Source organism: Eubalaena glacialis, chromosome 19, assembly GCF_028564815.1.
Source record: "Eubalaena glacialis isolate mEubGla1 chromosome 19, mEubGla1.1.hap2.+ XY, whole genome shotgun sequence".
Lineage (NCBI taxonomy): Eukaryota > Metazoa > Chordata > Mammalia > Artiodactyla > Balaenidae > Eubalaena > Eubalaena glacialis.
The window spans coordinates 11864632-11936496 of record NC_083734.1 but is presented as its reverse complement, the minus strand read 5'-3'; the positions used below and the strand labels follow the sequence as shown (position 1 = coordinate 11936496).

The 71865-nt window shown below is 45.4% G+C and overlaps 1 protein-coding gene across 1 annotated transcript; it reads right to left on the bottom strand.

Annotated features, from left to right (window-relative positions):
- Positions 1-29998: 29998 nt before the first annotated feature.
- On the bottom strand, positions 29999-39421 carry LOC133080750 (large ribosomal subunit protein uL15m-like). Its single transcript, XM_061176866.1, has 2 exons — positions 39334-39421; positions 29999-30950 (listed from the first exon to the last, which is right to left on the bottom strand). The coding sequence occupies exons 1-2, from the start codon at positions 39419-39421 to the stop codon at positions 30217-30219; spliced, it is 822 nt and encodes a 273-aa protein (XP_061032849.1). The 3' UTR covers positions 29999-30216.
- Positions 39422-71865: the final 32444 nt, after the last annotated feature.

The window sequence follows — 71865 nt, the reverse complement described above, 5'->3', positions numbered from 1 at the left end:
TCAACATCTCCACTTGGATGTCCAATAAACTCTCAACCTTAATGTGTCTAAAACACAACCTCTTATCTTTCCCCCTCCCCTCCCTTCCCCCTACATTCACCTGTATTCTTCCCTATCCTGGTGAGCAGCCACTCTCCTTCCAATAGCTCAGGCTAAGAACTTTGGACCCCTTCTGATGCTCTTTCTCTCATACTCCACATCCAATCTCAGGAAATTCTGTTACCTGTACCTGCAAAATACACCCAGAATCTGTTTCTCACCACCTCTGTCTGCCATCGTCCTAGTCCGAGCCATCATTAGCCCCTCCCACTCAGATTCTTACAGTATGCCCCATCATTGGTCTCTCTACTTCCACCATTGTTCTCTGACCATCTATTTCAACACAGCGTTTGGAGTGATTCTTTTAAAAGATAAGATGTTCCCATTGTCCCTTTTGGATCCACCCTGGCTCTTGTCTAGTTCTCTCCATGCCCTCGGAGGTTGACCACAGGGGCCAAATCAAGAGGATCCCTTGCTTTCTGGCTTCTGGTTGGGTTTGGCCAGTGGGAGGCCTTGGCAGGAGATCAAATGGTAGGAGAAGAGTGAGGTCAGGGGGTTGGTTGTGTCGTGGCTGAAGGTGGCAGGTCCTATCATGAAGCCCTCTCTGCAGTTATTCTCTCCAGATGCTGGTGACTGTTTCCTCCCCTTCAGGTCCAGAGATAGTCAGGGCCCCTCACTGTTACCAGCCCTGGGTACCACTCTCTACCTCTTGATTTCCCTTAACCCTGCGCACACGTTTGTAAATGGTGCTCTCATCACAGGCTGCTCCGCTGTTCCAGTGAGGGGACCGTGTGTTTCTAGCTGAGACCCCACCGATCAGCCTCCTGCACCCCATCCTTCTAGCGCCTCCTCATTCTGATCTCAGCCCAAATGTCACTCCCTTTAGGAAGCTTCACCTGAACAGTGTAATGTCTTACTCATTCCTAGAGCCCTCTCTTTATCCTTCGGGACACTTTTTGATGAGTTTAATCATTTGCTGTCTTCTTTTTTGCTAGACTCTGGTTCCATCTTCAGGGATGGGTCTAGTGCCCATCCTCTTATCCCCAGACCCTAGCAGAGGGTCTGTGGGGACCCAGGAAACATTGCTTCAATGATGGAGTGAATGAATGACTGAAAAGACCCTCTCCTCCAAGAGGCCTTCCAGGGTCTTCCAGGAGAGCAGCCTCTCTTCTCTCAGCATCAGTGGCAATGGCCCATGCCACTCTTGTAGCGTTTGTCTCTTTTTATTTATTTATTTATTTAATTTATTTATTTTTGGCTGTGTTGGGTCTTTGTTGCTGCGCACTGGCATTCTCTGGTTGTGGCGAGCGGGGGCTACTCTTCGTTGCGGTGCGCGGGCTTCTCATTGCAACGGCTTCTCTTGTTGTGGAGCACGGGCTCTAGGCGCACGGGCCTCAGTAGTTGCGGCATGCGGGCTTCAGTAGTTGTGGCTCGTGGGCCCTAGCGCGCAGGCTCAGTAGTTGTGGCGCACGGGCTTAGTTGCTCCGCGGCATGTGGGATCTTCCCGGACCAGGGCTCGAACCCGTGTCCCCTGCATTGGCAGGCGGATTCTTAACCACTGCGCCACCAGGGAAGCCCGCATTTGTCTCTTTTTACCTTGCTCTCTGTGGTTTGTGGCCATGCCTGCCAGCTCTCCCCACCCTGATCTCTCTCTGGATGACCCAGGTCTCGACCCTTTTGAATCTCCAGCACCTCGAGCAGTGCCCGGCACATAGTAGGTACACAATAAACAGTTGAGAGGTAAATCAATGATGGAATGCCTGAGTTTGGGAACAGACCTTGTTTATCTGTGGCTCAACACCAGCTGCCCTGGGGTGGCTTATTTAATTGTCATTTTCTTTGTGAATTCATTATTGTTTTATTTCAGTGTTGTTTTTGTTTTTCCAAAAATCTGCTTCTCCCTGGGCCTGCAGAGATTGCTTTGAACCAGGCCGATCAAATGCTGGGCAGCTGGGTGAGGAGGGAACACAGGGCCGGGGGAGAAGGAAGCTGGAGATAGGCAAAGCCGGAGCCCTGGAAACCACAGACCAAACCCCAAAGAATGCAACAGTCACGACACCACAGCCAGAGAGACAGCTGAGCCCGCAGCCCCAGGACCGCGTTCCTCTCTCAGGAGGCGCCTGGGGCTCAGAGACAGCAGCTTGGCAGTGCAAGTGGGGCTGGTGCCTTCTACCCCAGCTGTCCCTGAGTCCTCACTTTCTCAGCCCTGCCTACCCCTGCCAGGCAACTGTCTCCAAATCCAGCTGATTCCTTCCTTCCAGGGCACAGTGGGGGAAAAGGCATGGTCTCCGGGGTCAGATGGGTCTGAGTTTCAGTCTTGGCTTTGCTCCTTCTAGTTGTGTGACCTTGGCCTTCATCTCCCCAAGCCATAGTCTCCTTATCCGCAAAGTAGGAATGATCATAATGCTCGTTGCAGACCGTTGTGAGGATTAGAGGGGGTCACAAATAAGGAGTGATGAGCACAGTGTGTAATGTTGGCTTTGATTAAAATTGATGCTATTGTTGACTGTTGTTTTCATACTTGTTTCAATGGCCTGAACCCAGGCCTTTGGCTGCTAAGAGGGTGCCCAATAAAGGGCACCATATCCAGCCAGTGGTGGAATGAGCTCCCCATCACTGGAGGTAATCAAGAAGCTACCAGATGACTTTCGTTGGGCTTTATGCCCTGGATGGGAGTAGTGAGGGCCAGGGTGGTTGGTCTGGAGGGTCCCCAGTCAGTTACTGAGGAGAGGTTTTCATTCTGTTAAACAGTGAGCCGGGGACTCCATGTGTTAGCGTGCTGCCTGGCAGTTAAAATCGGAAGAGTAATCTGAAGAGAGTTCCAGCTCCGTTGTTTGCCCTTTTAATCTGGTCTGTTGCCATGGGAACGGCAAGTGATTGCAATCACCACTGTTTGTATTGTGAGCTCGCTCCCATCAATATGGCTTTTGAAAAATAAGAAATACAAATCCTGACTTCAGCATGCCACTCATTACTATTCAGAACAAACCCCTGAGAAGTTCTGTCAAACGCTTCCTTCCCGGTGCACAGGCTCTGGTTTGGAAATTCCCAGCAGCCCAGCTCCCGGCCTGCTTCCTTTCTGCCCCTCTCAGCCAGGTGGATCTGCAGAGGATGTGTGCAGAGGACCGTCACCCGCTGCCCAGAGGAGTCTGGGTGAAGATTTGCCACCTGGCTTCCCTCACTGCTGCCTGTGGCACTCCATTCCAAGCTCATTATTATTATGTCAATGGCTCATAATCACCTTACTTACCACTTTCTGAAGATGAAGAGAGAGATGTCGTCCAAGGTCAGAGTCCTTGCAGAGTGATGGGTGGGGAAGAGCAGGTTGCTTGCATCTGCATCTGAGAGGTTTATGACATGTCCCGGCTCATGGGTGCCTGCGGGGACTCAGCTGCACCCAACCCGCCTTCCCCAATCCCCCAAATCTCTTTGTCTGGATGCTCAAATCCAGAGGCTGCCTGGAGGGACATCACCCCAGCCTCCTTCAAGTGAACCCCCAATGCCTTTGTCTCCCCCTTATGCTTACAGAATGGGTTATTGGGAGATTGCGAAAATGTTGGCCTAATGCCTGGAGATAATTGATTATAGCATTTTTCTTTGAGTAGGGAAAGACTCCGGAGAATGTCTGATCCCACCCCGTGGTGACAACTGAGAATAAACTCCGAGTGAAGAAGTGACTTGCCAGAGGTCACGTAATAAGAGAGGGTCTCCCAGCTCCTGTCTCTTGGTTCTGTGTAAATCCAATCTCATTTGCGAGGCATGCCCCCAGGGTACTCTATTTCATAAACTTTACAAAATTAAAACTACTTTGTATTTGAAATACATACATACTTTAGATCACTTTTCTTAGGTAAGATGCAAGTTGGAATAACATTTTTTAAAAAATGAGTTTAATTCTAGAAATTGGTACTTTGTTGATATTATGTTCTCAACCCAGAGCCACAGGCTAGGGGAAGGGATAGATCCTCACTGATTTCAAAATCAGCCTTGACCTCCAGGCCTGGTTCTGGGAATCTTCTAGCTGTGTGACCTTGGGGGATCCACTTCACCTCTTGGGCCCTCTGTATCCTTTTCTGTAAAATGGGGAGAATGGAGCTTGCCTTGTTGACCTCACATTATTTATGAGGCTTCCCATGAGTTCATGGATATGGATGCATTTTATCAGGTGTAAAGAATTATATTGAATTGTGGCTGTTATTTTTTTTTATTTTTTATTTTTTTACAATTAATTTTCTTTTTTTTAACATCTTTATTGGAGTATAATTGCTTTACAATGGTGTGTTAGTTTCTGCTTTATAACAAAGTGAATCAGTTATACATATATATACATCCCCTATGGCTGTTATTGTTACAAATTCTTAGAGTTAGGTCTCCTGGTTTCACTAGGACTAGAATTTCTTTTCTAGGCCAAATGTCTACGTGGTGAATCTAAGTTTTTAGTCTTTTTGTTTGGATGAAAATTATTCCCCTTTGATATTTTGACATTGCATTAATCTAAGATTCTCTGGTGTAGATGACAAAGCAATCAAGCATGTTCAAGTTACCCACCCACCTCCAAACCTCCAGGGTCTAACTCTACAGATGATCTAGGTGTTCATTCATTCATTCATTCAACAAGTACTATGTGCCAGGCCCTGTGCTGAGCTCCAGGAGTCAATGGTAAATACATACAATGGTCCCTGCTTTGTGAAGCTTCCATCAGTTCTCTGCCTTTCCCATCAGCTCCCTGGTAGGACCACGGTTTTCAGCCTGGTATTTGGGGTACCTTTTTTTTTTTTAATGACCTGGCATTTCTTCCAGCTTTTTTTTTTTTTTAATTTATTTATTTTATTTATATTTATTTTTGGCTGTGTTGAGCCTTCATTGCTGTGCCTGGGCTTTCTCTAGTTGCAGCGAGCGGGGGCTACTCTTTGTTGCGGTGTGCGGGCTTCTCATTGCGGTGGCTTCTCCTGTTGCGGAACACGGGCTCTAGGTGAGCGGGCTTCAGTAGTTGTGGCACATGGGCTCAGTAGTTGTGGCTCGCAGGCTCTAGAGCGCAGGCTCAGTAGTTGTGGTGCACGGGCTTAGTTGCTCCGCAGCATGTGGGATCTTCCCGGATCAGGGCTCGGACCCGTGTCCTCTGCATTGCCAGGTGGATTCTTAACCACTGCCCCACCAGAGAAGCCCTGGGGTACCTTTTAGAAAGCCTCAGAAAGAGATGTGAAGTCTTATCTTAAAAACAGCTGCATTTTCAGTTTAAACTAGACTCTGATCCTTCTAGGGCTGGAGCCATGTCTTGTGGACCCCCCTGTGTCCCCACATGGAGCACAGAGCCTGCCACGTAGTAGAGGCTTGGTATTAGTTGAATGTAACTAAATTCCCAGAGATGGCTGCCTAGCCAGTTGCCGAAGACCCATGCATGCTTTCCCTCCCGCAGTGTAGCATTGTTGCTGGGAAGTGATTGCCCAGCCAGGGACTACATTTCCATCTAGGTAGGGACACATGAATGTACATGAAAGTGATGTGTGACACTTCTGGCTGAAGGAGCTTAGGAAGTAGGTATTCCTTTATCAGCCCCTTATCCCCTTTGCTAGTTGGAAGTAGGAGTCAAACTATAGCCCATGGGCCAAATCTGGCCTGCTGCGTGTTCTTGTAAATAAAGTTTTATTGAAATTTGCTACTTGTTTTTGTAAATAAAGTTTTATTAGAACACAGCCATGCCCATTCGTTTAATGTCATCAATGCCCACTTTCTCCCTACAATGGCAGAGTTCAGTAGTTGTGACAGATGTGGTCTGGCCCACAAAGCCTAAAATGTTTACCCTCTGGCCCTTTACAGAAAAAGTTTGCAGAGCCTTGCCCTGGAGGATGGTGTGGACACAAGATGGAGAGAACCAGTGTCTCTGAATCCTTAAGTGGAGGAAATTTGTCTGCCAACCAGGAACACCCACTCACCCTGGACTCTTAGGTAAGTGAGAGGTGATCTTTCATTGTGTCAAGATCTTAAATTTCTGATGTTTATCCAGCAGGAACTAGCATTATTCTAATTGATCCCCAGGCCATATCAGAAGTGTGCTGGGTGGGCGACTGCTTCCAGACTTCTTGATGAATTTGTATTTGAATCTGTGCAGAATTGATTTCCCAAGGTCACTGACGCAGCCACAGAGTGGCAAGGGACAGAGACAAAACTAACTTGCCTCAGGTGTTGTGGGGAGGGTCATTGAAAGGATGCCCACGCGCACAGGAGAGACAGGGGTCATACAGCAACCCAGGGACAAGACGGGCAGAAGCGGGAGGCCTCCTGAGACCTGGAACTGAACCCAGGACAGTGTGTGAGGTGGGTGACAACGTGGGCTGCAGATTGAGACGGCCCGGGTTTGAACCCTGCGCCTGCCACTTACTGGCTGGGTGACCTTGGCAAGTTCCTTCATCTCTCTGAGCCTGTATCCCCGTCTCTTAAATGGGAGTAATAACAGACCTAACTTCTGGAGTTGTTACGAGGAATAAATGACTTCTGCTGCTAAGGAGCTTGGCATGGTTAGGGTGCTAGTGCTGGGGGTGGGCCCTAGGTGTGCAGAGGGGACACGGAGTCTGGAGCAGGGGGGACCACTGCCCAGCCGGTGGTGCCTCCAGTGGCCCAAGGCAGATCCATGCTTCACTCCCTCCTGTTCGTCACCCGCCCTTATCTAATCACGTTGTGTCCTGTCCATTTTACCTCCAAAATGTCTCTCAGATCTGTCCATTTCTCTCTGCCGCCTCCATCACCTCCACCTGGTCGCAGCTGCTATCACTTCCTGTCTGGACGCTTGGTAAACCCTCCTGCCTGTCTTCACGACATCCCATGGCCTCCCTCAGATCTCTTCTCTTGACAAAAGCCAGAGTGAGGTCTCTTCTAGGTGCAGACCTGTTCATGTTATTACCATCTTAAGGCCCTTCCCGATGCAGACAAAGCTGCTTCCCGATGGCCACTGGCTCCGCCTTCCTCTGTCTCCATCCTTCTGATCCCTGAATTCCCTCAGTTCTGTGGGATTGCCGTGACCCCCCTCCCCCGCCTTCCTCCAGGGCCCTTGCCCATCCTGCTCCTTCCACTGGCAGCACGCAAAAAAAAAAAAAAAAAAAAAATGAGGAGGGCAGACAGGATAATCTCGGGACCCCAGCTCTGACACTCCAGGCATATTGGGTGGAGCGGGGAAGGGCATGAAGTTGCTCTGAGGGTCCTGGAAGGAGGGTGTTATAAAAGTACCATCCTTGCTGGAGGCAGGAGGGTCTGCTGGCTTCGCCCCGTACCTTCCTCTCCGCTAAATCTCAGGGTCACACCAGCCGAGGAGACAGCCAGGGAGACAATTTGTTGTCAAAATGACCAAGTTCACTTTGGGCGTATTGAAGAAAAAAAAAGCTATTTCCTAGTGTCTAAATCTCATTAAAAAAGCAATTTTGCGATCAATTACAATGCAATTTAGCCACTAACTGTTTAATTATATTAAAAAAAAAAAAAAAGACAAAGAAGCAGCAGAAGCGAGTTTGTTCTTCCTGTCCTCATAATTATGAGCCGGGCTGAAAGAGCTTGTCTTTGGAGGACTCTGGAGTAGAATAAGTGGCCGTCTTGGCCCAATTACCTTACAAGTTAAACTTTCCAAGTCAATGTATTATGTTCATCCGAGGAGGTTGTATCGTTTGGAGTATACTGGAGTGGGAGAGATTCATTTTTCTCTGAGAGCTCGGACCTTTCTTATTCTGGCATGCGCTATAAAAATTGTATCATTCTAGGTGGCTTTTATTAAAGGAACATTATTTCTGTAAATTATTTTTTAATGCTGTGGAAGAGTTTGCCTTCTGGAACCATCTCAGTTGAGGAATTGGGGGATGAAATAGAGATTTGAGTCTATAGAGGGCTGGGGGACATCAAGGCTGGGGAGGGAGATACAGAGAAGGCTGGACGTGGGCAGGTCTGCTGTCCCCATAGGGAAAGAGCTTGGAGGGAGGATGTGGCATCTGGGCCACATGGGGCAGGGACCATGGGTGCTGTACCCACATGCTCCTTATCCTGAGGGAGAGAGGACGGGCTCCCCTCAGGGGCTTCTGTTGCTGGTGAAGGGCAGTATGGAATCCAAGGCACAGACGATGGCCCCCCTGCTAAGTCCCTTCCCATCACCTTGTCCTCAGGCCTGTTCTCACTCAGGGATCCCCGGCTCCTCTTCTCTGCTCTCTGGTCTATGTCCAACTCCCCTCTTCTCCTGGTGGACGCTCTCCAGCCCATGCGCCGCGGCCACTAGCACCATACACTCTGTCCTTCTGGCCCGGTGGGCTCCCTTCTTGCCATGGGAGGGGTATTGGCTACAGAGGGCTCGAACACCTGGGACTTTGGAAATATTCAAGGGAGGTTTACTTTTGCTTTTCTTCTGCCTGTTGAGGGTCCTTTTTGGTATCAAGAGGCAGAATGGTTATGGCAGGCGTGTTGGCTGCAGAAGATAAATCACCAATGTTGATATCTTTGTTTTTAAAAATGTCTGCATTAATGTTGCATGTGGGCTGGAAGATGCATTAAAGCCATGGAGGGAAATGATGCATTTCAGCCCCTGGAACATCAATGGTGTGGTTAGAGCCTGATGCCCACAAAGCTTTGGCCGTGGGTTATGTTCATAGACATCTTTAAGCTTCACAGCAAGAAATTCTGTTCCTTGTCCTCAGGCTGAGTCTCACCTGTAGCTCATGTGAGCCCTGATTCTGGCTACAGGCTGAGGACTGATCCCAGCCCTGGGCTGAGTTCTGACCCCAATTCCAGACTGAGCTCTGGCCCCAGCCCAAGACTGAGGTTTGAACACTAGTCCCAGAATGAGCTTGGATCTTTGCGTGGTCAGTGCTGTGAGCCAGCCATAGCCAAGCCCAGCCCCTCCATTGTCACAAGCACATGCCGACATCACAGGGAAGCCCGTTGGGACGTGACTTTCATCCAGATCCTGCACCCATGAGGCTCGGAACCTCCCACAAGTGGAGGAAAGATGACTGAAGCTCTTCCAAATCATAAGTGCTGTTGCTCAAACACGTGGAAGGAGGCCTGGGGAAGATGAAGAAAGTGAGCATTTTACCCAAACACCAGCTGGACCCACCATCTGCTCAGCAACTGTCCCTTTGAAGATGCCACAGCTTCCTCTCACCCCCCCCCCTGCTGTGGACCTAATGTGTGCCCCCCACCCCAAATTCATATGTTGAAATTCTCATTCTCAGTGTGATGGTATTTGGAGGTGGGACCTTTGGGAGGTGATTAGAGTTAGATGAGGTCATGAGGGTGGGGCCCTCAGGATGGGATTAGTGCCCTTCTAAAAAGAGGACAAGACACAGAACTCTCTCTCTCTTCACCACATGAGGACACAGCAAGCAGGCAGCCATCTGCAAACCAGGAGGAGGGCTCTCACCAGACACTTAATCTGCAGGGACCTGGATCTGGGACTACCCAGCCTCCAGAACTGGGAGAAATCAATGTTTGTTGTTTCAGCCACTGGCCTCTATGGCACCTTATTGCAGCAGCCCTAACGGACTCAGACCCCTCACCCACCCCTTCTTGACTACAGGCTCTTCATTTGGCTTAGATCATCAGGCACTGCCTCTGGGAAGCCATAAAAAAGTGATGACAACGATGATGATGATGATGATGATGAAGGCCAGTACTTACTATGTGCTGGGCACTGGGTTACATGTTTTGCCCGTGTGACTTCATAGAACCCTTGCAAACAACTCTGTAGGCTCCATATCCTTGTCTGTTTGACAGAGGGGTTCTGTGACTTACGGGGGCCCAGGAAAGATGCAAACTTAGGCCTTTCTGATTTCATGGAGGATGATTTAACCCCCATGCTGCTTCCCAAGAACGGCTTTAAGCAGAGAAATGAAGTGGTCATATCTACACTTTAGGAAGATCATCTGGGCTGCGGGCACCCATGTGGGGTGGATTTGAGAGGGAGAGCGTGGAGGCCTGGAGGCTGCCCCAGAGTCCTGCCCTCTGTAGACGCAGCAGTGAATCCTCCACAGGGAGAAGCCAAGGAGCCAGCACCCCCCCTCAACACCGCAGACCAGCCACCCCCCCCTCCCCCCCGCCCCGCCGCAGACCACCACCTGCCGGTCTGAACTCATCCCAGGACACGGCAGCTTCATGAGGAAAGGCTCTGAGACACAAGAGGTGGCCAGAGCCTCCACACCCTTCCCAGCCAATGTGCATCCCTGGTCAGCTTGGCCAGCCTTGACCATTCTGTTTTCTGCTTTATCTAATTCCCAGTCAGCCTGGTTCTGGGCCATTGCTGCCCAGACAGAACACATAATTATGTATTGATTTCCTTCCAAAGATGCACGGCCTTGAGTTAACACGGCACTTTTGTGGCCCTACATAAACACAAGCTGAGGAGCAAGAGGGTTTGATTTTGGGGGGAAATCAGACGATCCTGACTCTGGGGTGGGGAGGGGAGGGCCTGTCACGACACAGGAGTGAGAACAGCCACCACAGGACTTTGGAGGAGGGAGCGGGCTGCCCTCTGGGGGGGATGCAGATGCTACTGGAGGCTGGGTGGGTGGGTGGGTTGGCCATGGAGGGGAAACAAAACCCTGCTGTCAACCTTGATCATTGGTAAAGGAGTACAGATTCTGTGTGTCAATTTGTCCATCTACGTATCTCTCCCCCATCAGTACAGTTTTCCACGAATTCCCCCCCCGCCTGGTGATTAAGTTTCATGGTGCTCTGCCAGATGGCGTATTCTCCCACTTTCCTGGTCCTCCAGGGACTGTCGGAAATACAGGCCAAGCACTCTTACCTCAAAATTACATTAAGGAGTTTAATTAACAGAAATGACTCCATAACCCATAGATCACACTCTCAACGCGTGTGCCACATGCAGACACACGGAAGCTCTTGGCTGGCTCCCTCTGCCTCTGGGACTCACCCACTGCTATCAAATCAAGCTGTGATCTTCCCTCATTCCTCAAGAAAAACTTTGGCAGGGTGGAGGCACAGCCTTAAACACAAAATCTTGAGGTACCCCCTCTGCCAGAATCCCTGCCCAGAGGCACTGAATTTGTTCCTCTTTATTTTTAAAAAATATTTATTTATTTATTTGGCTGTGCTGGGTCTTAGTTGCAGCACGCGGCATCTTTGTTGCAGCATGCTAACGCTTAGTTGCGACGTGCAGGATCTAGTTCTCAGACCAGGGATTGAACCCGGGCCCCCTGCATTGGGAGCGCGGAGTCTTAACCACTGGACCACCAGGGAAGTCCCTGTTGCTCTCTAAAGTTCAACAGAAGTAAGTCTGTAGGGTCAGCTTCAGATGTTGGAGCAGGGCAGACGACTGCTGGTCCACCACCTTCCTGCGCTCAGGATGGAGGCTATGAGCCAGATGGGTATGGTGGGCTGCTCGGCCTGCCCTCCCCCAAAGGGGCTGCATCACTGGGTCTTTCCTGATTCTGATGTGGGTGGAAAGCACAGAGCTACTTACTTCATGATCTGCTGGGAGCCGTACCTGCTTTGATCACACCCTCCTGGGCACCTCTTCTGTTTTTCTTCCTTTTCTCTCCAGAACCTCACTGGTAGTCCTCTTGGGCATTGCTTTGCCTCTGATAGTGCACCAGGAGACTTTCCATAGTGTGCATTTCTGGTCCATAGCCCTGTTATAATAGCCCCCAATCTGATGGTTTTCAACCAGCAGTACCACTCCCCAGGGGACACCTCAAACTCTACAGTGCGGTTTTGGTTGGACCAAAGATGAAGGAGGTACCTAGTTATCCTGTAATGTTCTCAACAAATTGTCTCTTGTCCTGTTGGACTTTGAAGGTCCTGTAGACATTCCTGTAGGGGCCAAACTTGTTCACATGTATCTGAACCTAGAACATAAGTACTTCTTCGTGTGGCTTTTAATCTACACCGAATAGTCCAGGAATGCAACTGTGGTGTAAATCAAGGGAATTTTGTCTTTTGTTTTGTTCTGAACATTACCAACAGTTGTTCACCATTTTGGAAATCATTAGTGTTGGTAATGATGCTCATAATATCTGAGTCACCAATATAATACTCCTGTGTGCCTCTGCATGTGTAGATCTGCATACAAATATAAGATGCTGATTACTTCATTACGTCTTCTAGGGCAATTATGCCCAACATTTACATATTGAAATATACATTGTTTTATTTATTTTTTTATTTTTTAAAATTTATTTATTTATTTATAGGCTGCATTGGGTCTTCGTTGCTGCACACGGGCTTTCTCTAGTTGCGGCGAGCGGGGGCTGCTCTTCGTAGCGGTGCGTGGGCTTCTCATTGCGGTGGCTTCTCTTGTTGTGGAGCACGTGCTCTAGGCGCGCGGGCTTCAGTAGTTGTGGCTCACGGGCTCAGTAGTTGTGGCTCGTGGGCTCTAGAGCGCAGGCTCAGTAGTTGTGGCGCAGGGGCTTCGTTGCTCTGCAGCATGTGGGATCTTCCCGGACCAGGGCTCGAACCCGTGCCCCCTGCATTGGCAGGCGGATTCTTAACCACTGCGCCACCAGGGAAGTCCTATATTGTTTTATTATAATTTATTTTCCTCTCATACCTCCCTTATACTATGGTTACTGAATTATTTTGAGTTTTAAAAAATTTGAGGTTGGTTCTATTTTCTATGCTTTCATTCTAAGGATAGTAAAGGGTGCTATGGTAGACTGTTTATGGCCACAAAACTCCTGCATCCAAGTATGTATGTCCCTTTGCAATGAGACTCTGCCACTCTTCACAGAAGGAGTCTATTTCCCCATTTCCTGGAATCTGGGCTGGACTTGAGACTTGCTTTGATCAACAGACTATGTAGAAGGGATATTATATGACTTTCAAGGCTAGACCTTAAGTTGCTTTGCAGTTTCTGTTGTCAGCCTCTTGGAATACCATCCTGAGACCACTAGGCCAGGAAGCTGGTGTAGCCTACAAGAGGATGGAGGTGAACTGAGGTGTCCTAGCTGACAGCCAGTCCAATTGCCAGACATGTGAGTAAAGCCATCATGGAAAAAAAATTCAGAATCCAGAGTCTCTACAACATATTGTATGCAATGACCAGTAGACACTTAAAATTTGCTAGACACAGGGAAACATAAAACGTGATCAATAGTCAAAAGAAAAACAGTCAATAGAAACAGACGTCAAAATGGCCCAGATTTTGGAAGTAGCTGACAGGTCTTTAAAAAAGAAGCTATTAAAATATACAAAGACTCGATCATAATGATGAGCAGATGGGAGAAAGAAGATAAAAATAAGAGCCAAATGGAAATTCCAGAATTGAAAACTAAAATATCTGAAACGAAAAATTTATTAATGGACTTAATAGCAAATTGGAGATGCCAGAAGAAAGGGTGAGTGAAACTGAAGATAGATCAAAAGAAATTACCCAATCTGAAGAATAGAGAAAAAAAATTAACTGAAGTAAAATTGAACATGGTCTCCTTGGCCTGTGAGACAATATTGAGTGGCCTATTTTATGTGTGATTGGAGTACTAGAAGGAGGAGAAAGAGAGGATCGGGCAGAAAATAACATATGGAAAAAACAATGTTGTAGATTTCCACAAATTTTGTGAAAACATAAACTTACAGATCCAGGAAACTCAGCTAACCCCACAGCTGGATAAATACCAAGAAAACTGCTACCTAGGCATGTTATCATCAAACTACTGAGAACCAAAGAAAGGGAAAAAACTTGAAATCAGAGACAAAAACTACTTTACATCCTGCGGAACAATGATACAAATGAGAACAAACTTCTCATCAAAAACAATGGGGATCATATTATGATGGAATGCATCTTTAAAGTCAACTGAAAATTCTATATCCAGTGAAAAATATCCTTTTCAAAAAACGAAGGCAATAGAAAGTCATTTTCAGCTAAACCAAAGATGAGCAGACCTGCACTTCACAAAATGCTAGAGGAAGTTTTTCAAATGAAGGGAAATGGCACCAGATGGAAACTCAGATATAAAAGAAAGGATGAAAAGCACTGATAATGGCGAAATGTCAGTAAATATATAAAAACAATATTTTTCCTTCTTTTGTTGTTTTTAAAAGACAAATGACTGCTTCAAGGAAAAAGTATAGCATTGTATCGTAGGGTTTGTAATGTATGAAAATGGAAAAAAATGACAACAGCACAAAAGATGGGGTGGGCAAATGTAATTTTATTGTTGTAAGGTGCTTACGTTAAAAAAATACTTTGGGTACCCCAGGTTTGCTGGTGTCCCAGTCTGAGTGATGGGGACCAGCACAGGGCAGGCAGCCCAATCTGTGGAGGGAGAGGGAAGAGAGGGCAGGGGGCCAGGAGGCCCCTATAGCAGATGTTCTGCTTGGGACCGAGGTGGTCCTTGGGCTTAGGGTAGACCTTTGGGGTCGCTAGGACTAAAAGACTCAGGGCAGGAGCCACATGGCCACAGAGAAAAGCTAAAGCTCTTGAACTTTTGGAGCTGAAGGGAAACTTTGAGATGAAAATCTCGTCCCCTCCTTACATCCTACAGATGAAGAAACTGAGGCCAGCAATGGTGAACCACCAGGAATGGCGAAGGATTGGCTAGTTAGTAACTGTATTCACGATTTGAGCCCATGTCTTCAGGTCCTGAGCTCTGCTCTCTTCCCCATGCCTACCTCCCATGCCCTGGGAGGGCTGACTCCCTGGCCAGCCACTTCAGAATCATCTGTGGATCCTCACAGGAGAGACTGCAGGTCTGTGAATCTCTAATTACCCCAGAGAGCAAATAATGTACCATTTACTGGAGGAAAGCATTTCCCAGCACTCCTGATACAACTAAGAACCAGGCACGAAGCCTTTATCTTGTTTCCATCAGCATAACCTACTTGGAACATGAAATCGGACTTCTCCCCGGCACCTTGTCTAATAGGATCGGTCCTTTCAGCGGGTGTGGGGAGCCGCAGTGTGCACACTCAGCGTGGCTGGGAGGATGCTGTCACTGTGGCTGCAGCTCAGCCAGCTGCCAGCCCCGCCGGAAGAGGAGAAGCTTTGCTGTTCAGGAGGGGAAAATCCTCCAGGTCCATTTCACTCTGAGGCAGGGCACCTTCCCGTCCTGATCCACTGTGCCTGGAGGTGAGGGCGGGAGCTGCATCCCCAGGCTGGGCCCTCTTTCTTCCCCACTTTTAGCCTTAGGTAGGAAAGGTGGTACAGTCAGAGACACATAGAGGTTCCATTGGGCTTTTGCCTCCTTATTTCTGGAAGCTTCTCTCCTCATAAATAACACAGATCACATACGAAATATAGATTTTTTTCTTACTGTAAGTAAATTGGAAAGACATTTACAATTTTGCTTTTGAAATTATCGGGTCACAGGTAACTAATTCAGTGTTGGTCAAGCTTTTTCAGGCATCCTCTTGAATATTGGGAATTCTTGCAAGGTGACGGAAGCTAATCTAGACATTGTTTTCAAATGTAAGGAAACATTTTACACATTCTAAGCGTAGCCATTAATGAAGCCGACCTCCAAGTTCTGTTCTATAAACTTTAAACATTTTATTAAATTTGATTCCGCAGTTTTCTTTTTGTATTTTGGAACCAATAATTCTTTTCTAGGCCTTAAGTATTTTCATAGGCTCTAGGCTCTCCCCCATCACACCTAGTGGATAAGATGACCTCGTAGGCAGAAGCCAGGACACCTGGGGTTCCCATCTCAGTTCTGCCACTGGTTAGCCGGTCACCGTGGGCGAGGGCCTGGCCCCTCTGAGCCTTCCTTTCCCCAGTGGGACAGCGAGGAGCAGGGTGCAGCAGACTCTGCATCCTCTATTCTGACCTGCCTTTTTGGGGACAGGCTGAACGGCAGGTAGAGCCAATCCAGGTGAGTCTAGAGTTTTGACTTACAGAAGCTGGGGGCCAGATACCCCCTACTTGGCAGGTGAGGGGTTAACCAGGCCGGAATCCATGCCCAGAGCTGGGGCCTCGGTTGCCTGAGCAACGGGTGCCTTCTCTGTGCCGTGACTCAGATGGGTGTGGGCTTTGCGAGTGGGCTCCGGCCACACAGGACTTCCTGCCTGTGACGCTGACTCCGGATTCGAGGCGAGCAGCCTGAGTCACAGCCGGAACTTCTCCTCCAGCGGAGGGGGCTGCCTCCAGCCCGTCTTGCTTGGGGCCTGTGTCCCACGCGGGGACCTGCCCCCACTCCTAGGTGCTGGGACTGCGTGGGAGAGGGCTGTGCAGCTGCCGTGTGCTCTGAGCGCAGCAGCTCCGGGATGAAGGATGGGAACAGCCTGGGGGCTGTCAGAGCCAGAGCTTCCCTCAGACCCTTCCAGGCTTTTCAGGGTGTGCACGATGGAACCCGCACTGCTTAGCCCCTCACCATAGACCCAGGAAGCCCCACCACCCACTCTTCCCCAGACACGCTGCCCAGCTGCGCAGAACTTCTCACCAGTTCTCCAGCATCTGCTTTCCTGTTCCCATGCTGTTGTTTATTCCTTTTCCTCTTGCTTTATTCTTCTGGGATCAGGCTGTTGACCATCCCCTCTTCTCTGGGAAGACATCCTTTTCCTCTTTGCCCCCGTAGCTCCGTGCTCAGGTCTCTGTCCCAGGCCTTATCTACTGTCTTGTTGTGAACTTTGGCCAGCCCCGCCTTCTCTGCCTTGGAAGAGGTCTCTAGGAACCTTCTGGGCCACAGACAGTGGAATGTGTTGCTGTTCACCCAGACTAATTTTCCTCTTTCTCCTGGCCGCACAGCTGGACTACATTTCCCCGCTTCCCTTGAGGCTGCATTGCCCTCATGATCAATTGTTCTGACCACTGGAATGTGACAGGAGATATGTGTGCGTTTTCTGGACTAAGACTTTCTTTTTTTTAATCAATGTTATGAAGGCATAGTTTACATACAAGGAAATGCACCCTTTAAAAGTATGCCATTTTATGGATGTCCCCACTCCCAGATTGATGTAGACCACCATCACCACAATCAAGTTATAGAATATTTCCATCACCCCAAAGGTTTTGTCATGCGCCCTTGTGGTAGGATGCCCCTCCCTACCCCCCCCGCCCCCGCTCCCGCCCCCGCCCAACCACAGATCTGCCTACGTTACCCTAGATTGGTCGCATAGTCTAAGATTTCATATAAATGGAATCACACAACATGAAATCGTCTGGGCTGGCTACTTTTGCTTAACGTAACGTTCTGAAATGCATCCATGTTGCTTGTAGCAATAGTGTGTGTGTGTGTGTGTGGTGTTTTTGTTTGTTTGTTTGTTTTTTGTTTTTATGCTGAGTAGGTTTCCATTGTATGAATCTGCCACAATTTGTTTACCCATTCACCTGCTTGTGGGCATTTGGGTTGTTTGTAGTTTAGGGCTATTGTGGATCCGGCTGCTATGCACATTTGTATCAGTCTCCAGGTAAACATGTTTTCTGTTCTCTTGGCTACATGACTAGTAGTGGAATTGCTGAGTCATATGACTACTTGTTTAACTACCAGAAACCGCCAAACTGTTTTCCGCTGTGGTTGTACCATTCCACATTCGGCAATACTGTATATGAGAGCTCCTGCTATTCCACACCCTCAGCAACACTTGATACTGTCAGTCCCGTTAATTTTATTTAAAAAATTTATTTATTTATTTTTAGCTGCATTTTCGTTGCTGTGCGCGGGCTTTCTCTCTGGTTGAGGTGCGCGGGCTTCTCATTGGCAGTGGCTTCTCTTGTTGCAGAGCACGGGCTCTAGGTGTGCGGGCTTCAGTAGTTGTGGCATGTGGGCTCAGTAGTTGTGGCTCGCAGGCTCTAGAGCACAGGCTCGGTAGTTGTGGTGCACGGGCTTAGTTGACCCGCGGCATGTGGGATCTTCCCGGACCAGGGCTGAACCCGTGTCCCCTACATTGGCAGGAGGATTCTTAACCACTGTGCCACCAGGGAAGCCCAGTCCCGTTAATTTTAAACATGCTGGTGGGTGTGTCATGGTATCTCACTGTAGTTTTAATTTGCATTTCCTTGACTAAAGCTGTCAAGCATCCTTTTGATGTACTTCTTGGTCATTTGTATATCTCCTTTTGTGAATGTTTTAAAAACTTTTCCCCATTTAAAAATGTCTTCTGGGATTCCCTGGTGGCGCAGTGGTTAAGAATCCGCCTGCCAGTGCAGGGCACACGGGTTCGACTCCTGGTCTGGGAAGATTCCCACATGCCGCGGAGCGGCTAGGCCCGTGAGCCACAATTGCTGAGCCTGCGTGTCTGGAGCCTGTGCTCCGCAACGGGAGAGGCCGCGACAGTGAGAGGGCCGCGCACCGCGATGAAGAGTGGCCCCAGCTTGCCACAACTAGAGAAAGCCCTCGCACAGAAACGAAGACCCAACACAGCCATAAATAAATAAATAAATAAATTTATTAAAAAAAAAAAAAAATGTCTTCTTATTATTGAATTCTAAGCGTCCTTTGTATAGTCTGGATGCAAGCCCTCTGTCAGATATGTGGATTACAAAAATGATCTCTTTGTGGCTTGTCTTTTCATTTTGTTAATAGCGTCTTTTGAAAAGGAGAAAATTTTCATTTTAAGGCAGACCAATTAATTGGTTTGTCAGTTTTTTTCTTTGATGGTTTGTTCTTTACGTATCCTATCTAAGAAATCTTTGTCCCAAGGTCGCTGGACCAAAAACTGAAAAAAAATAGATGTGTCTTTCCTGCCTCCTTCTTCCTCTTCCCTTTCCTGGAAGCAGATGACAACAAGGACCTAGGAAGATGGAGAAGCCGTGAGGTGAAAAGAGTTTGGGATCTAATTACTGCATGAAGGAGAGTCCCCAGCGGGACCACCTTCCTCGGACTGGGCACAGAAGGCAGAAAGGAATGCCTGTTGTGTTTGCACCGTTAACATTGTGAATCTATTTGTTATGGTAGGTCGGCCTGCCAGGAACTTATATTTCTCCAGCTGTGCAGATATGGTGCTTAGCCAAGTAATCCCCAATGAAGGTACTGCCAATGATGAAAGGGCCACCACCACTCAACACTCCTCTCTGTTCCTAAATGTCCTCATTTACCTCTCCAAACAGGCCAGATGATGAACTCAAAGGAAGATTTGCACACATCTTCACTGAAGCATTAAGGTGTGGTACCTAAATGGTATTGAGCTGAGAGAGGGGTGGGGACAGATCGGGTGTTGTGTTCCTTCACTGTCTTGTGCACCCAAAGTGGAGACGCCATGGCCTTCACCCAACCCGTCATCCTCTTCCTCACTGTCTGGTCCCCCATTCCCAGCTGTTCTCCCTGGAGTCTGTGTGGATGCCCATTGGCTCTCATCTCTGGGGACTGTCTTCCAACTCTGCCTTCTGTGCTATTATCAAGTTTCTTAGGTGGGGTTGCATCTTACTCCCCACTGGACAGTGTATTATTGTATCATGTGTTTTTATCAGGTCTGCCCGCAATCTCTTTTATGCTTTATTTTATTTATTTGAAGTAGTTCTTATTAACTATAGGATAGAAACAAAATAACATCTATAAGCTACATGTAAGCTATAAAAACTATTGATACAATGAACACCTGTGTACCACCACCCAATATCGGGAAAAAAATTACAAATACCTTTGAAGTTCCCTCTGCATATTGCTTCCCATCCCCCTCCCTCCCCTTCCCTCCCCTCCCTCCCCTCCCAGTAATCACTCTCCAGAATTTTATGTTTATCATTCTCCAGCTTTTCTTTATAATTTCACCACATGCTTGTGTCTTTAAATTGTAATATATGGCTGACACTTTCATCAGCAATGTATGAGCTTAATGAGGACTAATTTACATATCATAAAATTCACCTATTGTGATGGTATAATCCATTGATTTTTTGGGGTAAATTTATAAAGTTGTGCAACCATCCCCACATCCAGTTTTAGAATATTTCCATCTCTCCAAAAAGATTCCTAATGCCCATTTGCTATCATTCAAAAAACTACACTCCAGTGGGTATGAAATGTATCTCATTGTGGTTTTAATTTGCATTTCCTGATGAATATTGAGCATGTTTCATGTCAGTGACTATTCATCTGTCTTCTTCTGTGCAATGTCTTTTCAAGTCTTTTGCCCATTTATAAATTTGTGTTACTTGTCTTTTTGTTACTGATTAGTAGGATTCCATATATATTCTGTATATGAGTCCCTTGTTGGAGTTATGTACCATGAATATTTTTCTCGGTTTGTAGCCTATTTATTCATTTGGTTAATAGTGTATTTTGATAAGCAGAAATTTAACTTTTGATTAATTTGATTTGTTAATTTTTTCTCTTATGATTATTATTTTTTGTGTCCTAAGAAATCTTTGTGAGTAGGAAAAAGTCACTCTTCCTGGGTGCCTCTCCTTTACTACTCACGCAGAAGACTGCACTTCTGACACTCCTGGTTAACAAATGTGTGGGTTTTTTCCCCCACCAAGCAATTCTCTGTGACATCAGCTGGGTGTCCTATAATTTAACTCATTTCTGACACTGTCTACCTGGAGATACTGTCAGGTCCTGCAGGTTAAGGGTTTAGTCCTCCAAGGCTTCCCTCCCCCACTTCAGATGCCAATTGAAAGTCCAGGTTGTCACCTGTGCTTCTGATGACTGCTATCAACTGGAGGCTTCCATGACCTTCTCCTTGGTTTTAATTTGCTAGAGCAGCTCACAGAACCAGGAAAACAGTTTACTTACTAGATTACTGGTTTATTATATAAAGATACAACTCAGGGATAGCCAGAGGAAAGAGATGCATAGGGCAAGGCATGTGGGAAAGGGGTGCACAGCTTCCATGCTCCCTCCGGGCATGACTCTTCCATCACCTTCACGTGTTCATCAACCCAGAAAGCTCCCAGGATCCTGTACTTTGGGGATTCTTATAAAGGCTTCATCAAGTAGGCATGATTGATCATTAATTCAATTTCCAGACCCCTTCCAGAGAATAGGGGTTAGGGCTGAAAGTTCTAAGCTTCTAATCATGGCTTGGTCTTTCTGGTGACCAGCCCCCATCTAGGAGTCCACCAAGAGTCACCTCATTAGAACAAAAGATATTCCTATGGCCTAGGAAATTCCAAGGAATTTAGGAACTCTGAGCCAGGAGGCAGACACCAATAAATATATTTTTTCTATTATCTCACACTTTGTCTACCCAAGTCTCAAAGATATCATCTTATGTTTTCTCTGGAAGCTTCATGGTTCTAGCACTATATTTAAGTCTCTGATCTATTGTTAACTCAGTTTTGCATATGGAGTGAAGTAGGAGTTGAGATTCTTTTTTTTTTTTTAATATGGATAGTCAGTTATTCTCACACCATTAAAAAAAAGTTTCCTTTCCCTTATTGAACTGACTTGATCAAAAATTAACTGACCATAAATGTGGGTCTGTTTTTTTGGGCTTCCTATCCTGTTCTATTCACCTATTCGTTTGTCCTTAAACCAAAAGCATACTGAATTGATCACTGTTGCTTAATAGAAAGTCTTGAAATTAGTTTATATCCTCCAACTTTGTTCTTTTTCAGTACTACTTTGGTTATTCTAGGTACCTTGAATTGTCATATAAATTTTAGAATCAACTTGTCAGTTTCTTCAAAAACTCCTCTTGGAATTTAAGATTGTGATCTATAGATCAGTTTGGGGAGAGCTGACATCTTAATAACATCAAATTGTCCGGTCCATGAACATGGCATATCTTTACATTTATTTAGATCTTTAATTTCTCACAGCAGTGTTTTGTGGTTTTCAGTATAGTGGTTGCACCTTGATCATTAGATTCATTCCTAGGTATTTGCTTTTATTAATTCTATTGCAAATGGTATTTTAAAAGTTCTCATTTTCCATTTTTTGTTGCTAGTACATAGAACAATAATTGACTTTTTATATAGTGACATTATATGCTGCAATGTCAAGAAACTCAATTATTCTAGTATTTTTTTGTAGATTCTGTAGTGTATTCTGTGTATACACACAGCCTTTCTGAATAATGCTAGTTTTACTTCTTAATTTCCAATATTTATGGTTTTTGTTTATTTTCTTTTCCTATAACACTATCTAAAGTTTCCAGTACAATGTTGAAGATAATTATCTAGTAACTTTGCTATTGATCTTACAGGAAAAACATTCAGTGTTTCACTATTAGGTAGAATATAGTTAGCTTTAATTTAAAAAATGCCTTTCTCAGATTAAGGAAATTCTTTCATTGTTTCCTTTAAAAAAATAACATAATGGGTGTTGAATTTTGTCTAATACTTTATGTGAACCATATAGCATATGATTTTTCCCCTTTGTATGATCAATGCTGTGAATTATATTTTTCTCCTTTATTCTGTTAATTTTGTGAATTTCATTGACTTTTTTTCAACTTGATTTTTTTCAGACGTTTTCCAAATGTTAAATTCACCTTGCATTCCTGTGATAAACACTACTTGGTTGTGATGTGTTACACACACACACTACATATATATATATATTTTTTATTTTTTTTTTTAAATAGTTTTTTCTTAAAGATTACTTCTTTTTTCTTTCTTCTTTTTTTGGCTGCGTTGGGTCTTCCTTGCTGCGCGTGGGCTTTCTCTAGTTGCAGTGAACGGGGGCTACTTCTCCTTGTGGTGTGCGGGCTTCTCACTGTGGTTGCTTCTCTTGTTGCAGATCACAGGCTCTAGGCACGTGGGCTTCAGTAGTTGTGGCACGTGGGCTCAGTAGTTGTGGCTTGCTGGCTCTAGAGCACAGGCTCAGTAGTTGTGGTGCATGGGCTTAGTTGCTCTGAGGCATGTGGGATCTTCCCGGACCAGGGATCGAACCCGTGTCCCCTGCATCAGCAGCGGATTGTTAACCACTGTGCCACCAGGGAAGTCCCTTTAATAGTTTGATGTATATTTATATATATATAGTTTATGTATATATTTAATAGTTTTATAAGGGTTTTATTCTCCCTAAGCATGAGAAATATTGGTCATCTATAGCAATTCTTTTTTAAAATAATATCTTTGCCAATTTTTGGTGTTAGGACTATTCTGGCTTCCTTAAATGAGTTGAAAATATTCTCTTCTCCTTGATTTTCTAAAGGAGTTTGCTTAATATTGTTATTATTCCTTCCTTAATTGTTTGATAAAGTTCACTGGTAAATAAATGTATTTGGACTTGGAGTTTCTTTGTGGGAAAATTTTTGATATAAGTTAAACTTACTTAGTATATATAGGGTTTTTTAGATTTATGCTTTCATGTTATGTTAGTTTTGGTGAGTATCTTTTTCAAGAAGTTTGTCTATTTCACCTGTAAATTTATTGTCATAAAGTTGTTCATAATATTCGCTATGGTTCTTTTACAGATCACAGATTCAAGAGAATCTGTGGTGATATCCCCTCTTTAATTCCTGATATTGATAATATGTGTTTTCTCTCCTCTTTTTTTTTTTTTATTAGTCTTCTCTGGGAGGTTTGGCTCTGCTTATTTTCACTATTGTCCAATTTTTGTATCATTGATTTTCTCTCTTCTTGTTTCCTGTTTTCTGCTTACGTTGGGTTTCATTTGCTCTTCTTTTTTTGCATCTATAGAAGCTTAGATCACTGATTTTGTGCCTTTTTTCTTTATTAATATAGGCATTTAAAGGTCTAACTTTTCTTCTGCTCTGCTTAACCTCTGCCTTAGCTGTATCCCCCAAATTTTGAAGAGTTTGCTTTTATTATCATTCAGTTAGAAATTGTTATTTCTTCATTGACCTATGGTTATTTAAAAGTGTTTTGTTTAATTTACCAATATTTGGTGGTTTTCTAGATGGCTTACTGTTACTACTTTTAAATTCAATTTCATCACATCAGAGAATAAACTTTCAGGCTTTCAATCTTTAAAAAAATTTTGAGACATGCTTTATGGCCAAGTATGTGGCCCATCTCTGGGTATTTCTTGTATACTTGAAAAGAATGTGAATTGTGTTCTTAGATGGAGTGACCTCTAAATGTCAATGAGGTCGAGTTGGTTATTGTTCAAATCTGTATTCTTACAGGTATGATGAGTGTGAGGATGGATGAGGAGGACATGCTCTGTTTTGGTGGGATTAACTGATAAGGATTTATTTGCAAGGAATTGAGTTTTGGTGTAACACTCTTACTCAAAACTCATATATGTCACAATCAGAGTTAATCTAAACCAGCAGATGAACAGAGTGAGCCTTGGCTGAGAGGGCTTGATTTGTTTAATTCAACTACTTGCTACATTGTTCGTCTATCCTATCTTTGGTGAGCTCAGGGAGAGAGGGTAAGCTTTCATCAAGAATCAAGACTGCCCTTTGATTAAGCAACCCAGTGTCCCCTTGTTTTAGAACTGAGCATGCTCAGTGGGGCGGGATCTGCTCTTAGATGAGGGACTTGATTGCCTTGGCACTGAGCATGCTCAGTGGGCAGTTCACCTGGGGACTGAGCATGCTCAGTGGGCAGTGAGCGTGCCTGCTTTTTTAAAAACTGTTAGGCTCTAATACTTGATGTTCTTGTCCTGTGTGATTGTTGGAGCCCAGGAGTTGTTAAAATTTTGTTGCCACAAAATGGCAGAGTTTAGAGTTATCAACACCAAGCATTCATTGTTCACGTGGGGAACCTGAAGACCAAAGAATGACAGGGAATTGGTGAAGGTCACACCGTAAGTTGGTGCCAATGCAGGAATAAGTATTCAGATTTCTTGTCTCCTCTCCAGGCCATGGTCTACTGCAATATTTCGGCCATGGGCTGGAACCTGAGACAATCCACCATGGCTGATTTTCTTTGTGTGTTTGAACAAAGAGGATCAAGATGCAGTTTTCCTCTGGCTTCTCTTTTCAGGAAACCTTCTCTCTTTTTTTCCAAGACCCCCATTAGGAGAGCAGGTGGGAAGAGAGGGGAATGGCCATGATCATCTTGCTGTCTCTTGGTGGTGCTAGAACCCCCATGAACTGTTTCCTCTCAGGACTGATTTATTGAGGGCTGAGGTCACAGTTTGGGAACAGGAGCAGAGGGGAATGCTACCCAGAGATTTTTGGCTTAATTGCCTCAAGTGATTGAGAAGGCAAGGAGGAGAGGAAAATCCTTTAGGGGGAACGGGTAGTTGTCTGTGTACAGAAATCATATTGCTCTTGTTGCAAAATATTTGCAAACTGTCGCGTATCGGCGGAGAGCGCGTGTACGTGCATGTTTTAGTCCCAGCAGTTTATTCAGCCTGTCTCTCAATCTGTCGGAAAGCGGTGTTGCCGTGAGGGCCTGACGGTTTGTTTTTTCTGCTTAAGCAAAACGTAAATTATCGGGCCCATTAACATTTGGGTGCTTTAATCCGTTATTAGAGGAGAAAAGTAAAAATCCTGCACCAAGATGAATGTTTGCTTTTAAGGTGATTAATAATGCGCAGCCCCTGGCACATTCATCACTCTGCCGGTGGCCTCTGCCCGGAAGGAAGGAAGGCAACAGATTGGGAATATTGTGGATCTGCTGCTCAGCGCCTCACCCAAGTGACCTCTTCCATCATCTCCCTTCCTCCAGAGCCTTCACTAGCTCCCTATTGCCTTTGTCATGAAAGCCAAACTTCCACCTCTCAGTGAACTGGCTCCATCCTACCGGCCTACCTGGAGCACCTACTGTGTGCCTAGCCCTGCACTGTGGGGGAGGCAGGAGAGGGAGGGGAGGTATCTCTGCTCTCAGAGAATTTTCTGGGCATTAAGGGAGACAAGAGCAGCTTACGGAGCAGAATCAGTGCCCTCACAAGAGAGCAAGGAGTCTGGTGTTAGATTGGTGGGAGCAAACGGCAAGGACTGTCAGAACCAGGAGAGGGAGAATTGATGTGCTGGGCTGGGTGGTCAGGGGATGCTTCCTGGAGGAGTGGGCTACAGCTGGGCCTTGGGAAATGAGAAACTTGTGGATAATCCCAAGCAAGGATACTGCTTATTGAGCACCAAGCATCATGCTAGGAGCTTTTTATATGTTCTTGCTACTCCATCTCACAGCCCTGTAAGGTGGGTGTTGTTATCCCCTCTTTGTGGATAAGAAAACTGAGGCTCAGAGAGGTGAAGGCACCTCCCTGGCATTGCACAGTGAGTGAGGGGCAGAGCCAGGATGTGCACTCGATACTGGGAGACTCCAAAGGGTGCGAGTCTGAATCCAGTGCTTCTCTCACCATTCTTAGCAGGAGGAAGCCCCGAGGAGCAGAGAACCCGGATGGGGTGTGGCACGTGGGTATGTGGGGGTGAGGGAGGGGGAGGTCCCACGTGGAGGTAGCTGGCAGTAAGACCCCTGTCAGGGGGGCCAGGTCATGGGACAGCCTGGACGCCCAGCAGAAGGGACGTTGCCCGGAGCCATGAAACAGCAGCTGGTCTCCCACCCTGGACCTTGCATTACCAGGCACCGCTGTGTCCCCCGGGTGTTGCGGCTTCCTCCTTCCATTCTGGGAAGCAAGGTCCCATGGGCCCCTTTCTCCTGTTTCGCTGCTCAGCTCGGCCTCATCATCTCACAGCTGGAAACTGCCGCAGCCCCCAGGCTCACTGCCTCTGGTGACATCTGTCCACAGTGGCCACCAGCAATGTCTTTGTAAAGCACAGAGCTGGCTGGGGCACTCCCCTGTTCCCAGTGTGCCAGCAGCCCCCCTTTTCCACAGCAAGAAGTCCGAGCTCCTCAGCCAGGATACCTGGTCCTCCCTCTTTCTTGCCCTTCGGCACTTTCTCCTACTTCCTGCTTCCTCTGTCTGCAAGGTGCTCCCCTCCCCCCTTTTTCAATTGGAGAACCTCTGTTCATCCCTTGAGGCTCACCCCAAATGTGCCTTCTTGAGGAAGTCCTCCCTATGGGTAGAAGGAATCAGTCTCCGAGATCTTGAAGGCCTCCATCCTTTCCAGCTGCCCCAGCACCTAGTCAGTTCTTCTGAGCTTGTTGTTTGTCTTCATCTCTCCCAGTCTTGGAGGAAGTGGAGTGAGACAGGAGTAGGTACGATTCACGTGCGTGGCAGCAGGACACAGGGGTGAAGTTAGACTGGGAGCTTCGGCCAGTCCTGCTGGCAGCATTTTATCCAACCACCCAACAAGTATTTAGAGTGTCCACTTGGTGTTAGACTCCAGGCTGGGTATTTAGGACACTGAGATGAGTGAGACGGATATGGGCCCTGCCTTCATGGAGCTGACAGTCCAGCAGAGGAACAAACCTTAAACAAATAATGGCTGCTTTGCTCAGGAAATTGAGCTGTGTCTGAGCTGAGCAGGAGAACCCAGGGTCTGTCTCTGCGCCCCCACGATGCCAGCGTGAGGTGAGCACCTGTAGGCGAGTGTCCAGGTGGAAAGGAGACACAGGCTCCTGTTACCTGGTTGAAGGTGGCCCTGGAAAGCTGCAGCTGGTCCCATCTTAGCCGGGGTCTGGAGATGCCATTCCTTGTTTTCCCTGTTTTAATTAAGGTGCATTATTTCTGGAGGAAGAGTCGTTCCTGCCTGAATCTGGTGTGCCCCTCACTTCTGCTGGTCTCAAAGGCTCCCCTGGTTGTGAGTCGCTCCAGAGACCCTTATACAAACCAAGGAGAAGAGGTCTGGGAGCCACTGCCTGCACATTGATACTCAGGGGCTTCTGCGTTGAGAGGCAGACACTGTTTATTATGGATAGATCTGCAGATTGCATGTTTTTATAATTTCCCAGAGAGTTCGTTTTATGCTCTGCTAAGATCTAAATGGACTGGTGCAAACGCTCAGACTTCCTGCTGCCTCTGGCGGGGTGAGGTCCAGCAGGTAAGGAAGGTGCCCATGTGCTCTGCTCAGGAGGGGATGATGCCCCGCGTGGGGGATGGACAATGGCTGTTCACTCCGGGCCCTTGACAAGACCTTTGCCTCTGGGATGGGGGCGTGTCGTTTCTCTGTGAGGATCACGTTTAGCAGCCTGTAAGCTGACAGAGGGTATAATAAGGAGACTTCCGTCTGGGCTTACGGGAAGGCTTCATCGGAGAGGAGGCATGACCTAGTTTGAAGATCAGAAACCATTTCCGCAGCTACGGGGAGATTCTATCTGGAGGCACCGGGATCAGCCAATGTGAAGTTTGGAAATGTCAAGGGCAGGATCGTTGGGTGTGGGGGGCAAAGGAGTAGTCGAGGTACGGGTAGGGGCCCCGTCATAGAAGCCTTGGATGTAATCTAAGGGATTTGTAACTTTCCCCCAGTTTTTTTAGCTTTAATTTTTTGAATTATGAAAATAATACATGTCTATCCTAGAAAATTTTGAAACTTCAGAAACAAAGTAGAAATTAGTAACCCATTATTTTGCCATCCAGAAGCCACTTTGTTAACCTTTTGTTTCCTTTGTCTTTTGTTCTGTAGATTTTTCACATTCTTGAATTCATATTACATATACAATTTTATATCCTTTTTTTTATTCTACCCAAATGTCCCATACCTTCTTCCATATTATTGATAATTTAAACTACTTTCTCTCCAATTATGTGCCCTCAGGAGATGCCCTCAATGCCTGGTATTCCTCTATTAATGATTCATTCCCTTAGACCAGGAAGTTTCATCCTAGGCTGCAGAGTACACTCCCCTGGGAGGCTTTAAAAAATCCAGGACCCACTCATACCGATTAAATCAGAAATTCTGGGTGGTACCCAGGCATCAGTGATGTTCCCCAGGTGAGTCTAATGTGCGGCCAAGGATGGGACTCCCTAAGTTAGACTGAAACACTCCTTGCCACGCTGACCCTCTTGGCCAGTGAAGTTCCTCACCAGTTGTGTTGTTCTCAGACTCATCGTACTGGATGGACTTAGCATGACCAGGCCCACCAGGTACCTGGGGGGGATCTAGTGGCAGCAAAAGAGGGAAGCAAATAAAATCATGATAAATATAGGACGCCACCACCACTACTACCACCATCCTTTACTGGAGTAGGTGTCTCTTGTTTTTAATCTGCCAAAGACTTTCATCTTCACTGGGGAACTGCTCTACTGCTTCCCATGCAGTTATGGTGGGACTGTCAATGCCAGTGCTTCCTGTACAACTCTGCCCACAGGGATTGGTCCAAAGGGAGGGCATGTGACTGAAGCAGGACCAATCAGATATCTCCTATATGGGATTACCAGATAAAATACAATATGCCCAATGAACTTTGTTTTTTTTTTTTTTTTTAATTTTTTTTTTTGTGTAAAATAAACAAGCAGGAATCATTTTATTTCTACTGTTGAAGAATTATCATGAATTATTCAAGATTTAATTGCATCAGGATAAATTAAGCTTTCACGTGGTTTAGATACAACAGATCTTTGCAAAGCTAAATGAGCTTACTGACTGAACCTTTTAAATTAACTGAGTTTAACTTTCACATCACCAATTGTTTTTATGGCTTATATAATCATTGACCATTTTTTCAAAAGCATTTAAAATGACTGAAAAACAAAGGTTTCCAAAGTCTATGAAATAAGTAAAATCATATCAATTAGAATTAGAACATTTACCTTCTTCAAGGAAAAAAATGTTACTGGCTTGATCATTTCTGTCTACTCTGAGTTGAGAAAATGAATTCCCTTGGAATTTTTGTCTCAATTTTGCTAGCAAATATTGAACTACTTAGAAGCTACTCACCAGTCTTAAACCTTCAACTCACATCCCACATCTTAATCATCCCAAGCTGAAGGCTTACTGTCTTGACACTGGGTAGCAGTGCTTCGTCGCGGCTACCGAGTAAGAGGCTCACCAGCTCATTAGCAGCCCTCTGACCTTGACCAAGCAGCCGACAAAGCAATCCCATCCCACTTGCGCGTTCACTCTGATTTGCAACAATAAGACAAGACCTGGATGGAAAGATGATGGAAAGCTCAACTGGAAATTGTCGAAGAGTTACACTCTTCCTTGGGCAGAGAACCAGGGCGCTCAGAACGGAGACAGAAGCACACAGATCCACCAGATCCTCTATGCAGTCCTTGCTTACTGTATTTTTATTTTAATTTAGATAACAAAGAGAGAGATGATTACACAGAAAACACCAACATCTGCAGAATTACAAATTAAGCAAATGCAACGGGAAACACTCGTGTTTCAGTCCCTTTCTGGTGCTCTTTTACCATCTGCTTTCTTGGAAGGAACTCCGGAGCTGTAGTACTTGAGGAGATTCTCATCCGTAGGTTTGAGGATTTTCTTATCTGCCATATTCACTACCCACCCGGGAGCAAGACCAAAGAAAATCTGGCTTGGATCTTTTCGAGCACTGAGCATTTTGAAGAGTTCGTCTTTAGTGATATCAGGTAAAATATAACCGTACTTCTTGGCGAGCGCCAGTCTCGCTTCAGGAAACTCAGCAGGATCCGCCAACTAACCGCGATTCCTTGCATCAGTATAATAGGTTACCAGTGCCTCAGGGGGGAGCATTCGCTTGGGAATGGGTTGTCCATGGAGAAAGAATGGAATAGGTTTGCACAGAATTTCCAGGCTTCGAGGGTCGTAGAAGGCCGTCGTGATGACACCCCTGTTCTTCTCGATTGCAGCGATGGCCAGCTCTGAAGCCAGCTGTACTTCAGTATTAACTTTTGCCTTAAAGGTGTCAGCACCCTCCTCTACCAGCTGGACACCATAATCCCTTTTAGATGGCTGGATGGTCACGCCTCTCCCATTGACAAGTTGGGTTAAATCAATAGGTTGTGTGGGATCAACTCGACCCAAATCAATAAGATACTGCAGCCTGTTGAGACTCAAAGGCTGATACTGGCGTCTGAAGCTATGTCCTTCATTAAACCCGTATTTTGGGATTCGAAGGTAAAATGGAGTCTGGCCTCCCTCAAAGCCCAGCCGGGGCCGGGTTCCTCTCTGTCGTTCTCCCTTGTGGCCTCTGCCACATTTCCTACCTCTTCTCTGACCTCTTGGTCGTCTTTCCGGTTTCCTGGAGCCCGGGTTCGGCCTCAGGTTAGCCAGGCTCACACGGGGCAGGGCCCGCAGCAGGTCCAGGGCCTGGGGCCCCCCACCCCGCACCGGGCCGGCTATGACCCGCGCGCCCGCCAAGCGGCAAGGGCCCCAATGAACTTTGAATTTCACACGAGAAACAAATAATTCTTTTAAAATAAGTATGTCACAAGTAGTGCGTGGGGCATATTTATACTAGAAAACAGCTAATTGTTTATCTGAAATTCAGTTCATTGGGCATTCTGTAATTAAAAAAAAAGTCTGGCAAGCTTACTCCCATGAATTTGCTCTATGGGTGCTGGTGGCAGTGGGGTCTCTCTCTTAGAGTTTGAGTTTATATGTGACTTTCCAGACCACCTTCTCTAATTGGATCTCCACATTTTTCTCTCTGATATTTAGTTCCTTCTTGGCACTTACTACACCCTGCAGTTCTTTTTACGTAGCTTTTTGTATGTAGCTTTAATAGCTATATCAGGGGTCCCTGATACAACATGAGCTCCACCAGGCAAGGGACCTCCACTGTCCATCAACATTTATTTGTGAGGATTCTTGAGTCGTCGTTTGAGGTTAAGTTTCTCTGGAGAGGATTTCTGTTTGCTTTTACAGTACCTGGGAGCACTTCTTGAGGTTTCTGGGACCTCACAGGTAGTGTAATTTTGGATCTCCAAGTTGTGGAAGAGGTAGCTTGTGTTAATAAGAAGTTTTCCCCCTTCAACCAGTGCCAGGGTCAAGATAGATGAGTTTCCTTGCTGTCTCTTTGTGGAGATCCTGCTGTATTTCTTACTCACTTTCTGAGTGTGTAGCCCTTTGGGATCTCAGCTTTAAGTAGGGGTTTCAAATCAGAACTCCTGCCTTGGGCCTGTGGTTGGGTTTTATCTCCTCTCCCCACCAACCTCCTGTGGTCTTCAGTGAAAAACTTCAAAGTCTCCGGGGTTTAGCAGAAACCCTCAGGGAGAAAGCTGATTTTAACACTCATTTTCTTTCCGGACTTCTTATTTCCCTTTGTTTTAGGGCTTTGCAGATTTCTTACTTTTGTGCCAGCTCAGTAATGCATTTAAATAGATTAAAAATTTTTTTCCACCCATTTAGTAGTTTCACTTGGGAGGGTACTTAAGGGGAATCAGATCTGTACTGCTGTTGGAAACAAGCCACCAGGTTATTCGTTATCAACTCAAGTTAATTTCTGATTAAAACCACCATCGACTTTGTCACTTCAGGTTTCCCTTTTTCTTTTCCCCCTTGGGTGGGAGGGAGGGGCTCTGTGGCACCAGCGTGTGGGTGTGGGGCAGGGTGTACCTGATCCCAATCTCCTTTCCCCAGATAGACACAGGGGAACACGGTCCGCCTGAATGACCACTGAGCGATCCCTCAGGCCACAGGGCAATTTCAGGTCTGGTGACTCTTGCCAGTAGTTTTGTGTCTCTCTAGGGGTCTGTACCAGCACCCCGCCGGGGCCTGGAGTCACAGAAAAGCACTCATTCCGGTGCGGCAGGGTGGGCAGCAGGAGTGCAGTTTGGGGTTGCTTGTCTAGTGACTGACACAGGGCCCGGCCCTGATCACCTGGGTTCTAGGGGATGACGTGGACGGGGACAGTCTTGGCTGTGGGCCTGCAGCTGAGCTGAGACAGGCTTTGAAGGGTTTAGGGCTTGACGTGAAGGTCCAGGCTGGATTCTAGGGGATGACGTGGACGGGGACAGTCTTGGCTGTGGGCCTGCAGCTGAGCTGAGACAGGCTTTGAAGGGTTTAGGGCTTGACGTGAAGGTCCAGGAACCTGGTGAGAGGGCAAGTCTGGGGATCAGAGAGTCCAGCCTGTGGCCTGGGGCGACGGAGGGGGGCTGTTCCGAAGAATCAGGTGTTGCTGGCTCAGGAAAGTGAGCACGGAGCCTGCAGTAACTGGGGATGTTTGTAGGCTTGGGGAGGAGGCTCCTTCTATCATTCTCTGGGTCTCTTCAAAGATGGACCCAGGATTCAAATTTTGGGTGGCCTCCTTCTCCTCACCCTCGTTCCGCTTTCCCCTTCTCTCCCCTTCTCTCTGTCCTTTCCTTGCTACCTTCCTTTATCTTAAAACATCCATTGAATTTTTATTTACTTAAAAATCATGTTCATTTTTTTTTTTTTAATAAAAGTAATATATGGGGAATTCCCTGGTGGTCCAGTGGTTGGTACTCCATGCTTCCACTGGTTCGATCCCTGGTCGGTGAACTATGGTCCTGCATGCCGCACGGCATAGACAAAAAAAAAAAAAAAAGTAATATATGTTCATTATAGAAAACTTAGAAAATGTAGAAAAGTACAAGGAGGTAATTAATGTTTACCCACAACGGTTATTTATACTTTGCTGTATATATTTACCACATATAAATAATAAATACATAATTTAAAAATTTATATTATAAAATTTAAATTTATGTTATAAAATTAGATGATACTCTGCAGCATTATTTTATAGACTGCTTTTTTCCCCACGTGCTCTATTATGAAAAATTGTATCACTCCAAGCATTCTTCGAAAAGATTATTTTGAATGACCCATTAATCAAGTATTCTGCATTTGAATGTTTTCTAATTTTTCAGTTTTGTAAATAATTCCTTGAGGGACCCCCTTGTGCATAAATTTTTATGTGTATCTCTGATTTTTTTCCTATGCATATATTGCTGTAAGTGGAGTTGCCAGTTAATTTTTTTGAGGCTTTTGATAATCATGCAGGCTGTTGTACAATAACGTGATATTTATTTGTACATATGTGACATCAAATGCCAGAAAATACTGTGTTCTGCAAAATCGTGCCCTAAAAATGACATGACTTCTGGGAAAACCATGGCTAAGGCAGATCACTCATAATTTATGTTACATTGTAACTGCAACACTAACAAAAAATAACAATCTTAATAAAAATGTTCTTTAAAAATTAAGTTTCCAATAAATAGAGCAACAATGGTGTTACCTTGAAAAGTTGCTGGCTGGAAAGGGGTGTAAGGATGGATGGGAGATGAGATGATAAATTAAGGGGACAAGGACAAAGTGCATAAAGACGCAGCATCACCACGTAATAAGCACTTTCAAGGCAGAACAAGAAGCCAGACCCAGCTACGAGGAAGAGCACGGGTGAGAGGGCATCAACTACACCCCACTAAGGCTTCCTGAGCTCAGCTGTGATAGCGTCCTTTGGTTCAGCTGCTGGTTCTTCGTGGCTTAAAACATAACCTTCTGGGAAGAATTGCATATGAACCAATGCAACCTCTGGCTTCTATTCACACGCTTACTTTTTCTGCCAATTGCATCTGACCTTATTCTCATTACAGAAGCATATGCTGCAGCAAACAGGCTGGATTGCAAAATTGCAGCCCAGAAAGGTGGTACAACATACATCCACTGTTAGTGTGTAAAAGTCCTTAATTGGAGTCTACCCAACACTGAGTATTTGGGCCCTTTTAAATTTTGCCAATTTGATAGATTAAACGTGGGATCTCATTTTTAAATGTGCATTTTTTAATTACCAGAAAAATGGACTATTTTCATATGTTCCTCAGCCAGTTGTATGTCCTCTGTGAATTGTGAGGGCCTGATTCCCGTTTTTCTATCAGGGTGTTCGTATTTTTCGTATTGATCTTTCTTCATATATGAAGATTTTTAATCCTTTTTCTGTCATAATTATGTCAAATATTTTTCTCAGCTTATCATTTGCTTTTCAGTTTTGTTTATGATTCTTTCGAGGTACAAAAGTTTGAAAATGTTGTCGTGAAATCTGTAGCTCTCTTCTTTTACTATTTCTTCCATTGCTTTACGCTTGGGAAATTCTTCCCTGTTCCACAATCATTTAAATATTTATGAATATTACCTTCCAGATTTTTATTCTCTTCTAGTTTCCTTTTTTATATTTAATTTAAAAATTAGTCTTGAATGTATTTTGATGAATAGTGTGATGTGATGATCTAATAATTAATTTCCCCCATGTCTCAGTTATCCCCAATATTTAAAAATTATATGTATGCCTATAAATAAGCTTCTGATATTTCCCATAGCATGTATTAATCTCTTCTTATTATCAACTAGGCCCATTTAAGGTTGACATATCCTATTTCATTGATCTCTATGCCAGTATTTTCCCTATTTCAGTTATTGTAGATTTATATACTTTAGATACTTAAATATCTCAGAGTGCAATCTCTCCGTACTCTTTCTCAACCAAAGTTTTCTTAGCTAAAAATTTCACTGGTTTCTTCTTTCAGAGAAGCTTGTTTATCCACTGGGCATTTTTTTAATTAGGGTTGCATTAAACCAGGAGTTAGCACACTTTTTTTTTGTTTGTTTGTAATGGACCAAATACTAAATATTTTAGGCTTTGTGGGCCACATATAATCTATAGTTCCTCTTCTTCCTCTTTATTTTTTTAAATTAATTTTTTTTTACAAATGTGAAATACAAAAACCACAATTCAAGGGCTGTAGAAAAAGAGGCTGTGGGCTGGATTTGGCCTGCACGCTATAGTTTGCTGACTCCTGATTTAAACCAATTGGATGAATTTGCTACGGCTGCTGTAACAAAGTACCATGAATTGGGTGGCTTACAACAACAGAAATTTATTGTCCTATAGTTCTAGATGATAGAAGTCTGAAATTAGTGTGTCGGCAGGCCTGTGCTCCCTCCAAAACTTGTAAGTCAGTCCTTCTTGCCTCTTCCTGGCTTCTGGTGTTTTGCTGGCAATCTTTGGTGTTCCTTAGCTTGTAGCTGCATGACTCCCATCTCTGCTTCTGTTGTCACATGGCATCTTTCCTGTGTGTCTCTGTCTTCACACGGCTGTCTTCTTATAAGGACACTAGTCTGATTGGATTAGTGACCAATATGACCTCATCTTAACTAATTATATCTTCAACATCCCTTTTTCCGAATAAGGTCACATTCTGAGGTTCTGAGGTTAGGACTTCATCATGTCTTTTCAGGCAGGACACAATTCAACCCATAACACAAATAAATAAATTTGAGACGAGTACAAATTAAATAGACTAGAAATAGAGAGCACCAAATCCTAACTGCTAGACCACCTGGGAGCACTGAATAGACTAGAAATAGAAATCTTTTAAATATTGTATATTTCCATCCAACAATATTATATATGTGTTCTATATTAATTAATTTTGTAACATCAAATTGTCCTTGTAAACCTGGTTAATCCCTCTATATCCATCAATATAATTTTTTATACTTAATTTTTATTGGAATATAGTTGCTTTACAATGTTGTATTAGTTTCTACTGTACAGCAAAGTGAATCAGCTATACGTATACATATATCCCCTCTTTTTTGGATTTCCTTCCCATTTAGGTCACCCCAGAGCACCGAGTAGAGTTCCCTGAGCTATACAGTGGGTTCTCATTAGTTATCTATTTTATACACAGTGTCAGTAGTGTATATATATCAATCCCAATCTCCCAATTCATCCCAACCCCCCTTCCCCCTTTGGTGTCCATACATTTGTTCTCTATGTCTGTGTCTCTATTTCTGTTTTGCAAATAAGATCATCTATACCATTTTTCTAGAGTCCACATATATGTGTTAATATACAATATTTGTTTTTCCCTTTCTGACTTAACTTCACTCTGTATGACAGTCTCTAGGTCCATCCATGTCTCTACAAATGACCCAATTTCGTTCCTTTTAATGGCGCAGTAATATTCCATTGTATATATATACCACATCTTCTTTATCCATTCCTCTGTTGATGGACATTTAGGTTGCTTCCATGTTCTGCCTATTGTAAATAGTGCTGCAGTGAACATTGGGGTGCATGTGTCTTTTTGAATTATGGTTTTCTCTGGGTATATGCCCAGTAGTGGGATTGCTGGGTCATATGATAGCTCTATTTTTGGTTTTTTAAGGAACCTCCATACTGTTCTCCATAGTGGCTATATCAATTTACATTCCCACCAACAGTGCAAGAGGGTTCCCTTTTCTCTACACCCTCTCCAGCATTTATTGTTTGTAGAATTTTTAATGATGGCCATTCTGACGGGTGTGAGTTGATATCTTATTGTAGTTATTTTTTAAAAATAAATTTATTTATTTATTTTTATTTATTTATTTTTGGCTACATTGGGTCTTCGTTGCTGCATGTGGGCTTTCTCTAGTTGTGGCGAGCGGGGGCTACTCTTCGTTGTGGTGCGCGGGCTTCTCATTGCGATACCTTCTCTTGTGGCAGAGCATGGGCTCTAGGTGCGTCGGCTTCAGTAGTTGTAGCACGCAGGCTCTAGAGCGCAGGCTCAGTAGTTGTGGCACACGGGCTTAGTTGCAACGCGGCATGTGGGATCTTCCCGGACCAGGGCTCGAACCCGTGTCCCCTGCATTGGCAGGTGGATTCTTAACCACTGTGCCACCAGGGAAGCCCTCATTGTAGTTTTGATTTGCATTTCTCTAATAATTAGTGAAGTTGAGCATCTTTTCATGTGTTTGTTGGCCATCTGTATGTCTTTGGAGAAATGTCTATTCAGGTCTTCCGCCCATTTTTTGATTGGGTTGTTTGTTTTTTTGATATTGAGCTGCATGAGCTGTTGGTATATTTTGGAGATTAATCCTTTGTCAGTTGCTTCATTTGCAAATATTTTCTCCCATTCTGAAGGTTGTCTTTTCGTCTTGTTTATGGTTTCCTTTGCTGTGCCCACCAATATAATTTTAAATTTGTCTTGCTGCTATTTCCATAGGAATTTATATCTACCTTCCTAAGCAAGCTCAGTCTTTAGTTTTCTTTCTTTTTATGCTATGTTAAGTGTTATCAAGACTGTGCTTCCTCCATAGAATGAATAACTTTTTTTCCCATATTTGTCTACATGGTGAAAACAGTTTATATAGCATGGGAATTAATGCTTCCTGGAAAGTCTGAAAGAATTCACCAATAAAACCACCAGGCCCTGTGGCCTTTTTTTTGGTAGATAATTTTTTGGCAACTCTACAATTCCTACATGGCTACTTCTCCTTCTCTCAAAGTAGACAGATTCAGATCTGAGTCATTAGAACACCAGACTCAGAACTCTTAAAATGCCCTCCTGCACCTGGATACACAAAAGGTGCACAGGTACCTCTGACCCTGAACTCAGAGAACGGACTTGAGATCAAGCTGATGGGCCCTGATGTGGGCAGTTCCCTCAGCAGAATAAGTTTGTTGATGCCAGGTATCAGGAGTTCACCTGCAAAGGCATTGGCCTGGCTGTTGCTGACCCAGATACATCTATGTATGTTGGAGTAAGTGTGCAGTGATCAGAGGGAGCATGCATGGGAAACTGAGTGTGTCATACTCTACGAATGGATGGTACTTCCAGCAATCACTGAGGCAGCAAAGTGGGGATGAGGGCCGCTGACACTAGCTACCCTCTCAGCCTTCACAAGAACCTGCCAACTCAGGCAGCCATCTTTCCAGTCCAGCCTAGCACCCCAAGGGCTTGCCTGTTTCAACACCACTCCTCACCATGTTTCCATGCCCCCCACAAGGCATGGAGCACACCTGCTCCCAATGGGTACCTGCAGGCAATAGCGTGCGGAACAGTCCATCAGAGTATCGGATTTCTGGCCGCTCTGTGGAGCTCCTGCAATCCAATATGTTTTCCCATATGTTTGAACCTTTCTGCAATTCTTCCATCTGTTTCTGGGAAATGTGAAGGAATTTAATGATCTTTTCTGGGGTTATTAAACCGACAGCTGTTGTCATTAATAGAAGACATTCTTTACTGCAGTGAATTTGCAAATGCTGGTCATAACTCTAGCCTCTCGTATACACTCTTGTTAATGACTAGAGCCTTTGTCTCAAGACTGGGGTTATGAACATGGGGGGTTCTGATGCCAGTTTTGAAGATGATTCATCTTCAGAGTGTGAACGCCCTCACTTCTTTTTTGTACTTTAGGCAGCTTTTGGGGCAAAATGTATAATTGGCAAAAAACAAAATCCAATCCACCGCCAGCCGTTGGCTTTCTTTGAAAATGAAGGAGCTTGAGTGCTAAAAAGGAAAGATTACATTTTACTGTGTGTTTCAAATTATGGTTCATTTTCTAGCAGAATGTTAGAGGCAGAGAAAAACCAACTTTTATAGTTTGAATTGAAGGTTATCTACACTATCATAGATTGGGACCTGGGAGGCAGGGCTAGGCATACACGGAAAAACAATGGGGAGGAAAAGGCTAGCCAGTGAGGCCCTGACCTGGCCTCCACCTGCCCCTTGGGCAGTGTGGGTTTTGCTGACTGATAGCCTTAAGGATTTATCTTTGGGGTTCAGCTAGCCTCAGAGGGCCTGGTAGTGGAAGGATGGGAGAATTTCTTATTTCACCAGATAAGATTCCAAGATGTAGGAGGTGGCAGCTGGAGTGGGGAGGGTGGTATGGAATCTGGGGACAGCAAGGCCCGGCCTTCCTGGTAGCTGTCTACGAGTCTGCCAGGTTCTCCAGGTGGGTCTTGGCAGAGCTGGGGCAGACAAAACCATGTTTAGGCCCCATTCCTGAGACACTGGGGTGTAAATGGGTAGTGATCAGAGAAGGAACCAAGAAGGCCACCTCTGCAGACTTGGTGGCACTTGGCAGTGGACCTGGGCCCCAGGTCCTCCTCCCGAGCACCCCACAACCCCCCACCATCCAGATCCATCGAGAGCCCATGGGTAGAGGTAGAGGCACAGCGGTTTGCTCTGGATCTTGCGTTAGGTCAATGGGGAGGGTCTGGGGTCTGTGATAGGGGGTCTGACAGGTCGGGAGAGGGAACCTGCTTTAGTGCCTGTTGCCTGAAGGTCCCACTTGCTCAGGGAATGAGGAGCCAAAACCCACAGCAGGAAGCTGAGAGTACCCAGCAGTTGGGAATCGGGGAGAAGAGGTGGGGAAGGAAGGGGGCAGCTGCCACCACAGGGTCACTGTTGTTTTCTTTCTCTAGTGATAGTGGGTTTCCTCTGAAACCTCATCCATCCACCCATTCAAAACCCCAAATGGAGTACCTCCATGTACTGACATTTTGCCAGGCCCTGGGGATGTGAAGGGCCTGAGGCCCTGCCCCCAGGAGCCCACAGTCTAGTGGGGAGACAGACATTCAGGCCACAGGGCACTGTCGTGTGGTGACTGCTGAGTAGGGGCACATGCAGGGTGCAGTGGGGCATGGAGGAGGGGTGTTAATTAACTCCTGTCTTGGCGTGGGTCAGGGAAGTCTTCCTGGAGGAAGCAACTTCTCAGCTGGGCATGAGAGGACAAGCTTAATCCACCCAGTCCACAGCAGGTGGCTACAGTTTTGAGCAGAAAGGGCAGCAGCACAGAAGCCTTGCAGCGAGCTCGAGATTGGAGCTGGGATGTAGGATGTGAGCTGGGAGAAGCCAGAGATGAGGCTGCAGAGGGAGGTGTGGGAAACAGATTCTCGGGTGTGCATTGTGGCTCAAGGTTACCTGACTTTCTAGGCTCGCAGCTTACAGTAGTGTATATAATTTGCTGTGATTTTCCTGTCGGCTTTACACTCCGCCCTGTATGCCAATTAGAATATGAAAAATCTAGCAAAGTGCAAAATAAATGCGATGTGGAGTATTTGCTTATGAACTGGCTGCTTTGCTTAGAGATTTAATAAATTCAGTGTCTCAATATCTTATGGGGGGGAAAAGAAAGAAAAAACCATCTCTTGGCATGGTTGCATTTGTTACCATCAGGTACCCTCCAGGATCAATCATTTAGGGGCGGCTTTTCTGCATGAAGGGGTCTGTCCTGTGATATTTCACATCTCATCTTTTCCCAGAGTGATGAACATAAAGATGGCCTCAAAGTGTGTCTCTCTCTCAGATTTGTAACTGGGGCCCAGATATTTCTGGTTGGACAATTCAGAGAGCAACATTCTCTGCCCCCTGAAACCCACTACGTGCTCCTTTGTAATCTCTGAATTGTACATGGGGCCAGAGATGCCTCCTGAGAAAATCCGCCCCCGCCCCAGATTTCACACGAAGAAATCACCTGGGCTTGGGAGGGATTTAGAGACGTCAGATAAAATACTTGTCACACCCAAGCAATGCTTGGATCCCACTATTTTTTTAAAATAAATTTATTTATTTATTTATTTATTTTCGGCTGCGTTGGGTCTTCGTTGCTGCCCGCGGGCTCTCTCTAGTTGCGGAGAATAGGAGCCACTCCTCGTTGTGGCGTGCGGGCTTCCCATTGCGGTGACTTGCTTGTCTTTGCTGCGGAGCACTGGCTGTAGGCCCGCGGGCTCTAGTAGTTGCGGCTCGAGGGGTTAGTTGCTCTGTGGCATGTGGGATCCTCCCGGGCCAGGGCTCAAACCCGTGTCCCCTGCACTGGCAGGCGGATTCTTAACCACTGTGCCACCAGGGAAGTCCCCTGGATCCCCCTTTAAAATAAAAGTATTTTCAAAGAACTCTCCCCCACTTTTGTTGACTCAAGCAATTTCTATCATAATGTTACTTAAATATGTATCAACCTGAAGGCAGGAGTAAAAGCCTTCTGCTTATGGCTCTCATATGACTATAAAAACAAAACAAATGGGCAAATTATAGAACAGCAAACTACGAAATCAATAAAATTCAAATTAACAACGTTAATTTAATGGGATGTAGTTTCATCAAACCTAAATCACCGCGCTCCCTGTGAGCAGGGGGCTGAGTGGGTGGTGCAGCTCTTGGGAGCCTGACAGGCTTGCGGGAGATGTTTTCCACTCTCCTCTGTTACAGCTCCATGGAAAGGGCATCTTTGGCCTTGTCCCAAATGCATCATCTAAAGAGCACGCACACTTCTGTCATTTTGTTCTTAGCCGGTCATAATTAACAAAAATAAAATGTAATGTGGTCCCTGAAAGCTGGAAAGCTATTTTTAAGCCACACCCCCCCAACCCCAAGTACTCAGGAGGAAGTAACGAACACCAGAAACAGGCCGATCCTGGCCTTACGGAGCTAATGGAGAAAACCAGACTCACTCATGGAACCATCTGCCAACAGAACGGCAAATCACGTGATGTGATCTGGGCTGCAGCACAGGAGTGATGACCCCTGGCCTGAGAAGGAGAGGTCAGAGAGACACGGACGATCAAGGAGCCAACAGGAGGTCTTTGAGGACAGAGCTGGCCATGGAGGACTTGTTGGGTGTAGACTGTGTGTCACTGGGGTTGGGAACTCTGGCTGCATCCAAGACGATGCACCTCCCTCCGGGACTCTGGCCCTGGAGGAGAGACGGGAAGAGGATGCTGCCCGGAGCGGGAGGGGCGGCCTGCTCTGCGGGACTCCGGCCTGCTGCTCTCACTTACTCCTGGGTCCTTTCCCCATAATGCAATGGGGTGGCTTTCAGACCAGGTCGCTTCTCAGGGAAGGTGAAGCCCAGAGAGTTCAGCCCGCACCAGTAGCATCACAGCCAAAGCAACAACTACAAAAAAAGGTTTATTTAATTAACAAGAATTTATATACCTTGTCCCTGTATGAGATGTGGAGTGTAAACAATATCAGGGAATCCAAGGAGAAAGAGAAATCCTGTGTACAGATCACTGCAGTACAAGAGGGAAATGTGACAGGTCCTCTACAAGACGGAGGAGGTTACTCCAGCTCAACTAGGGACAGAATCTAGGCATGCTTCTAAGAGGAGGTGGCCTCTGAGGGGTGGGTAGGATCTGGGGGGTGGGGTGGAGATGGGAGAGGAGAGCCTAGATGAGGTGGCCGCAAGAAATCCTGAGAAGGTAGGGGCTGGAGTCTGGCTTAGGAGGGAGAGGTCAGGCGTGGAAGGGCACAGGGGCAATAGAACTGGTAACAAGAGTTGAGCCATGGCGGACGGCGACGGCCAGGCCGAGGGACTAGGGTTGTCTCTGACAGTCAAGGCAGAGCCCTTCAGTTTTCTAAGCCAGGACTGACCCCATCTGATCAGTGGGCCAGTTCCATCTCTCTGGGAGTATGGGGAGAGGACTGCAGGAGAAGAGGCAGGAGGCAAAGGCAGCTGTCTAATAGAGGGGTCAAGGCCGTGGACCAAGGGGGCGGCAGTGGGGATGGATGGAAGGGGCACAAGGGACAGGCTTCCCCATCCCCTCTAGTTCCTGGTCCACCGAGGAACACACTCAGAAGAACTTCCTCCGCTGGCCTTGGGTGCTGGAGGTGTGACCTCCCTGCCCCTGGGCAGGGGTTTCAAAGAGAGGGGTCTTGGAGGACGCTCATTATCATCACCACTTGCCACCTCTAACCCCATCTCCTCCCTCCTAGAAACTCTGATACATTCTGCCAGCTCCCAGTCCCAGCCTGGATGGCTGCTGTCTGATGGGCCTACCCTGCCCGACGCTGACCTGGTGGACAAAAGGATTACCAGAGATTGACTGAAGCCCCGAATCCATGCCAGGAAACAGTTTACTAGACAGCTAGCGTACTCGTCCACAGATTCAGCTACAAGTCGTAGACCCCGAGGTCTGCCATTGTCGATAAGAAGTTAGAAGAACCCCTTCCTGAGAAAGGGGGCTCCTCGGGGCCATCTCAGGCACCCAGCTGCCACTGTGTTTGCTAATCCTCTTCCCCTGCCCTACTCCAGACTGTCCTGGAGAGGCAGTAAGCACCCCTGTGTACCGGGTGCATCAGAGCCCAGCCCCACTGCACTGTTGCCTTGTGTTCTCCACCAGGAGCTGTTGGAGGCTGGAGACATTCACAGGTATCTTGGTGGGCTGCCCCTAGCGCCTGGCACGGAGTAGATGCCCAATAAATATTCGTTGAACTGAACTGAACTGAAATTCTTAGTGTGTCAGCGATGGTTTCAAGTTCGGGCTCCAGGCACAGCTTGCATCGGTTGTGTTTCCATGGTTCAGCATCTCTGCTCTCATCAGGGCAGCCCCCAGGCGCATCCCTCTGCCTCTCAAACCCTCCCCTCTGCAAAGCCCCTGCCACCCATTTTACCCCTGGACGAGCTCTCTTCACTTTCCTGGACCTTAGTGGTCTGCGCTGCTTTGGCCACACATTCCTCTGTTCTGTTCTGGGTCTGCATTTCCCTGACCTGGATTTTAGCTGTGATTGAAGGGACTGTGTCCTGCTCCAGTTTCTCATTGAATCCACAGCAGTCCCCTCCTGTTTATCACAGTGAACGTGCTCTCCTAGGGCAGCAGCACGCGTGTGCGCATGTAGGGGAATGTTTGCTGTTTAACCGTGTCCTGTCCACTGCTGTGTGGGGTGCCTCCCGCCCTTCTGGTGGGAAGGTAGTGCTGGGACTCATCGTATGGCTTTCTTTGCAAAACAGACACACTTAAAAAAAGATAGCCTATAATTGAGATAAATAAGAATAATTTTCCAAATTTTTTTATTCATGCTTCACATAAGATTGAGAAAATATCAGTCGTCTATCTCAAAAAAAAGGCAAAAATGATTATGGTTTATATTTGGGGAGGGTGGGAGGGCTGATGGTCATTCGAGGCGGTGGTAAACCCCCTTCCAAGATGCCTTCTTGGCTTTGCCACTGTGTTGGGTGGGTCGCATGCACCCCAACACTTGTGGGTTCCCCGAAATGGGCTGGTTAGGAAGCTGAAATGCTGCCCGGGCACACAGGGGCGTTGGGGCAGCAGTGCCATCCGGAGATGCAGTCTCATTTGGTTTCTGTACTCAGAGCTGGGTAGTCTCTCAGGAAGGTGTTTAGATGTGGTTGGATTCTTGGTACATTACGAAGATAGGACCAACAGGATTTGCTTGTAGCATGGACGTGAGGTGGGAGAGAAGGAGAAGAGTCAAGGTGACTCCGAGGTTTTGGGTTGAGTAGCTGGTAGCGTTGCTGTTTCTTGGGATGGGGAGATGGAGGAGGAAGAGTGAAGGAGATGGGGAGGGGGGAGGAGCATTGCTGTAGTTCATTGGTAATGGGGGGCGGGGTGGGGCCAGGGGAGACAGAGAGTGGGGGGGATCCAGAGCTACACAGAGTTGGGGGGGGATGAAAGTGGCCTCCAGTTACAGCCTGGGCCACAAGTTGGGGCCAAGCCCCAGAAGAGACACAAGGTCTTCCAAATCCTTGTTTTGCTGGTCTCTGAGACTGACCCTGGTTTGGCTCCCGAGCTGAGTTTTGGAGCGGGCTATGGTGAAACCTCTACTGGCATAGTGTGTCTAGTGATTCCACCCTGTACCCGCTCTTGGGGCAGTGTGGGTGTCCCACCAAAGCTTATCTTCCCAGGGGTGTTGCTGGTGTTCCATCGATAGGCCCTGGGCATTCTCCTGGCCCCCCACTCAAAGGCTTGGCCTGGTTCTAACATCTGGGCGAGTGGGACTAGGGAGGGGCACGTAAGAAAGACTTTACCATCTTCTGGAGTGACCAACCACCCTGGTTCACCTGGATTGTCCTGGTTTTAAACCTGAGAGCCTCACGTCCTGAGAAATTCCTCCTTCTTAGGTAAAGCGGGACAGTTGGGTCACCCTGCCTTCTGCCCACCTCTGTGGTTCACGGTCTTGTTTCCTATAAAGTTTTTTCATTGCACCCTGGGCAATTGCTACATCAACATATTACTTTTGAAATGTTGGTTTAGGATCAGTGACTGCTTCACCTAAAAACCATCCTCCTATCCAGCTACACTTGTGCCCCACTTTCTAGGGTGGAGGTGGAGAATCAGAGACACTGGGATCCCAAGGAGGGGACAAGTTCTGCCACGTGTCCACGTGTAATGGGCCAGTGTATAGGCCAGCCACCAGCTGGTGAGGCTCAGGGGTCAGCAGCCCTCGGCTGTGACCACCCTGTCGACCACAAGGTTCTGGCGCCACTGAACCTGGAAGCAGACGGGATGTCTGCAGAGAACAGACACAGTGAAGCAAAGCTCCCTGGCAAAGCGCACCGAATTCATAACTCTCCTCTTTGTGATGGGGCCAGACTTCCCAGCTCAAATCAGACCCAGGATGTTCTGTGAAAAAGAGAGAGAATGATATCGATTGCCCATGTTTTATAATAACTAAAATCCAATAATATACCTTGTTAATTTAGTGAAGAAGGAAAAAAATCCCCACTGTAAATATGGTTACAGGAGACAGAGGAAGAGATTATATTGTAACATGTAAAGATACTAATTCAACATGTTTGTACTATAAATACCATAGCATTCCATCAGCCTAGAATGTGGAATAGCTTTTCTCTACTTATTGGACGCAACCCTTTCTGTCTTCTTATTGAATGGAGACTTTGAATGAAGAATAGATATATGACCACAAGGAAAGTTTTTTTTTTTTTCAATTTCTCATTTAAAGCTGCAGAATAAAAACATGATTTAGTAAAAGGAAAATCAAACTACAATTACCTGTATTTAGGAGATAGGCAATGGAAGCATCTTTGTACTATGGTGCTTCTGGAAATAGCAATTGAAGAAAAATTAAATCTTTAGTTTGTTGGAACAGGAGGAGATCAGATGTGTAGTTCTGATCAACCCCCAAATCATCTTTTAAGTTGCTGACTTTCTGGGTCACTACACATGGCGCAGAAACCACAGTGAGGGCTACACCAGCTTTTCAGAACCCAGCACTCCTCTCTCAAGGAGACAAGAGTGTTTGAAATATATCTGTGATTGAAAATACTTAAGTGTGAGGCCTCCAGCATTCTTCCCTTTCAAGGTGACAGTAATTGAAGGATGACGCCATGCAATTCTGACATTTATAATTTGGCCGTGGAAAAGGTCAACTTCCTTTTGGATGTGCATTGGAGCCAGCGGGGGAGGAACTCTAAGATGTCACATTAAGTTTTTGGATATTTTCAGGGATGCTTTGATTAATAACAGCTTCAATTTGCAATATATAATTATAACCCCCCCCCCGACTCTCCACTGTATGAAATGACAATCTCTAAAGAAATAAAGCCATCGTTTCCCCCACAGAAGGGTTTGAATGGAGGCCCATGAGAATTTGGGGGAAATCGTCTACATGAGAAATAAATTCTCTTCCTCCATCGGTGAAGCCTGGTGAGGCCAGATCACGTAGGGCCTGGAATGCCATGTCAGGAGGTTGGGCTTTATCTGGGGGGCTATGGGAAGCCATGGCTGAGTTGTAAGCAGGAAGGGATGTGGTCGTATTTGATCTTTTGAAAGTTCGCTCTGGTTGTCAGAGAGTGATGGATTGGGGGTGGGGTGGGAGGCGATGAGCCTGGGGGTGGGAATCCCAGGCAGGAAGGAGGCTGTGGGTACGGGCTTGCGTGAAGGGAGGATGGAGAGAAGGAATTCACAGCAGACACACTTGGGGGCCTGAGTCAACAGATCTTGACAGCATGTTGGTATTCAGAAGAGAGGATGACTCTGAGGGGCTTCCAGCTGACCAAATAACCATCAGGTCTTTTTTAGGAGATTCTGACCAGTGGCATCTGCTTAGATTTTCGTGCAGAGAGGCTGTGTGAGTTGGAGCAGTGCCTGATTCCTTCAGGTCAAAGAACAGATTGTGGCAGTTGTTCTGGGCATTGGGTCCCACGGTGAGAGAATGTGCCCAGGATGACACTCCACGGGTAGGCTTTGGGCCCAGGTGTTGGTGAAACTAACAGTCCCAGGGATTAGCCCCCCTCAGTGCATGGGGAGGAGGCCTGAGCTGGTTGCTGTGATGGGAAACAAGACGTGTCCCCCAGTCGTGTGGAGGGAGACCATCTGCTCTCATGCCAGGGCCATTGTGACAATAGCATGTGTTCCTGAGATGACCAGAGGGGGGGTCAGGTATGCTGCTGGGGTCAGAGTTCAGCTTCGATCTGGGCATAGAGCAATCTCTGACCAGGTCGGGGCTTAGTCCTGTGACCAAGTCTGTATTAGTTAAGGGTTTTCTTCTAAGTTTCATATTCCCAGGAGAGGAGAGTGAATTTGATTAGCTCAGCTTGGGTCAGGAGCCCACCCCTGATGGGGCAGGGCAACCATCAGCATGAATATTGGGTGCAGAGTGGACAGATGGTTTGGTCCTCCCTTGATCACCCATCTCCAGGTGGGGGTGATGGTGAGGTTGTTTGGACTTAAGAGGCAGGACCTCGATAGATGGGCTCAGTCTCGGAAGGGGCACAGCTGAAGGGGAGTTCAGTGAGGCCAGCAATCAAACTGAGGAAATCTCCCAAAACATGGTGCCCAGGACAAAGAATCAGACATTGAGATTGACTCTAGATCCCAATACCTGACAAACAGGAGTTGGCAGAAAAAAATGGAGGAACTTCTAAAAGAAGTAACAGTAAAATAATTTCCAGGGCTGGAGAAAGAGTTTGTGTGTGTGTGTGTGTGGCTCAATTTCCTCTTCTGTAAAATGGGTATAATGATACTATCTAGCATGGGGTTGTGGAAAGTATTACCAGGCCGACCATGTGGTAAAACTCCATGCCAGCTATTAACACTGTAATTGTTATTATCATTGCTGAAAGATGCCAAAGGGCCAAGCATGTTGAATAAAAAATGCTTGAGGGACTTTCCTGGTGGTGAAGTGGATAAGCCTCCGCGCTCCCAATGCAGGGGGCCTGGGTTCGATCCCTGGTCGGGAAACTGGATCCCACATGCATGTCGCAACTAAGAGTTCGCATGCCACAACTAAGGAGCCCACCTATTGCAACTAAGACCCGGTGCAGCCAAAAAAAAAAAAAAAAAAAGCTTGAAACTCTAGATAGTCATAGAAAAATTTCCTAACACCAGGGATAAAGAGAAATATCATAAAACCTTTCAGAAAGAGCAAAAGATCAAAAGAGAAACCGAGTCTCTGTAAAATAACAAGGATGGGTCACCTGGATACAAGCCTACACGGAGCCATGTATTCCAAGCTCCAAGGGAAAATAATTTAAAGGCAGAATTACATACCTTGCCTAAAATGCCCTAGTAGGTAAAGATATTTTCAGTTAGGCAAGGATCTAGAAAGATTGCCTTTCATAATCCATCTGAAAAAATTAATAGAGAAATGAAAGGTGAGTTGAAGGCAATGTTGGGATGAAAGATGTAATGGTAGGTGGAAAGCTAGTAAGACTTAGAGTGAAAGATAAAAAATCTTTGATTGTTAAAAAGTAATGGCAATCTAGAATTGAAATCCCAGAGGATAGAAATGTGGGAAGAGACAGGGAAGGGGTAGGAAAGGGGTAGGGAGGGTAGAAGGGAGCAAAGAGTACTCAATTTTTTTTTCTGTTCAAGGGGAAGGTGTAGAGACATTCCTTCTAGACGTTGATAGTTAATATAAGTTTAAATACGGACACAGTATTTAAGGGTATTCTGTGGAAGAATAGAAAAAGAATGTTAGAAAGGGAAATATTATACATTAGGCAGGGACAATGTGATAAAGATACTTGGTTCATTCGATAACAGGTAGGAAGTGGGGTGTGGATAAAGGAAGGAAAAAGCAGAGTAAATAGAAAACACAAAATAAAATGGCAAGCATCAGTCCAAAGTCACTGTGAGTGACCCAAATATACCTACCAAGAGAAATACCAGGTTAGGTCTCAAAATTAAGCTCTATGCTATTTCCAAGATGCACATATAGAACAAAAATGACAGGGGGATGTGGAAAATAAAAAGATATGAGTAGATATGCTGGGAAAATACTAACAATGACAAAAAGCAGATGTTTCTATGTTGCCATTAGATAACATATAATTCAAGATGAAAAGTACTAAAGGGATAAAGAGGGGTGGTATTGATAGGAGGTACAATCAACTGAAGAAGATATAGCAATCATGAACCTTCAGTTACCTAATACCATGGCTTCAAAATACAGTAAACAAAACTGATGGGTGAAAATACAGGACAAAGTTGATAACATCTATAATCAGCATGGAGCTCCTTATCTCTGAAATCAACAGAACAAGGAGATAAAAATAAGCATATAGAAAATTTTAATAAAGTTATTAGCTGATCATATATATTTGTGCATATATATAAGGTTTTAGACAATGAATAGATATTATTTTCAAGCACACATGAAACATTAAATATTCACAAAAACTGACATGTATGAGGCTACAGTGGAAATCTCAACAAATTCCAAAAGATAGAAATTATGCAGCCCAGATTTCTGCTTCTCCGGTCTGGCACACTTAAATACTGTGACCTCCCCTCCCTCTGCAAACAGTGCCGGAGAAAATGCAATTTTTTTCTCCTAAATGCATTTATAAACTGGGAAGAAAGAAACAGTGAGGTCAAAAGCTTAGTGAAGGCAGGTGCCCCTCCAATTCTTTGGACTTTTGCCCTGAGGGCACTTGCTGATCTGAATAAACCTGACCTTGGATTTAGAATAGGAGGCAAAGACCAGGGCCAGGTGGGGTCTGCTAGGAAACCCTCATTCTCGTCGTAAGGGATCCTTACTGTAAGGAAACTCACCTGTCTTTAAATCTGGCACTAAGTGGAGGAGGAAAAAAATTTTCCCCTGGGCATTAATCAACACAAGTCGACTCTTCTCGGGAAGCCTGAATTCACACTACGTGACTGGTCTGAAAAATGACAAGTTACGTAGGCAAGATAACTAAGATTTCCCCTCTTCTCATTCCAAGAAGGCTGCCAGGCCGTTTGATTTCTTGGATTTAGAGCTTCTGTAGTACTAAAAGCAGAAGCTGCCTGAAGACCATTCTTCCCTCTGTCATTTGTGGTGTCTGGGTGGTGTCCCTGAGGGGAGGGGGGAGTGAGTGCCCCAACCTGGAAGGGGGCGGAGGTTGACAGAGGGACCTTTAGGCCCTGGGAGGGTAGCCCCAATAATGACCTATGGCATTTCTGCTACAGTGGTGGGGTGGGGTCATGAAGTGGGATTTAATTAGATTTAAAGAAAATAAAGAAATGTGATATTTCTTGGACACTTGAGTTATGAATGAAAGTTCAGATTGACTCACTGTGTCAGAATTAATCTCTCTTCCCTTATTTACACAGATAAGTGTTCTCCTAACTTTACCGTGCATCAGAATCCCTGGGAATGCTTACTAAAGATGCAGATTTCTGGGTTCTGTCCCCAGAGGTTCGGATTCCATAAGTCTGGGGGGTGGGGCACAATAGTTGGCATTTTTAACAAGTGCTCTCTGCGATTCTGATGAGGGTGGTCCTCAGACTTTGCCTAAACTAGTGTGCTGCTCATTCGAATTATTTGGGGGAGATTTTAAATGTTTCAATGCCCAGGCCACATCCCATTCACATCTGAATGTCTACAGGTGGGATTCAGGCATCAGTATTTTAAAAAAGTTCTCCAGGAGATTCTAATATGTAGCCACGGTTGAGAACCACTGTCTTAAACTGTATGGTTTTGGGGGGAGACAACTGGAGACTTCTGGATATTTCAGTGTTCCTCTGTGCTAGAGAAGTATTCCCACACCCATCCATCCATCCATCCATCCATCCATCCATCCATCCATCCATCCATCCATTCCTCCTTCCATCCATCATTCACTCAACAAATATTTATTGAGCCTACATTGTGCCAATCTCTGTTTGAGGCACTGGAGATACAGAAGTAAACAAAATGGGCAAAACTCCCTTGGGCAGCTGTTTTATTTGAACAGAGTAAGACAGGTGTAAGAGCAAAGCCCTGTACAAAGATGTCCAATGCAGCATCATTTGTGAGAATGAAAAAATTGGAAAGAACCCAAATGCCTGACAATAGAGATTACTAAACTATGGGATCGTAGTAGCAAGCAGGTGCCTGTAGATGTATATGAGATAAATCCAGGTTGAATCCAAGCCCTGCCATTCCCAGGCTAGATGTCCTTAGGCAAGTTACATAATGACTCTAAGCCTAACTTCCCTCATCTGTAAAATGGGGATTATAATATTACCTTCCTCAAAAGTCTGATTGATTGATAGAATTAAATGAGAGGGCTTAGTGGAGGTCATGGCAGAGAGGGAACCCTAATAAATGTTAGCTACTATTCTTTTTGCTGCAGTAATTGTTATTATTGTTGTCATGCATGGTTTTAGTAGAAAAAGTACCAGGTTTAGAAGAAGAAAACTTGAGTTTTATTCCTAATTATATCACTTACTCTGCCTATGAACAATTAGGAAATGTGTCAATTAGAATCTCATTACATTTCCGCTGTCACAGTTAATAATTTGTTTCTTTGATTTAAGAAATTCTGCTTGGATTACTTATGATCCTCAGTGCTCTTAAAAAATAAGGGTGTTTGGGTCTCCTTTATCTTATTACCAGTCACAATAGGGACCTATGCTTCACCAAGAGTGTCTTGGTGCCTTAAACCAGAAGATGAGTAGCCTCCCCAGCAGAAGGGCGAGAGGAATGCCAATTTGTGAGCCTGACAATATTGTTCCTAGCTATGGAATTTAGAAACCCGATTCAGCCCATTTTAGATAGGTCTTTTAAAAAAAAACCAAACCAATGAAATCATATACAAAACTAGAGAGAATGGTAGAACGAACCCCTGTGTACCCATCACTCATCTTCAACAGTAGTCAACGCATGGGCAGTATCTCATAAGATGGATCTTTTAGTACAACCTGAATGCAATGGGCATGGGATCTCAGGAGGCTTAGTAATTCCTGGGATCCAGGGTCCCCCTGGTATCCCTGAGGAGTAAACCCCAGGCTTGATGTTGAAGAGTGCATGAGAAACTGACTTGTGTGCAGAGCAACTGATTACCTGCATGGGAGGCATGTCTCTGAGAGCCAGGGGGTCCAGCCTTGATGAAAGAAATGGATAACAAGAGGTCCCATTTAGTGAGCTCTCATTCTGAACTAGACACATGGTAGAGTACTTAACACCCTGACACACTATGTTATTTGTTCTTATAAATTCTTATGTCTACAACCCATTATGTTTTATTCTTCACAAAAACCCTAAAAGGTAGGCACTTTTATTATTTACAGGCTAGGAAAGGGAAATTGAAGGTCAAAGAGCTGGTAAGTGGCTGAGCCTAGATTTGGACCTGGGTCTGACCCCAAAGATTGATGCTTTCCATCTCTCCCTTCTTCCATCTAAAGGAGGTCTCAGGCAAGCTGGGAGGAAAATGCAGAGTAGGCTCTGAAAGCACATGTGGCATTGCCACTGCTTGCCCACAGATAAGTTTGGGAAAGTCAAGAACTAGCTCATGACCTGTAAGGAGAACCATTTGGAAGCTTGGCACACGCTTGGCACAGGCCATCTGAGCCAGTGTCCGATACTGGGACTCACATTGAGATCCCTGGTGATATGGCATCTTCTCTGGGCCATGAGGCAGGCTCTTTCTTCTATGTCTTGCCATTCAGCTTGGCTCTTGTGTTGGCCTCCCTGCCATTGCCAATGTCCCCATTTGCTTTAGCTTCAAAGTCTAAAACTGGACCCAGTATTTCAAAAAAGCCTCATTTAAGTTACACACTGTGGGAGGATTAATACCATATTTGTCGACCGAATTAATTATCAAGTGAGTTCCGGCGGCGTCCATACATAATGATTTCAACATTGTCCTTATTAATGGCTTTTCTCCCTAGGAATTGCAACTGCTTTTCAAATTGGTTACCCTGTAGCAGCTACTGGAATTTCAGTGAAGGGCTCATTATTTTTGCATATTTCATGCTGCATTTTCTGCTGAAAATGATCCACATTAGCTAATTGTGGTTGTGTTGTTCAGGTCATGGCTGCATGGTGTGAAATCTGTATGGGAGTGATGAATCTCCCCTCCTTTGGACTCAGAGAAGATGCCTCTTGGCTATGGGGTGGAGGTAGTGGGAGGGAGAGAGGCAGCATCCAAAGACCAAATAAATGGGAAGTGAAGTTGTTTTTCATTGAGTGATAAGTGGAAAAGAAACCCATACTCCAGCACAGATCCAGCTGGAGCTTGGAGATGTGGTTCAGAAAGATGGAAAGCCCTGCCCCTTTCTTCTCCCAGTGATGGACACCTTGACCCTCTCTGGCAGAGAACAGTCCCTCCACGATCTCATTTCATCCCCACAGTACTCTCTGGGGTCTGGCAGGGCTCTTTATCCTCCTATCACATTTGAGAAGTCTAAGCCTCTGTGAAGGAAAATGTCTTGTTCATGGTCACATAGAAACAGTGACAACATCAAGTCCTAGATACCTACTTCAGAGCTCTGTAGAGCTGATGTCGGGTAGTGCAACACAGAGTCCTCCTATTGGATTAATGTCCCAAACACATGTATAATTTTTTGACTACTCAACATTGCTTTGGATGACCTTATGATTTGGGTGATTCCATCACCTGATTGCTTTATGATTTGGGTGATTCCATCACCTGAAATCCAAGACTGAGCATGTGACCCAAGCTGGCCAATCAGTGTATTTCATGTCCTGCACCTCAGTGATTGGTTCAGATATGGACATGTGACCTAAGCTGGGTGAATGAGGTCCTTCTCTGGGATTTTTGCCGAAACTCTTGAAAAAGAGATTCTCTCCTCTCCCTGGTATGTCTACCACTGAGGACGACATAAGCCTAGTGCTGGCACTGGGAGCACAGTGAGCACAGGGTGAAAATATCCCGTAACAATGTTGGATCCCTTGGGCTCAGCCATGCCTGCAACCAGGTGAAAATCCTGGAACTTCCAGATACATGCATCATAGATTCCTACCCCAGCCTTGCTTTTTTGATTTATGCTTGTTTGAGTTGGGTTTCTGATGCTTCTAATGGAAATAATTCTGATTACCACAAAGGGGTCAGTTCATTTGGGCATGGAGGACTCCAGGGCTTCTCCCAAGCTGGAGGACTCTCTGTCCCCATGGGGCCACCTGGCTCCTCTTACTACCTGGCTGAGTTGCTCAGGTTGTCACCTGTGGAGGCAGATATTTGAAGTGGCATCTCTGTGACTTGGGGCATTACTTTCCCAGCATGGTGGGGACCGACAAGGACAGATCAGGAATTCTGTACTAAGCACTTGGTCTGGGGTCTACTTTGGGGTCTACAGAGCTGCCCTACATGTTACATGTCTGGCACAAAAGTTATATTAATGAATCAGTGTGTCAAATTGATGACCATGCAAGTATTTCAGATGTCTGGGAAATGAGTTTGATGATACTTATAATGTCACTATGACCCAGCTCTGTTCTCCATGGCTCTGAGGAAGATGATGATGGAGGTCATCATCAGTCAGGGTGAACCTCCTTGAGCAGGTGCCTTTTGAGCAGTGGCTTGAAACAGGTGAAGGAGTTTGTTCAGCTCACTCCTGGGAGAAGACAATGGGAAGAGCCAGCACAAAGCCTTAAGGTGGCCATGGACCTGGCATGGTTGACAAACAGCAAGGAGGCCAGAGGACTTGAGCTGAGCAACTAAGGGAGCAGGTGGTAGGCAAGGGGATCAGAGAGGTGGGAAAGGGCCAAGTCATGATGGCCTTATAGAGAGGGTGACCATGTCCTGGTCTCCCAAGTTAGTGGTATCCATACCTGTTGGTCTGCCGTAATTATTAATAGCACCCCATCTCACTCTCAAGAGTGTACCTGTTTGGACGATACATATTATATGGTCACTCTACACTTGGACCACTGTAGGACTTTGGTTTTTGCTCAGAGTGAAATAGGGCTTGAGCTAAAGGATTAGTAGGAAGGTGAAGAGGGGTAGAAAGAGAATTCCAGGCAGGGTGAAGAGCTTGTGCAAAGGCCCTGTGGCGGGAGAGAAGGGCAAGATCAGATCTGGGTTTTGAAGGATCATTCTGGGTGTACCATGAAAGACAGGTGGGGTGGGATGGGGCTGGTACAGATGAAGGAAAGAATGACCACAATCCAGGTGAGGAATGATGCTTGCTTGTACGTAAGTTTCTGAGCACAGCACAGCACCTGTCACCTGGAACTGAAAGTGCTCAATAAATGTTATTATTTACCAAGAACCCAAGTCTCCCAGGCAACAGAAATGTGGGTCCCAGGCTCTGGCTCTGGCTCTCGTCAGAATCAGTCAGCTTGACACCTGAATTTTAACTAGAAGTTAATCAGCAAATATATTTTAACTAGAAGTTAATCTGGCTGTTGGTACCAGGTCCCCTGTAGTAAAACAGCAGATAATGCCACTCTGGTATGGCACGTCACAAGACCAATGTCTTCATGCAATTTCAAAAAAATAATCTAATAAATTACTTCCTCCTAGAGAGTCGAACTAAAAATTTCCTAATAAGTAGGGGGTTAATTTCTCTTCCTTTGTGATGGTGTTGGGTTCTGTGACAGCTACAACAGGAAATAATGAGGGGAAAAGTGGTTTTGACAAACAATTATGGATGAACTGATATGAATACACAGGAACTGTTACTGTAAGTTGAGGAGTATGTGAAGGGTAAATAGTGAGGCTCTTCTGATGGTCTCCTGTCTGTTGAAGGCACAGCCTGTCTTGTCTACTGTGACACTCACATTAGTGAACTCTCCCCCATGCGATCGCTTCAGACTAGACATTTCTTGCTACCTTGGGGAGTCTTCTGACCCCTGCCATGGGCTAGGGGCTGGGGCTGGGGTTAGGGCAGGAGTGTGATGTGTGCTGCACCAACAAGCCACGCTCTCTTCTGGGTTCCTAGCAGAGATCCTGGAGAATATTTGGGAGACTCCTGGGTGTGGTCAGAGCTTGGGACTTAGTCTGGACCAAGGGTCAGCTTGTTTGGGACATAAGTCATAGCCCAGACATGCATGTGGCTGGAGGGTATAGCCTTCAGCCAAAGAATGTGTTAGCATACTTTGGTGGGGGTCAAGGAAGGGAAGACAGCCCTGTTTGGGGAAAGACCAGTGAATGACTGCCAGCTTGATGGAGTAGGGAAAATTTGCACTGTGTCTGATATGAGTTCTGTCCTCAAGTCTGTGACCCTCCCAGGTCCAGCCTGCTAGAGTTCTCCTGCTCTGTGAGCCTCAGACTGTCCTCAGCATGGCCTTCCTCTTCCAGGGTAGGGAAGGCAAAACTGACGTTGAACTCATCACCTCTCTCCAACCTGATTACCCCACCTTCAACCACATCACCATCACCTCTCTCTTGGATCACTGCATATCTTGAAAACCAGGAGCTATGCTGATTTTCACTCATTCTTTTGCTCAGCTGAGCCAGTCTCTGTTTGCAGGTGTGCATGTATGAGTACACGCATATATGAGTATACAAGGCAGGCCCGTCGTGCACCTGTTCATTTGTTTGCTTTTCCTGAAGATCCTGTGGGCTCTTTCATACCTGTGACCATTTTCCTGCGTGGTCACGTGCTCCATAATGCTGAGTGTCCCCTTGTATCCATTCTCTCCTTCCAAGTAGTAGCTGGGAACACAGCCGCCAAGCTAGAAACTACATTTCTCAGCCTTCCTTGCGACTAGGGAAGCCAAGTGACCTATGTGACTAACTTTGGGCCAATAGGATGTGAGTGGAAGTGCTGGGTGTACCGTCTAGGTGTCTAGGTCATCGCCTTAAAGGCAGAGCCACTTGACCTGGATTCCCTTTTGCCACATTTTGCTTGTTAGGAGATGACAACGGTGGGAGCAGACACCTTGGATGCAGAGATGGAAGCTCCATGTTGAGACATGGAGGGAAATCAGCCCTGTCTGTGGCAGGCCCTTGGCTGAAAATGACTGACTATGCACTCCTGGGGCTGAACACCCTACCTGAGTGCCTGAATGACCTTGGAGGGTGGAGCCATTTATCCTTTCTGGACTCCCACCTGCCTTTGTGAGAGAAATAAAGTACTTTATTGAAGCTACCGCATCGCCGAGTGTCTTTGTTATCGTGGCAAGTCTGTACCCTAGTGAGTACCCCATGCTCCCACTGCGGGTACACGGTGAAGCCTGCAGCCTCCCCACAAGAACCTTCCGAGCTGTCCTCTCATCTGATCTTAACAGTGGCCCTGTGCGTCAGGGAGGGCACGTGGCAGCCACCACATTTTGCAGATAGGGAAACGGAGGCCCAGAGAGGGCTGGATTTTGTCCAAGGTCACAGATGCTGAGCAGGGACGAGAACCCAGGTCCCTGGGCTCCAGTGCAGTGCCTGTTCAATACTGCAAGCTATTGCCTGGAACACTCCCAATCAAGACCATAATGTTGTTATTAAAATATTTACTTGCATGAAAAATGTCTATTACCTGAAATTCATGTATTATAGATGGAATCAGTAGCTTAGAAGGAAATAAACAAGAAGAATCACTTTAATAACAAAAGCTATGCAGATAAATTCCTCATTTCAGCAAGCTCTTGGCTGTCCCAAATAAATATATCATTTTTATCAGGCAAGCGCTCTAGAAACAGCATCTTCAGGAAATGTGTCAAAATAATCTCTCTGGCTGCGCTCCTTTCTTCAGGAAATAGGACAGTGGTGGCAAAAAGAAAGACTAAAAGGAGTTTCCTTACTACAGCACAAAGTGTCATAAAGAACGGTAATGAGAGGGCTGGACAAACTGATCTCCAAGTTTCTCTCTAGCCTGACTGGGGCATAGCAGGAGCGCGAGACTGTGAATCAGAGGTCAAGACTGCACTTTCTCACTTTTTGGTTGTGTGACATTAGGCTAGTGGCTTGCCCTCTCTGAGCCTCCATTGGCCTACCTCATGGAGCTGTTTAGGTATGGAAATTTCTTATTAAATGTTTATAAATAGTGTGCGACCCTATTTAATATTTTCATTACTTTGTTAGTTGTCATAGATGGGAGGTGTAAAGGGAGAGAACTCCAGAGAATGGGGGTCTGATGACCATTGGTTGAGGAGTGCGTGCATTCGTGTGCGTGTGTGCCCTTGCACACCCCTATCTGTGTCCCCCCCTGTAGATGCATCACCATCCACCCAGGCCTCACTAGTCGAACCCAGAGCCATCTCAACCTCTTGCTCTCCATCCCTTTTCATGAACAGTCAGTTCCCACCGAGCCCTGGAACATCTCTGTTCCTTATTCCTTTTCCCTGTGTCATCTCCTGTTCTCCACCCTCGCTGTCATTGCCTTAGACAGGACACCACCGTTGCCGATGGCTGCCTCAGTCTCCACGTAGAACTCACTGCCCCCGTCTTTTCCCACACTTGTTACCGGTCTGAAATTCCCAAAGCACAAATTGTCACTCCTATGCTCGAAAGCCTTCCATTGCCTACAGGGTAAAGTCCAGATTCTTCACCTTGACACTTGCAGTCCTTCGTAGCTGTCCAGCCCCAGTGCTGCCCAGCGCTGTCAAACGACTCAGCAGTCCCCGACGCGCCCTGTCTTTAATGCTTCCACATCTGCTCACGCTCTGACCTGTCCGCAACTTTCTGTTCTTCTTCCGGGGCAGCAACTCTTACTCTAAGGGGCAGCTCTGTGTAAGCCCTTCTGGACCACCATGGACAGAGGCACAGGCTTTTTCTCCTGTGTTCTTCACATGGACTCCGTCCGTACCTAGTGGTTCAGACACGCCCTCGGGGGTGTAGTTATCCAGCTGTGTTTCCCGCAGTGTGAGGCAGGAAGGGGAAGAGGGAGCGGAGGGCCTGCTGTTTTACTCTTCAGGTGCAGCAGCCCTGCCCGCTAGTGAAACGTGGGCTCTGATCAGCCAGGCCAACATCTCCGTGCTTGGAGAGGGCTAGGAAGTGGGCATGCAGAGGAAGGAGTTTGGGAAAAGGAGGAGAAAATGTCCCTCCTCTTTAGCAGTAGCCTAATAGTTCAAGCCCAAGCCAAGAAGCAGACTTTTCCCTTTTCTCCCAAGTTGCAACACCCTTGCCTTTATCTACCTGATTTGGTTACAGCTCGTTCTCATAGCAACCCTCATTCCTCACCAAGCCATTAGGGTCTTTATCAGGAAAGGAAGGAAAAGTAAGGTTTTCTTTTGGAATCCTATCTGGTGCTCTTGCGTTCTGATAGGCTCCTGGCATATTTGGTGATAAAATATCTGACTGTTAACGGCAAACCAGTCCTTACGTGTTCCCACGTGCATTCACCCGGACGCGAGGACAAGACAACCTCCAAATAAGTACGTCTGTCTTTGCCACAAAGATAAACATTGAAGGATCTACCCATATTAATGTTCCTGACCCCAATAGGAGGCTGTAAATATGCAGATTGTCCTCAGGTGGCTCTGTCTTCAAGTAAGAAAATGCCCAAGGTATGAGGTCTGAGATTCAAAACCAGTTTTCTGGACTTTGGTTCTGATGTTCTTTGTGTAACATCTGCTTGTGTGTGTGTGTGTGTGTGTACGTGATGCATGTGCATGCACGTGTGTGCGTACATGCCGGAGTGCATATATGCACGTCTGTGTGCACATACATATGTATACAGACACTTGTATGTGTGCATACATGCAAGTGTGATTGTGTGTGTGTGCATGGCCTTGTAGGTATAGGAGTGCATAGTTAGTCATTTTCAGCCAAGGGCCTGCCACAGACAGGGCTGATTTCCCTTGATAACACTGGTGCACCTCGAAAACTAGTCTGTCAAAGGTGGAAGGAATTTCCAGTCACTCCTCTCAACTCATGCACTTGACAGAGGAGAGACTTGGAAACTGTCATCAGTTATTCTATTAGATGTGCCCAACAAAATTGTCCAACCAACACAATGATCATATCATGCATAATACACCAGTAATTAACCCTGTAAACTTACTTTTTGAACAGCCCTCATCTATATTTTACAATTAATTCGGAGATCCACAAGGGATTGACTCTGAAGAAGATAATTACACCTCTTCCCAGGGTTATAGGGAGCTTCGCTAGTCAAGAAGCATCTTATTTTCCCTGGAAAATTAAACCAGCGCTCCATTATCTGATCGTTTCTAAATGAATAAAGGACTGGATTTTGACATCATGGTCTCATTTCAGCAAGAAAGAGACAAACTGACAAGGTGTTTTGTCACATGCTTGTTTGAGCAGAACATTTTGAGAAATGTCTCTGGGTCTGTTTGGGAAGAGGAGCTGCTGGGTAGAAAAAATGTCCAAGATGACCAAAAGTGACGGGGCTATTTGCCAAGTAATCACCCCATGCTGGAGCCCAGAGAAAGAGGAAATGCATTTCTATTTTCTGCTCTTGAGCCAGAGGAGCTTGTTCAGGGTGGGGGAGCAGAGTGCATTTGGTGAAAAATGATGACAATTCTGTATGGCTATAGATGTTAGTGTACACAGAGATATGAAGGCAACCAATTCTGCCTAATAAAATTTACTCATGGGCTTCCCTGGTGGCTCAGTGGTTGAGAATCCGCCTGCCAATGCAGGGGACACAGTGCAGCGTTCGAGCCCTGGTCCGGGAAGATCCCACATGCCACGGAGCAACTAAGCCCGTGCGCCACAACTACTGAGCCTGCGCTCTAGAGCCCGCGAGCCACAACTGCTGACCCCGCGTGCCACAACTACTGAAGCCCACGTGCCTAGAGCCCATGCTCCACAACAAGAGAAGCCACCGCAATGAGAAGCCCACACACCACAACGAAGAGTAGCCCCCCTCACTGCAACTAAAATGAAAGCCCGCGCGCAGCAACGAAGACCCAACACAGCCATAAATAAATAGACAAATAAATAAATAAATTTATTAAAAAAAATTTACTCATCAGAAGCATGCCCCCCTTGGGATGGCCTTCCAGCTCCCACATTTTTCGTCTTCCCTAGGAGCTGCCTCCTGACTCAGTGGTTCCCCGGCAGCCTCTGCTGCCCCTGGACAGAGCTGGTTGGTCCAAGAAGGTACAATTGATCTGGCCAGTGAGATTCTCTTTACCAGAAATTGGGACTTGTGAACCAAGGCACGCAGAAATTAGGAGCCCTTGGCCTTGAATGGCACTTGGGGAGGACAGTCCAGTGATGGGCCCCTCTTTTCTGGAATAAAAGAAGGAGAGGGGAAAACTTGGAACCAGGCTTTGGAGCCACACATTTCTGGGTTTGAATCCTGGCTCTGACTCCTGGGTCTGATCCCAACCTTGTGACCTTGAGCGTGTGACATAATCTCTCTGATTTCAGTTTCCTCACCTGGAAAGTGGAAATTTGGTAAAGAGAAAAAAAACTGTTATTTCAACAACTGTCATAGGCCACTCTTGCTGGTTGTGAAATTTGTCTCTAGGATCAATAGATGTTGGCTAAAAAATATTGATGAAGTCATAGGTTTTGAAAACATATGCTTGAGGATATGACCAGACGTTCACAGACCAAGAGAAGGAGAATTGCTTTGTCTTGCTTTATGAGCTGAGAATATTAGCGTTTCTAGAAGGCATGGGCTTAGGCGAGGGGGAGGCTCCTCATGGGAGCGAGGGGAGAGGAGCTGCGGAAGACGGGGCAAGCTGGGGCTTCTGAAGAGCATTTTCTGGTTTCTTTCTCTAATGTTGCCCTCACAGAGCTCAGAACCCAGAACCTAGAAGCCACCAGCTCTCATAATATTTGCACATCCTTTTCTCTCAAGCACGCATAGGGTGGTTCTAGGTTAGGCCTTTGCCAGGAAAGCAGAAGCCTTCAGCCTTAGCTCCACCATCCTTGGCAAGTTTCCAGTCCTAGATGGGCCAAGCCTAGCCCCTTTAGTGAAGAGAAATGAACTTTAGCCAAGAGGCAAGTCCCTTTGGTGGTTGGACCACCAAAGTTTCCTGGTAAAAGAACATTCCAAACTCTGTCAGGGGTCCTCCCTCCTGGAGAAGTGGACTTCTTTTTCAGTCCATAACTCGAGGGGTCTCAAGTCCCCTCAGCAGCAGACAAGCTTAGGGTCAAGGCCTCTTGGATCCATAAGTTCCACAGACAGCAGTTGCCTCTGCCTTTTCCACCCCCATCCGCCCACCATATCACCTCCTTCATTTTTTCCCTAATTCTCAAAGCTAGAATGAAATCTTTCAATTCTTCCCCCTCCCCACATTTCCACCTTCTTGCCCCAACCTTGACTAATGCTTTCTAGGCATACTGCACAGCTGCCATCCAGGGACTGTCTCCTGGATCTCTTCCTGTTTCATGATTTACTCCCTCATTTATCCTGAGCACATCCTCAAATAACTTCCTAAGAAAGGATACATGGGAGGTAAATCTTCTGAGTCCTTTAATATCTGAAGAGGCCTTTACACTCTTCTTGCATCTGATAGACACTTTAGCTGAGTGTTGAATTTTAGGATATAAATTATTTCCCTTCAGCACCTTGATGGCATTGTTCCCATTGTCTTCTTACATTTGATGATGCTGATAAAAAGTTTCTGATGCCAGGTTGATTTTGTTCTTTTGTGAGTGAACTTTTGTCCCTCTCTTTCTCTTTTTCTGGAACCTTTCTCTCCAGAACAAAGGTTAGTAAACAAATTTTTTTCTGTTAAGGGCCAGATAGTAAATATTTTAGACTGTGGGCCATATGGTTTCTGTTGCAATTGCTCAGTTCTGCTGTTGTAGCATGAAAGCAACCACAGACAATACACAAATGAATGGGCATGGCTATGTTCCAATAAAACTTTATTTACAAAAACAAATGGTGGGTCAGATTTGGTACATGAGCTGTAGTTTGCCAGTTTCTGCTTTAGAAGGTCAAAAAAGCATTCTTTTTATCCTTGACATTTTGAAATTTCCTAATGAACTATCTATAGACTTCTTTTTTTCATTGATTATGCTTGACCATCTGGTGAATATTTTAATTCTGATATTCATGTCTTTCAGATCTGATAAATTCCCTAGTTTTCCCAATATCTGTTGGACTTCCCAGATTTCTTCAATATGCCTCTTATTTTTTCTTTCATCTTTTCTGTCTCTTTTTTAGGTTATATTTTCAGGGTTATCGGATTTGACTTTTAAAAACAGTCCTTTTACATATTTAAAAAATACTTTGGTGATATATTTTTAATTTCAAAGTGTTCTTTCTTGTTTTCTGATTGTTTAAATTTTGTAGAATCATTTTATTTTATAATAGATGCAATCTTCTGTATTCTCCCTGAATGTACTAGAGTTTTGTTTTTTAATTTATCTTCTATTTCCTGAATTATTTATAATCCCTAGGGATCCGTTTTTCTTTTTAATATTGTTGAATCCTTCTCTTTTACAAGTTTTTTCCCTTAAGTATCTGGTGTTCTGGTTGACAATTTAGATTTATAATTAGACAATTTATATTTAGAGGCTATATACAGTTAATAAGCTATATACAGTTGCTTAGGTGCTCTATAAATATGAGGAAGGCGTGTTAAATGGTGGAATTTGCTTTTTTTATGAAATTTTTTTTTTTAATATTTATTTACTTATTTTGGCTGCGTCGGGTCTTTGTTGCAGCGTGCGGGTTTCTCTCTAGTTGTGGTGCGTGGGCTCCAGAGCGTGCGGGCTCAGTAGCTGTGGTGCATGGGCTTAGTTGCCCCGAGGCAAGTGGAATCTTAGTTCCCCGACCAGGGATCGAACCCGCGTCCCCTGCACTGGAAGGCGGATTCTTAACCACTGGACCACCAGAGAAGTCCCTGGAATTTGCTTTAAATATATTGACCAAGGAGTTGGCTTTGGAGCTGGGAGACACCCTAAATGCCAGATGTGGAGGTCTATTTTCCTGGGGTGTGGTGGCTTTACAATATGTCTACAAATTTTTTGGCATGCCATGCTTCAAAAGTTGGAGCTTAATTCCATTCTCCTTGAGTGAGGATTGGGCCTAGTGAATTGATTCTAATGAATAGAATATGGCAAAAGTGACTACATGTGACTTTTAATGTTAGGTCATAAAAGGCATTTCAGTTTCCTCTTTGTTCTCTCTGTTCGGGGAAACCAGCTGCCATGTCATGAGGACACTCAAGCAGCCTATGGAGAGGTCCAGGTGGTGAGGAACTGAGGCTTCCAACCAATAGCCAGGAGAGTGAGTCATCTTGGAAGCAGATCCTTCAGCCCCAGTTAAGGCTTGAGGTGACTATGGCCCTGGTATCATCTCAACGGCAACCTTATGAGAGACCCTAAGCCAGAACTGCTAACCTACTCTTAAATTCCTAATCTGAAGAAACTGAAAGATAATAAATATTTGTTGCTATAAGTGGCTAAGCTTTGGGGTAATTTGTTATGCAGCAATAGATAACCAATACATGGACTATCAATTTTCCTTGAGATTGACTTTCCAATATTTTACCTAGATATATGTACCTGGCTGCTAAGTTTTGTTTCAAGAGTGAGTTCAGATTTTCTCTATATAGATAATCAACTCATCCACCCTGCTTTGGGTTCCATATCTCATTTCCATTTATATGTGAAATTTCTGAGTCCCAACTACAGGGTTCTGGAGGGAAGATTGTTTCCTGGGCTGTGTCCATTTCCATGCGTACCCTTAGGTGTGGGGTCTTCCACATTGCTTCACCTGTTACCCACGTCTTCCCACTTTCCAGATTCCAGAAATTTATTTTTATCTCATGTCTCCTGCTGCTCACCTCCTGTTGTCTTTATTGATGTGGATTTATACCTTTTATAGATTTTCCACTTTAATTTTAATGGAAATGAACGACTGTGACTAATATACAATTTTTAAAAATAAATTTATTTATTTATTTTTTTCTGGCTGCATTGGGTCTTCGTTGCTGCGCACGGGCTTTCTCTGGTTGCGGCGAGCAGGGGCTACTTTTTGTTGCGGTGCGTGGGCTTCTCATTGCGGTGGCTTCTCTTGTTGCAGAGCACGGGCTCTGTGCACGTGGGCTTCAGTAGTTGTGGCTCACGGGCTCTAGAGTAGTTGTGGTGCACGGGCTTAGTTGCTCCGCGGCATGTGGGATCTTCCCAGACCAGGGCTCGAACCCGTGTCCCCTGCATTGGCAGGCGGATTCTTAACCACTGCACCACCAGGGAAGTCCCAATATACAATTTTTGATGCCACCTTTCTAGACTACGCAAAGCTTTAAAATTGGAAGCATATCAAGAAGATTCATGTAAAAATCAAGATGATAAGGCTCCTGGCTAATTCTCACATCACAAAGAGCTGATAATAAAACCATGAATTATGTATGTTTTCATTTCTAACCCCAGAGTTTACAGGTCTTAATAAGAGGGTTGGTCCTGATTACCTCAGAAACCATGGCATAGTTTGTTTCTGCTAAGCCTTTTATTTCATACCTACAAGTCAAGTTTGCCAGCTACTTCCATGTGACAAAACCTTTGATGAAGACTGGGAAACTTAATGAATAAATAATTAGTTTTAAGAACGTAAGTCGACAAAAAAGCACAACTAATGCCTTTTTAATTGCTTTTGCTCTCACATCTTTAGCAAACACATATCCCCGCATCTCATGGAGTCACAGTTATCTGTTATCTGCAACTCTGGCACTCTGGGGAATGTCTTAGACAGGGATGCTGCAGGGCAAAGACCCCAGTCTTCCATGAATCCTTTTGCTAACCTTCAGACCACCCTGCAATTCTAGGGACAGAAAGTCTGATTCATGGACTCTTGAGTTACTTTAAAAAATGGGGTCTCCTGGGCCAGAACTTTAAAAAACCAAGAACACAAAAGATCCAGAGTTTTTAAGGAGCAGACTTGGGGGAGGCAGGGAGGAAGGATGGAGCTAGAAATACCTTTTGTTACTTCTTTTTTTTTTAAATTTTATTTATTTATTTGGTTGCGCTGGGTCTTAGATGTGGCAGGTGGGCTTCTTAGTTGTGGCTCACAGGCTCCCTAGTTGTGGCATGTGAACTCTCAGTTGTGACACGTGTGTGGGATCTAGTTCCCTGACCAGGGATCGAACCTGGGCCCCCTGCATTGGGAGCACAGGGTCTTAACCACTGCGCCACCAGGGAAGTCCTTGTTACTTCTTAGTTGAAAAAAAAATCTATAGTTGTCTCCAAACTTAGTTGTTAACTATATGGAGTGAAGCTCATTTTTTTTTGTTCTTTAGTTTCAGTGTGAAGGTTATTTTTCCTTTGCTCTTATATATTCAGTGTGGGGTAATACAGACCGTGAACAAGTAATCCAATAAAAAATAAAGTAATTGTACAATTTGATAAGTGTATGAAGTGAATCGATAGGGTGCTATGACAGAGAATAACGAGGGAAACCTTTTTTGGGGGGGCAACACTGGGAGTCTGAAAATTGTACGTGAAAGAATCAAGAATTTGTTCTAAAGGATGGGATTATTTGGTAGGAGGAGTTTCACTTTGTATACTACTAAATTGTTTCAGTTTTTCTTTCAAGAATATTACTTTTGTAATAAAAATTAAAAGAATACTCCCATTTTTGGGAAAAAGGAAGTATCTTGTTCCGAAGCCTGGTGACTTTTATGTCCCCTACTTTCTTTTGTTCACTCATTCAGTCAACAAACGTTACTAATGTACCTGCTCTGTGTCTGCCCTGGGCTCGACTATGAATAAGGAGACTGAAAGAACCAGTTGCTGGCAGTGAGAGTCTTACAGTCCAGAGAAAGGCCCAGCAAATGCCTGGCAAAGAAGAGCTGCTCAGAAATTAATGGCTGAATGAAAGAATGAATAGATCGTATTATACACAACAGGACTGCTATTTAACCTGCTTTCCCATTTATCACGGTTTTGTAGCCATCCTCCCAGGTGAGTGCAGATAGCTGCAAGCAACTTGAAGGCAAGGATTTCCCTCTGAGTCCTCAGCATCTACAACAGCACCTGGCACATAGTAGGAACTCAATAAAGACTTGTTGCTTAAACGAATGCTTTTAAACATCTCTATAGTAGGTCATTGTAGGGTTATGCTCTGTAACAAAAAAAACAAGCTTTGGACATGTTGTTTAAACTTCCTGAGTCTTAATTTTTTCAGCTCTACAATGTCGGTAACAACACATATCCTATAGAGTTGACACAAGGATTAACTAAAATGAAGCCTTTAAATGATCTGTTTGTGTCTGGTACTCGGTGAGTGGTAGGTAAATGTTAGTGGTGGCCATTTAGCTTGTTTTCAGCTTTCTACCTTATGGTAAGTATATGTTCACACTTTTCCAATTATTTCCTTCAATAAATTTGTATGTGTGGAACTGCTGAATCAGGGAGCATGTGCAATTTAAATTTTGATATATAGCAACAGGTCATACTTTGGAAAGTTGGTGCCATTTACAACCCTGACACCCTGGCATGATGATAAATCTTTTCCAGTCTGGTGGGTTCAAATGACTTCGTGTTGTCCTGTTATTCTGCATTCCTTTGATCTCAGGGGAGGTTAAACATCGCTTCATCTGTGTAACCCATGTGAAAGCCCAGGTCTTGTGGCCCAGCAGAGGGGAGCTTAATCAGAGAAGCACAGACAAGTAGCCCAAAGTAATTAAAAAGGAATCAGGCTTTACTTGTATCTCTCAAAGAACATAAAAGGGGATCTAATTCATAACTTAAAAAGACTCTGCTCAAAAGGTATTTCCTCCCTACTTCTCTCACCCCTGCAGACAGAAGTGATTCTAGAGGGCTGGAAGTGGGGCAATATTCTTAAGTTAATAAGCTATGTCCTTGTCACACATAGTTCACTTTTTTTGTGAATTGCCAGTTCATGCCTCTGGCCCTTATTCCGATTGTGGCATTTGTGTTTTTCTTTTTGATTTGCACAAAGCTCTTTACACATCTGTTGGGACCACATCAGGTAGGCACCTCCCCCTTAGCAGATGTGTGACAAAGCCCATGTCCATGTCATGTCTTCTCCACTGAGGGGTGCCAGGAAATCTTGGGTCTCTGGAAGAGTCCCTGAAACCTATACATTTTCTTCTTTCTGACTCTTCCCTGCCTCTACCCCCTCTTCTAGCCTCTTAGGAGTGTCTTAGGATCTTAGGGGTATCTGTGTATGGAGAGTGGTGGAGTTACCATGGAGACCTAAGCTACATTAAATCACATTAGTGGGCTGTGGCCCGCATCATTTTTTTTTTTTTTAAATAAAACAGACTAGACCAGAATAGAAAATATCAAAATGCAACACAAGTAGTAAGAATAAGTATTTTTTAAAATGGAACATGTATATATGCACATGCTGGGTCATGCTGTAAATGTATTTCTTACTTTGGGTTTTATAAAAATAATTGAAATCCAGTGAATTAGGGCTACTGGTATTGGGCTAAGAGTTTGGGGCTCTGACTTTTGAAATCATGCTTGGTGAGGTGACATACAGTTGGCCTTCCTCTATCTAGTCTTATTGCCACACCAGTATCCTGTTTCAGTAAACCCCCCTCTCCACTCACTCAGTTCAGGCCATGCCAAGCGATTGTTGGAACAATCCCGGCCACTTGTTCTGCCTGCAGCTCACACATGCACTTTCTCCGGCTGCCAGCTGGCATGCCACCTCCTGTTCACGCCACTTCCTTGCTCCAGGTCTCTGTTGCTTTGAGCTTAGAGATTTTCCTGAGCTTAGAGATCTTCCTGGGCTCTGTTGAGAAAAATTATCGCCTACTTCTCAGATGGGCCAATCTTTTTCTTGTATGGATCATGATCTATTCTTTTACTGACCATTTTCCCCTCCATCCATTCCAAGAGGAGGCTCCACACCTCCCAGGTATTCTTCCACGTTTCTGTCTACTGCTGGCATCACTGTCTGTTGCAAAGCTCTGCTAGAGCCTGAATGCTTATGTTCCCCCCAAATCCATATGTTGAAACCTAACCCCAGTGTGATGGTATTTGGAGATCGGGCCTTTGGGGGGTGCTTAGGTCATGAGGGCTGTGCCATCATGAATGGCATTAGTGCTCTTATAAAAGAGACCCCAGAGAGCCCCCTCAAACCTTCTGCCATGTGAGGACACAATAGTAAGATAGCCGACAATGAACCAGGAAGCAGGCTTTTATCAGACTCCAAATCTGCCGGTGCCTTGATCTTGGACTTCTCAGCCTCCAGAATTGTGACAAATAAATTCCTGCTGTTTATTAGCCACCCGGTCTATGGTATTTTCGTTATAGCAGCCTGAGATAAGACAATCTCGAATTTTTCTATTTCTTTGGTCATTTCAGTGCAATTCTGGGAAGATGAAGGACTTCGTAAGATTCTGGAACCACTTTAATTTCCCCATATTCATTGCTTTCTTACTCCCTCTCGGTTCCTTCTCAGTGATCACTAGCAAAACTCTTGAAATGCAAAGGACCTGTGCCTGTCTTTGGGGATATCGAGGAAAGGGGTAGCTGTCGAGGCTGGTTCTCCGGCTGCAGCAGGATGAGGGAGAGCCTGGAAGGAAACAACAGGGTGGGGTTACTGCAGGGGACTGTGTTTTGGTTCCTTAACTAGTACTCAGATTAACTTAGATGGGTTGGAACAGTGGGTTGAAATTAAGGAAGAAAAGTAAAAGTTCAACGGGTGAGAAGAAGAAACGTAAACTCCTACACTTGCATCATAAAACTCAACTGCCTACATATATGAGGGAGAACAAGCTTGAAACATTTCACATGAAGAGGACTCAGGGTTTTGCTTGTTGGCATGATAAAGCTGTCGACACTTGAATGTCATGGAGAGGCAGATTATCCAGATCAAGGGAGGCCAGGATCCTTGTCCTTTCTGGGCTTGAGCTGGTCTCACATGGAGTCATATATCCATTACTTGGGGCCACCATGTAAAGGCATATATTAGACATGGGGCACTAGAAAGATTACAGAGCAGGATGGCAAGGATGGAAAAAACCTGGAAATCATGTCTTGTGAGAGGTGGTTGAAAACAGTATTTCATTTGGAAAGGAGAATAGTTGCCAGGGTGGGGGGGTGTGGGGGGCAGGGTGCATAGCCATTGGCTTTACCTCCATCAGGGACCACCATGAAGATGGTGTATTAGCTTCCTAGTGCTGCTATAACAAATAACCCCAAACCTAGTGGCTTATAACAACATCAGTTTTTCATTCAGTTCTAGAGGTCAGAAGTCTCACTGGGCTAAAATCAAGGGGTCAGTCGGCAGAGTAGTGCTGCTTTTGGAGGCTCTAGGGGAGAATCTGTTCCCGTCTTTTCCAGCTTCTAGGGGCTTTCATTGGCTTCTTTCCTATTCTGTCTGCAAAGCGACAATTTTTTTTTTTTTTTTTGAGGGGGAAGTAACATTTTATTTTTTTCATTTAATTTTTATTTTATATTGGAGTATAGTTGATTTATAATGTTGTGTTAGTTTCAGGTGTACAGCTAAGTGATTCAGTCATACATATACATATATCCATTCTTTTTCAGATTCTTTTATTTATTTATTTATTTAATTTCTTTTTGGCTGCGTTGGGTCTTCGTTGCAGTGCGCGGCCTTCTCATTGTGGTGGCTTCTCTTGTTGCAGAGCACGGGCTCTAGGCGCCCGGGCTTCAGTAGTTGTGGCTCGTGGGCTCTAGAGCGCAGGCTCAGTAGTTGAGGCACATGGGCCTAGTGGCTCCGCGGTATGTGGGATCTTCCCGGACCAGGGCTTGAACCCGTGTCGCCTGCATTGGCAGGCGGATTCTTAACCACTGTGCCACCAGGGAAGTCCCAGATTCTTTTCTCATATAGGTTATTACAGAATATTGAGTAGAGTTCCCTGTGCTATACAGTAGGTCCTTGTTGATTATCTATTTTATACACAGTGGTGTGTATATGCTAATCCCAAACTCCTAATTTATCCCTCCCCTCCCACGTTTCCCCTTTGTTAACCATAAGTTTGTTTTCAAAGTCTGTGAGTCTGTTTCTGTTTCATTTGTATCATTTTTAAAATTTAGATTCCACATATAAGTGATATAATATGGTATTTGTCTTTCTCTGTCTGACTTATTTCACTCAGTATGATAATCTCTAGGTCTATCCATGTTGCTGCAAATGGCATTATTTCCTTCTTTTTTATGGCTGAGTAATATTCCATTGTATATATTTACCATGCAAAGCAGCAGTCTTAACCCTCTGACCTCTGCTTTCATCTTCACATCTTCTCTCGCCCTCTTGCTTTCTTCTTTCCCTTATAAGGTTCCTCGTGATGACATTGGGCATTTCTGAATAACCCAGGGTCCCCATCTCAAGGTCCTTAATTTAATCACTCCTGCAAAGTTCCTTTTGCCATGTAAGGTAACATTCACAGGTTCTGGGGATTAGGTTGTGGACATCTTTGGGGGGTTATTAATCTGCTTACCACAGATGGCCAAGTGTTTGGTTTTATTTTATTCTGTGTGGCTACAGAGGACAGAACCTGGGCTAATAGGTGTAAGTTACAAGGGGAGACACTTTGAACTAAGACAAAGTAACACTGTCTCATAGTCTGGACTTTCTACAGCAAGAGAGGTGGGCTTAGGAGGGAGTGGTCCTGCTCTCTTTGGATCAGTCGAGAGGAGGATGATTTTCGCTTGGAATGGTGGTTCAGCAGGATTTCCTGTGTTGGGTGGGATGTCCGACCAAATGGCATAGATGGTCCTTCCCAATTTTAAGACTATCACTTTTATGTCATAGACTGTTTAGGCATGACATTTTAGTTATTTGGTTTATGATTTAGGAGATTAGACAAGGCTTTTGCTATAGCAAGACACAAGCATGCCCAGTGTAGCAGATGCGTATCCTGCACG

What these genes read in the sequence shown, in the direction of transcription:
- LOC133080750 (XM_061176866.1), bottom strand. Translation starts at nt 39,421, where the DNA reads ATGGATCTGGATGGTGGGGGGTTGTGGGGTGCTCGGGAGGAGGACCTG. An exon ending in GTGCCACCAAGTCTGCAGAG is followed by an intron (nt 30,951 to 39,333) that starts GTGGCCTTCTTG and finishes TTATTTTAAAAG; the next exon opens with AATTATTTGTTTCTCGTGTG.